The sequence below is a fragment of the Agelaius phoeniceus genome, chromosome 10, assembly GCF_051311805.1.
Source record: "Agelaius phoeniceus isolate bAgePho1 chromosome 10, bAgePho1.hap1, whole genome shotgun sequence".
NCBI classification, from domain to species: domain Eukaryota; kingdom Metazoa; phylum Chordata; class Aves; order Passeriformes; family Icteridae; genus Agelaius; species Agelaius phoeniceus.
Genome location: NC_135274.1, coordinates 8,856,829 through 8,928,917, shown reverse-complemented (window position 1 = coordinate 8,928,917; position 72,089 = coordinate 8,856,829). Strand labels below are relative to the sequence as shown.

Sequence of the window (72,089 nt, the reverse complement as noted above, 5' to 3'; positions counted from 1 at the left end):
CTGACATCTCATTTTCAGTGGTTGTTAACAAACTCAGTTTTTGTTCTCTCTAAAAGTCAGACCTCTCAAGTGCCAGAACATCTTGACTAGCCAAAGTCCTCTCTACACTCTACATCCAAGAACTCTACATCCAAGAATCAAGTACATCAGTACTAGATTTCACATTTCTACTTGCACAGGCCAGTTCTTATATGACTATCAGCATGACAAATAAGCCAAGGAGTAATATACAATTCTCTGAAAAGAAGCAAAACTTTGATAAGTTTTTGCTCACACTTCTGGTAGAGACTTAGTGGAATAGCTAAAATTTTCTCACCAAAACAGAAGGTCCTTCAGGAGAATCAGTAAAAATAGGGACTGTTTGAGAGGGACAAGCAGCTTCTCACTCCATTGATTCACTCCCTTAACTGACTTCCAGAATTTCTCTCATAGTGACTGTTCTTTAAGGCTACCAAAATGTGCATCTCTGTCACTGGATGAGAGCACTGCACTGTGCACCCTGGGCTGCCATGGTTAGACATCAAACTTCCACGTCTGGACCCTTGTGCTGTAACACTGAATCCCTACCACACCACCCAAGAATACAGAGCCAAAATTATACAAAAATACTAAACATGCAGACAGTGACAGAGAGCAGTCACAGTGTGAGTGTAATACAACACCAGTTGGTCTCTGTGAGCATTTTTTTCATTTATTCTATTGCAAAGTTTGTATTTTTGTCACAGACTTGGAGATGGCATGCCAGTTGTACTGAATTTCCAGCTGCCACAGCCCAAACCAGGGCTGTTGCATGTCAGAGTTTGGAATTAAACATGCAGAATGCTGAGAACAGTCACAATACCTCCTTTATGATGCTAATGAAAACATAAAAAAATGAAATTAAAAAAGCCCCCATCTAAAGTAAAAATAGCAATCACTGCCATAGAGACTGTATGAGGCAAAATGAGAACTACATTTCAGCAAAACTGCACATGCTCTTGTAGTCAGACAAGAAAAACCTTCTCCTTTGCTCAGTGGGATATTAAACTTTATAGCTGTATTTCTTATTTTAGATAGTTCTTTGAATGCATAGTTTCTGACTTCCCTAATTTCTTTTGTATGTAGTAAGTTTGGATATTTTTTTAATTTTTTTTTTTAAGAGCTGCACTGTCATAAATCAGTCCAGCCTTTGGAGGTCTTAAAAATATAACAGTTATGACTAGTATTCATAAATGCTTTTATTATCCCTTCTAGGCTTTGTGGAATGCCTTGCCATTCCCATCTCTGACTGGGCACAGTACCCACCAGGTCTCTGGGCATGTGCAAGCACACACAGACACACAGAGACACACACTGACACACACACTGACACACAGAGACACACACACACACTGACACACACACAGAGACACACAGAGAGACACACAGAGAGACACACACTGACACACACTGACACACACACACACACTGACACACACACACACTGACACATGCGCACACACACACACACACTGATGCACACATATACACACACACACACTCTCTCACACACACACACTCACACTGACACACACACACTCACACTGACACACACACACTCACACTGACACATGCGCACACACACACACACACTGATGCACACATATACACACACACACACTCTCTCACACACACACACTCACACTGACACACACACACTCACACTGACACACACACACACACTCACTCACACACACTCACTCACACACACTCACTCACACACACACACACTGACATGCACACACACACACACACACACACTCACACACACACTCTCTCACACACACACACACACTCACTCTCTCACACACACACACACACACACACACACACTCACTCTCTCACACACACACACACACACACTCACTCTCACACACACACACACACACACTCACACGCTCAGGGTCTCTCACTGCGGGGTTCAGTCCAGGAGAGCCCGAGCACACTCCTGGGTGTGCAGCATGTGCCAGCAGTGCTGCGGTGTGACACAAAGCAGGATGGGAATCCTGGGCTTATTTCCCACAGGGAAGAGCCAGAGCTGCTAAGATGGATTCTGTGTCGCTGTGACCCCTCCTACACCTGCACACCAAGTCCCTGCTCCCTCCAGAGGAGCGGAGTGGGCGCTACTGAGCCTCGTGCAGAGAGAGAGAGAGAGAGACATCATCACACTCCCATCACTGTGAGGATCTTCCAGCTCACCAGCCCAAGGAATGAGCACGAGCCCCAGTGCAGGAGCTGTGATCCACGGCCAAGGAGCCAAGCAGGGGGCTCAGGGAATGACCTCTTGGCTTAAGATGTAGAATAATTGATGGGTCTGTTTGTAGCTGTGAAAGAGGACCTGAACCACTGCAATACACAGGATTTGCAAGTGGTTCTCAGGAGACTGGCATTAAGCCCCTGTAGGAAATTTCAGGGAGCACAGTCAAGCATTGGCTTTCCTCAGATGTCATCTTTTCCACTGGACACATGCAAGCACAGGAATGTGTGTGACACCACTGCAAGGTGAGTCTCTCAGCCACACATTCTATTACATGTTAAGCTTCAGACATAAAACAGGCTCATGCCACAAAACCACATCTAGTTCTAATCCTTTTACTGCTACTAAACGAGACATTTCCTTAGTTTTCAATCAAGTTCAGTTGGTTCTAACGAATGCTTTGCAGCTGTGGAAAGTATCTGAAAGAATTAGCTGTTGTTTTTAGGGATCTCAGATGAAACATTCCACATGTGGTCCTTTGGGACTGCCACACAGCAAAGGCTGGGAAAGCCAAAACACAAAAGGAAGGTCCAGGGGGGCTATGTACATGCTCACACAGGATGAAAGGTGTGTTGGCTGTTTCAAAGCTCAGGGAGGGCAAGGATCAGGTCTAGCAAACACATCTAAAATCAGCTGGAGAACAACCCAAACACTACATACAGCATTTGGAGAAGCAGCTGAACCCCAGCTGCCAAGGACACAATGCACAAATTGAACACCACACACACACTACCATCAGCTATCCCCTTAAACACAAAGAGTTGAGGACCTGAGCCTGGATTTGATTGCCACCACAATTCATGAGATAAGTCAGGACTAGTGCTTTGATTCAGCTCTAATAATACCAATTTAAGTTACTTCCATGACATCTAAGCACCAGAGAAGAGAAGTCTTGAAATTATTTATTCTTATGAAGTGAGTCAATGGAGTAGAGACTACTTCCTTGGACTTATGTGTATTCCCCCAAAATTAACATTTACCACAGCAAAAAATTAACTGCAAATTCTGCTGAGGAGGCATGAGACTCTTCCAATTATATTGAGAATGCTTTTGCAATATAATATTGATTATATTAAACCTCCTATGATCCTATGTTAATACATATAATACTATCTGTAGAAGAATTACATAGAATCAGGGGAAAAAAGTATGAGATTAGGGTTCCCAGACTTTGCTGTATTTGCAATTCATGCTGACTGTGTTCACTGTCAAGCTGTCATTTTACATTATGAGTTAATTTTCCTGCTATTGATCCTCTCTCTCTGCTTATTCTTTTTCTCCTTCTTCAGCTGCCAGGGTTTGGGAAAACAATAACAACCAAAACTATAACAAAGAACCTGAAGTCCCAAACACATTTTGCACACATTCATTCCATAACCATCTGCCAGCCTGACTTCTACAGCCCCATGCAAATTTCCATTAAAGTTGCCATGCATTTGAATAATGAATCATTTTAGAGAGAAAAGAGGGAAAGAGGCGCAGTGCATTCTTGTTGAAGAGGAGCTAAAATCAAATAAAGGTACTCCACAGCATAGGTGTTTATGACATTATAGTTGCTGTAAATAAACTGAAACTTGTTTCTGAAAACAAAATCTAACAAGGACAGAAATATGGCCCACAAATTAGGTGTTGCATTTTGGTAAGGAATTAATGAAATACCCCATATAACACAGAGAGTTACAGAAACAGAAAAGGAAAAAAGAATTGTGATAGGTACAGTTCCCTCAGGACACTTTAACTATATTCTATGCTCAACAGCAGGATTTGTCAATAGCAATAAGCCTGAAAGTGAAAGAGACATATGTGGAATCTTTCTCCTTTCCTAAAACAATATTCTTTTCTAACACCTTACTCTTTCTATTCTTTTTTTATTTAGTCTCTTTGCATTTCTCCAAGCTGGCTTTGGCTGAGAGACACAGCATGGGGAAAAGCAGAGCCAAGTGTGTGTAAGCCTAAGTGTAAGATCTTTCTGGCAGGCAGTGATGGGACACCCTCTCCTGGAGAAAGAGACACACTTCCTCTGCTCCAGTAGTGAAAGAATAGGAAATTAGTGATATTCCTGGGATCTGGAGACAAACCACCACAACAACACTTGGTATCATGACAATAAGTAGGAATGCTTCCCCTTGATATACAAAGATTCTTCTCTGGACTGACAAAGACACTGTTAGATACAGCACCCTTCAGAAAAATCACTCATTCACATTTCATTATTGACAGCTGTATTAGAATCATAAAGACAGGAACCTCTAGATGAAATAAGTCAGGACTCTTTCCTCAAATTCAGATCCTCCACAAGGGGGATCCCATTGGTGGACTGACTCCCTGCATCACAAAATACAACACTTTGAGCCAGGCAGAATATCACCATTCAGGTGGTTACCTCCTAAAGTTAAAAATTCCAATATCTCAGATGGAAACAAAGGGTCATCTTGCTTGGCTAAAAGTCCAAGTTCTACACATTTCCTTCATTCACTTCTTTAAGATGTCATCATTTCACATCATTATAGATTATGGCAGTTCTCACTAATCCACTCATTTTTGCTTAGGATGTCATTTGCAAAATTTATAAAAGAACCTATGAAACTTGTCAAAGGAATGCCTCCAAGAGGCAAAATATTAATCAACATGCTACTGCCTGTGGGTGAATAAGAAAGCAGTGACCAGAGCAGGGGTTTGTGGTGCCAGTGACCAGGCTACAGGTGACAGTGTGGCAAGTTCCTGACTGCCTGTAGCCTTTAAAAATGAAAGACCTTTACAGGTGCAGGGCTCCCAAATGAGCACCTGGATTCCAGCATGGCATATTCACACTGGCAGCAATGCCTCAGACACCAGAGTGGAACAAACACCTGGGGAATTCATTTTGCCTCCTGAGATGGCTGTGTGCAGAAAGCAGGACAGCTTCTGACCTGGACACTGCTGACTTGGATCTTAATTAGATGCAAAAGAGAGTGCAAGGAGAGAGAAAAGCACAGGTCAGAGTGGTCACTGATGTGAATTTTGAACTTCATTTGACATTGCTAACATTGCTCTCATTTGCAGAGCTCCTAACCACGGTCTCCTGTGCTATGACAAGTTTGTAATAAATTACAACTGATCAAACTGCAGGTACTTCTCTCAGTTTGCAGCCCAATTTAGAAAACATCAGTGGAAGAACAGCAGCAGCACATGGCTCAGGCTATGCCTGATCAAAGGGGAATTATTCCTCACAGCTCCAGGAGCATTCAGGCACTGTTTACCTCAAGGCAGGGATGAACAGCAAGGATAAGGCACTGAAGCCCCTAGGAAGTTCTCACAGCCTGAAAAAGTCTGCAGAGAAAATTTCTAAGATGCATTAAGCACAAAGGTTCTCAGTGCCCAAGGCAAACTGGAAAATATTCCTTCCCTCAAGTTACTTAACATTAAATCATCACCTGCAGGCTCAGGCTGCCATTTCACACTGAGTCACATCCCACAGTGTCAGGAGCTCTCCCCAAATCATTTTCTCTCCCCCTCCCACCCCAACACACACAGTGGTTTCTCATTCAAGCATTAGCAGAATATGAATTACCTCTAGGAAGGAATGAGACTTTTATATAACATACATTAAAACCTTGATTAAATTCAGCCCCAGCCTTCCAGTCACTTCAAACAGTTCTACATTCAATTATAGTTTGGAATTTATAAAGAAAAAGAAAATTCTCAGCATTTCTTGGTGCTGTATGTATACACTGATCTAGTGCATTTATGTTTAAAGTTTTGGCAAAACCCACAAGTAAGCATAATAATTTTGCACCCCAAAAAAGTTAAATAATCAGCCAGGTTCATAGAAATCCCTTCAAATAGTATCTCATTTCTGCTGTGCATTTTATCCAGAGGAATCTTGAACATACTTTGAAATATGCAACAAAGCACAGTATAAATTATATAAATTGTATTATCATTTCCCTCTCAGATGAGCTCTAGCACCTGCTTGACACTGAGCAGCATCACTGCACAGCAGGCTGCATCTGGAAGCAGAGCAGTTTTTATACAGAAACTGCAGGTGGAGTTCAGAGTCAATATAATTACAGAGTCTGGAATTTCATCAGAATCCTAAGGATGACATTCCCTTCACTGTTTCTTGTGAAAGTCTGTAAAACTTAAATTATTAAAAAGGCTTTCCTCCAGCCATTCTTATTTTGGATTGACATTTCTTCACTTGGCTCTCAGTTTCAGTGATCAGTAAAATCACAAAGGAATTGTGCTCTGGCAGAGCTTCCCAACAGGTATTTCATGTTGGAATTAGATCAGGATTTTCAATGAGGGTGCAGGGGGAGCCTTTCCAAAGTTTGGTTCACATCTGTGAAGGGGCCATGCTCATTACTAATAACACCCACCAGGGAGACTGTATTGCATGTATCATTTCTTAATGCAAATAGCATGCTAACATTTCCAGCAGATTCATCTGAAATTGCTTCTTCTCTTGACATCAAGAAAGCAGAGTGCCATGGCAAAAAAATCATTTAGAACTTACCTTCCTGCTGTCCTTACAGAAACCTCTCTCTTCAGGCCAGCTCTGTGGGAGTACAAGCAGAACCTGGAAATGGTGCTTTACCTGCACAACATTTATGAACAAGTGTCTATTGATGGAAAACAACAAAGAAAAAAGTAGACTCAGGATTTTAGAAGCCTGGTATCTGTGCATTTTTATTTTGCCTCTGATCACCTTCAGTGTCTCAGAACAGTCTTTAACTTCCCCTAGAGAATCTCTCTCCTCATATATATTCACAAAATATATGTAGAGCTTGGTGACTTCTACATTCCTGACAAATGTTGAAATCCACCCAGGTTCAAAATTTACCAAGAGGAAACCTCTCCCCAAACCAGTGCCAGGTGAGATTACAAAAACCCTTCTCTCCTGTGCTGAGGTGCTCCCAGCAGACCAGATTCAGCTGAGTACCAGATTAAAGAACCAAAGCTTTGTGCTCTTTTCTCCCACACATCCAACAAATCAGTGATTTACAGAGCTGGCCCACCAGGGTAACAGCAGATGTTGGCACTCTGTCAGCCTGAGAAAACTCTTCAATAGAGAAGACATCTGCTGAGAATGTTTGGTAAGGACACTTCACTCTCTTCCAGTGGCAAAGTCATTTTCAGAAGGAGTCAACAACCAAAGTCTTTGCCTATCTCTGTCCAGATGAACTAGACAAATCCCAGAAGTTTTGAAAGAAACTGGATTGATAAATGCTGTAAACAAGCTTTAAATTTTAGATCAATATTTTACAGGACTTGAATCTCCTCTTGCAGGAAAGTGTTCTTATTAAAAATACTCCATTCTGTACAGGGAACATTGCTGGAAAAACACATAAAGAAATTTTGAAAATTCACATTTAGGAGACCCTGAGGAAAGAGAACAGTGCACAGAGAACAAAGTGTTCTATTCAATCCCAATTCTGACTTGACAAATTTGACATCTGAGTGTAAATAAGAAAGAGTGAAAAAAGCTTTATGAGAAACCCCTGTAAGATATTGTATTTATGTACAGGCACACAAACAAATGCACAGGAACTCATAGGCACCATTTAGGTTCCGGGAAAGCCAAACTTTGCAGCAAGATCAAATAACAAGTTAAAATTCATAATTTTATAACATTTCTAAACATTTCTCTTCTGGATGAGACATGCAATAAGCCCTTCTCAATTCTGTGTCTGGAAAAGAATCCTCCACATACACATCTCAATATTTTGGAGTTGCCTGAGTGGTCACTGATTCAAGAGAAAAATATATCAGCTTCTTGAGAAAGAGAGAAAATTGTGAGGGGAGGGCATGGGAATGAAGGAAGTAATGAAAGGTAACAGATTAAGATGATACAGATTTTTCCCTGAGGAGGTTCTTGGCAGGAAGCCAGCAACGAAATCTACATTTGCACACTCCTGTGGGAACTGAGAGAAACCTCAGCCCTGCCAAGCTATGTGGCCTCATTTGGATGGATGAAAAGGCTTTAGATAACTTGCTGTACACTGGGAGAAATGCACAGCTTCCAAACACCCAAATCCATGAGTGGTTTGCCAGGAGGCTGCCACTATACATGCCAGAAGTACTGGACATTGGGGAAGTATTTCCATACAACCAAAGAAAAATAAAGGATGAGAGAGATTTAGAAGTCACCTCTTCATCTTCTCATTACAAAAGAACATAAATGCTCAGGGAGATGTTCATATCTCCTGTTCCTAAAGACACTGAAGGTCTGTGACTTCAAACCTCTCCCACCAGTTCATCCCACCATTCTGCTACTCTTACTCCCACAATTTCTTAAATGCCCAACTTGAGTATTTTTAGCTATAATTACTTCTAGCCCTAACCATGAGGAAGGAGATTCAAATCCTTCTCTCTTTTTTTTCTTTTCATAGTAACCATATTTGCATTTGATTGAACCCTTCTCCCCTTCCTGATTTCTGTCAGTAATTTCCCTCCAGTTTTTAGCTTTCTCACTGTTCTGGATGTTCAAAAGAGGGCATGGCACTTGAGGCAGGCCCTTCACCAGCTCAGAGGGAGAGGGAGGATGGCTCCATGGGCCACAGCACTTCCTTAGTGCAGCATCCTTTCCTCCCTTGGATCTCCCTCCTGCACTCCCAGGCAGCAGCACCACTTGGCTCTGGTTCTCTCTCACACAACCCATCCAGGCTCTGAGAAAGACCCCCCTTCCTCCCCTGTCAATGTTGTTGCTAAATAGTTGTATTTTGTCTTAATTAGTATAGTCTGCAGGGCACTTATTCTTTGAGTTATCCTGAGAGCTATTTCTAATAAATATAGATGAGAGGAACCTTCAAAGGTTGCACCAGGTATTTTAACACTATTTCCTACTGGTGGAATAATATGTTTCAACATGCTCGAGAGCTCCAAGAGGCCAAAGAATTGTGACTGCTTCTGTGATAAATTGAAAGCTTAAGAGAATGAGGATGAAACATGTTTCATACTCAACCCATATTCATTATTTAAAAGCACATAGGATTGAAAAAACATGACCTGGATTCTGTACTGATGAAATGATGCCATTTAAAAAAGAAAGTAAAGCAAATACTACATTTCCTATTCCATAGCAATAAGTAAATTGCTCATACTGTGTTTGGAGTTAGAAGTGTGCACAATGAACCATTTACTAATCTATCATCTTTCCATCCACAAATTAACCACACAGGATTACAGAACAGTCTGGGCTGAAGGATCATCAATCCAATTTCATATTCTCAGTGCCACATCCACAAATATTCAAAGAGATTTCATAACATATTTCAGTTTTGAGCTTGCATGCAAAATGTTCCCTGCACCTGCTGTTACAAGTGGCTAATATTTGACATTCTGTATTTTTCCTATTTCATTCACATACTTTTAATATTTATGTTCTCTGATCAGACATGTTCCAAGCCCAGTATATAGCTAACAAAATATCTTCACAACAGCCAAAGGTGGATGAAATCTATACCGTATTTATAGGGAAATAAACATTTGTGCAACAAGTATGACTGTCAAGTATGCCAGTGCTGATTTACTCCCTCTACAGATACATGAGAGCATAAATACAGGAAATTTTAAAAGTATTTGAAGCTGGGGTACAACATCAGCACAGGCCATGAATTCAACCTGCATCCAAATTTTCTGGATGAAGCAGGAGACTGCTTAGGGTGGCATTCCGGTTATTTGGAGGAAATACTTTCTGGGGATTTGCTGGAGGGAGAGGAGATCCTGTCCCCAGGGAAAGCCCTGGCTTGCACGTTCCATGGGGCTGTGCTGCTGCTCAGAGCTGCTCGCACACGCAGACACACACAGGGTGCCTCAGCCTCGCCCCACCGCCCCTCAGCTGCCACATCTTACACACGAGCCGCTTCGGAATGTGCCCTTTGGAGCCATTCCCTTACCTCAAATCAACGCCCGGGTGACCGCAGTTTTGCTGCTGGTCCCGTTTTTGGGGAGCCGTGCGGATCCTGCAGCGCGTCCCGTCCCGGGCCCGTCTCCAGGACACGCTCCCAGGAGCGGCAGGGCCGGCCCGGGGGTGTCTCACTGCAGCTTCACTCCGACCTGATTTCACAGCACGTTCCCCGCTTTGGGTACCGCATCCCGGCAGTCCGTACCCGAACCGAGCCGCAGGAGCGGGCAGGACACGGTCCCGGTGCCCTCCTCCGGCATCCCGGGGCTGCTCCGGCTCACCGGAGCATCCTCAGCATCCTCCTCCTTCTCAGCTCCGTGCGGCCCGGCCGGCACCTGCAGCCCTGTGTGCCCCTCACAGCCCCGTGTGCCCCTCACAGCCCCGTGTGCCCCCCACAGCCCCGTGTGCCCCCCACAGCCCTTCACAGCCCTGTGTGCCCCCCACAGCCCTCTGTGCCCCTCTGTGCCCCTCACAGCCCCATGTGCCCCCCACAGCCCTGTGTGCCCCTCACAGCCCCGTGTGCCCCTCACAGCCCTGTGTGCCCCTCACAGCCCCATGTGCCCCTCACAGCCCCGTGTGCCCCTCACAGCCCCGTGTGCCCCCCACAGCCCTCTGTGCCCCTCACAGCCCCGTGTGCCCCCCACAGCCCCGTGTGCCCCCCACAGCCCCGTGTGCCCCCCCACAGCCCTCTGTGCCCCTCACAGCCCCTCACAGCCCCGTGTGCCCCCCACAGCCCCGTGTGCCCCTCACAGCCCTGTGTGCCCCCCACAGCCCTCTGTGCCCCTCACAGCCCTCTGTGCCCCTCACAGCCCCGTGTGCCCCCCACAGCCCCGTGTGCCCCCCACAGCCCTCTGTGCCCCTCACAGCCCTGTGTGCCCCTCACAGCCCCGTGTGCCCCCCACAGCCCCGTGTGCCCCCCACAGCCCCTCACAGCCCTCTGTGCCCCTCACAGCCCCGTGTGCCCCCCACAGCCCCGTGTGCCCCTCACAGCCCCGTGTGCCCCCCACAGCCCCGTGTGCCCCTCACAGCCCCGTGTGCCCCCCACAGCCCTGTGTGCCCCTCACAGCCCTGTGTGCCCCTCACAGCCCTGTGTGCCCCCCACAGCCCCTTGTGCCCCTCACAGCCCTGTGTGCCCCCCACAGCCCCATGTGCCCCCCACAGCCCCATGTGCCCCTCACAGCCCCGTGTGCCCCCCACAGCCCCGTGTGCCCCTCACAGCCCCTCACAGCCCCGTGTGCCCCTCACAGCCCTGTGTGCCCCTCACAGCCCCGTGTGCCCCTCACAGCCCCGTGTGCCCCTCACAGCCCCTCACAGCCCCATGTGCCCCCCACAGCCCCCTCAGAGCCCCGGGTATGAGAGAACCTTGCAGGTGGAATTGCAGGATTGAGAATCTGGGCCACTCTTAGAAAATTTGACTTTTTGCATCGGATGAAGGAGCTGGAAGACAGTAAAGGGGTCTATTTCCCTGACAAAAAACAAGGTGTAGCGTTTGCGTTGTCATCTGATGTTGAGGAAGTAACACTGCAACCCCCAATTAAAATTGAAACCCTTGATGATGGCCAAGGTCAGCAAACCGCTATTAAAACTGTGTGTGCACCAAGTCACTGGCAAGGCCCCAGACAGCATTTTTCAGTTTGCTCCACAAACATCAGCAGCAGTGAAAAGGGCAACAGCTCCCAAGCAGGAGCAAACCTGCAGGATCTAACCTGCAGCAGGGAGGCGATGGGGCAGCGGGGAAGGCGCAGGGCCAGAGCCACTGTGGACCCCACGGCTCCAGCAGCTCCAGCCAAGGGCCCAAGGAGCACCCCAGGAGCTATCGAGGACACACAAAGGCTGCTTTCCCTCCTGCCATTGGCTTCCAGCATTTGCAGGAAGTTTTCCTCCAGGCAAAGCAGGCAAAGCGAAGGTCTGCGCCTCAGCGAAGTGCTTTACGAAAATTACGGATGGCAAGCAGTCAGTCCTCTGTGAAAAGAGGAGATTCAGTCAAATCCAGTGGTTTCACAGGGACACATGGGTCCTGCTGTGACAATTACCTTCCGTTCTCTGCCAATCAGAACAAGCACTGCCAGAAGCAGCCCAGATTCACAACAAGCCCTCACAGCTAATGAGCCCCTGTCTAGCTGTGTTTAAGCTGGCTGCCTCCTCCTTATAAACACCACTTCAGAGCAGCACGGCCTGCTTCCAGTCCCCTCTGAAAAGGAAAGTATTTTTATCACTCTTCAACAAGATGCAGTGCTCTTTCTTACCAAAACCCCAATTACCAGATTTCAGACTCAAGTTAAATATTAACAGGTAAAACTCTCCCTAAACCTGCTTACCTCTGGGTTCACAGCTAAAGGGTTAGGAACACAGCTGAGAGTACACTAATTGCTGACAAATGTCATCTTACACCAGTCCTATTACATAGTCATGGACATCATTTAATCCCCCTTGGAAGAGGTTTAAGCAAAAAGACATCTCTCTAGTGCTTGAGATAGGACTCAAGCCATTATTGTTGTCCACTTGACAGCTAAAAATTACAGTAGCTATTAATCATCCTTCAAGATATGCTTATGCATGTTTGAGCGAAGAAGAAAAGCACTGCAGCCTGTTACTTATAAAGGTTTGGTTGTTGAAGTTTGTTTTTTTTAAAGGCACTGAATTGGTCAAAAGCCTGTTATATGTTATAACTGGCATTGCTAAAGAACATTCAGTATGCGATCAGTTCGAAAAGGAAAATGAAATTAGCAACCAGTGGATCAATACCGATTCATCAGGAGCCAGACTTGATTCCATCTCTGTTACTCACCACTTTTGGGGACAGACAGACTTTTAAAAAGATGAAACAGTATTATAATCATCCCTCTCATCATCTAAATCTGCAGAATCCCTTCTTAGATCACTCTGCTTCTGATGACAAAATTGTTTGGGCCTACCCAGTAGCTGCAGCTGTGCCTACACAGGTCCAGCCAGGAGTAGGACAGCACTCGGTGTGTCCAGTAGCTGGCCCTGGACCTTCAACCTTCCAGCTACTTCAGCCACTGCTGCCTACACCCCAGCAGTCACACATACACCCTGCAGCTGCCCCTAGCCATTCCTTCTGTCCTGTAGCTGCCTGTTGTCCTCAGCCTCCTAGTTAGTAACAGCTTCAAACTACTGCCTCTGTACCTGCTCCAGGAAAGGTGGATGCAAGAAGCCACACTGTCTATTTGCTATTTTCTATTTTTCATCTCTTATCCTACGTATCCTGTTTTGCAAGGACCTACAGCAACAACTTCTGCTCAAACTTTCCCCTCCCACATCTTCCCATGACCATTCTACAATGGCATCTGTAAGGCTGTGTCCTGGGGTGATTTTATGACACTGTATCACCTGCCATGGGCTTTAGTCCCAAACGTGGGTCCTGTGACTTAGGGCTGGGAGGGGGAAGCCAGGGAAATTCCTCAGCATGCAGTTTGTGTTCAGTTCTCACAGGCTCCCCATCTCTCTCTGCTGTGCAGCCAGGAGAGTTGTGTTTCTGCTTTTAGCTAGCTCCTGTTTGTTGGCTGAGGCATGAAGTTCTCCTGGGGCTGTGGCTGCTTCTTGGGGACCTGTTCAGCTGTGCTCCGGTCCAAAACCCCGGCCAGCACCGGGAGCCCCACCCCGCGGCCGGCGGGGGAGGCTGCAGGGACATCCCGGCTCCGGACTCTAAGATTCCAGCTTTCTGCACAATGAGAAGGTTTGGTACCTAACGTAATTCATTCTCTTTTTTTCCATGCCTGCACTCTTGCTTGTTAAATAACAGGAGTTTGGGTTTTTTCACTTTCCTCCAAGAAATTCCTTTCAAACCTGTGGGAAGGGGCTGCCCAAACCTACCTTTCTTTAGAGAACACGTTCATTTCAGGATGTTTCCTCCTAATTTGTCTCAAACTGAGACAGACTGCCAAACAGATGATTTTTCTTAGCCTGCCAAAAAGACTTTTTAGAATGCAAACTGGACTGCTTTACATTTAGAATGCCATCACTTTTCTCTCACCCTACATTTTTACTTTGAACAGAAGAAAAAAATAGTTATTATTTTGGCCAGGGAGCTAAAGGAATAAGCTTAAGTGTAATTCTGAATCACTTTTGAAAATGGCTCTTCAGAACATTTGGAAATAACAAGTTTAATGCTGTTTGATTTCAGTTTGAAGGAAATTTACGAAGTTCAGACTCTGTCACATCTTAACTGCTTGAATAAGGTCTTAGTACTCACATGCAGCATAGCTACTTTCATGTGAAAAAGGGGGAAGGAACAAAACTGCAAGGCAAGCAAACTGATACTAAACAGAAAACTAACAGGAAAAAATAATACTCTGTTTTATACATCCATATAGAATAGGCTTTACTAATTTCAAAAATAACTCTGCTGAAAAGTGTAGGGCTGATTTTAGTACACAGGCTAGCAAAGCTGCAGAATACCTGCAGAATACACCTGTGCTCAACATGAATTACTCACTTCAGAATTACCACCACAGCTGTCGTTACTCCTTCTTCACCCCACAAGGGTTTGAGCATCTCACATAGATACCTGTTCACTTCAACCGCGGCTTTCTCGGCCTGCAGGATGAAATCCATCTACAGGTGACCTGGTTTTAACTCTTCCTTTTCCAGAGCCTTTCCCGCTGTAATTCCCGCAGTCCGAGCTGCAGCGCAGGGAGCGGCCACGCGAGGGCGCCGCAGCCCCGCCGCGCTGCCGCTCCCGTCTCCGGGGGGATCCCGCTCCCGCATCCCCGGGAATTGGCCTCGGGAGCCCTTCCCTCCCTTTTTCATGCACTAACAATACACGGCAGCTCAGGCCAAGCCATTTGGCACTCACAGCGTGCAAGGAGCGTTTGGAGCTAAAGCTGTCACGGCTTCCTAGAAATGGAACAAACCGAGGGGAGGAGCGGGCAGGGAGAGACGGGACATCAGCACTGCGCTGGAAAATGAGCTGGATCGGGTGAGGAAGCACTGCACGGATTTCATTCACAGCACAAGTACTCAACATGTTTAAACATCAGTTTCTGAATACCGTGTTTAGCACACAACAAAACAGCCCACTCCTACATCGGTTTCAAGCCAAGAGCAAGATCTCAAGCAGCATTCCTTAAAGCAGCAGCACTTAATTAAATTGTGCAACTCCTCAAGCCATTGTTTCTCAGTTAGTACATCTAATTCATCAGCGCACCCCTACAGAAAGGCTATTTATCAATTCCAGGATAAATAAATTCCCACCAATTCCTCTTGTCATTGTTCAGGTAGTTACATTTGTTACCTTAATCCAAATATAAATCCACTTGAAATGACAAATTGAATCATAAATTAGGTCAAAACTTCAAAATGTCACGATTAATCAACTTCAGTAATGCAGTTTGCTTATCACTTCATGTCCACAGCCAGGTCCAAGGTTTGTGAGAGTGATCTCAGCCCTGCAGCTCTTTCCTTTAGCTCTTCTGGTGACACTGGAGATGGATCAAGGCTTTCATTGCTGCAGATCCTCTCTGTGTATGGCTTACAGGAGATCTTAATGAACTGTGCATACACTGAAGAATAATTAGCTTTTTCCCTTTTTAAAAAATTATTTTTACATTAAAGATTTGGTTCTGCCCACCCAGTGACCCTCAAACATACAGGTGAGCAGATACTGACAACCTGAAGCTGTAGCTGAAATTAGGTTCGAGATTCCCTAAATTCCCCAGTCCAGGTTTCCTGTCACTACCCTGACCACAGTGGAGGCTTTTTTGGCTGAAACAGCTATCAGTGCTCTTTTTCACATCAGGACAAGAGAGATGGAGCTGCTGGACAGTCCCCACTGACAGCCAAGGTGATTTGGAGCACCTGACATGAGGGTAGAGCTGGGTCTGCTTAGCCCAGAGAAGAGAAGGCTCAAGGAAATCTCATCAATACCTGAAGGGATCTGTAAGAGACATCTTCACAGTGTTGCCCAGTGACAGGAGAAGAGGCAGTGGGGGCACAATCACAGGAGGTCCCACCTCAACATGAAGGAAAAGTTATGGGGTCTCTGCTATTTATATTGGGCAAAAGGTGCCCTTGACATAATTTCTACAGTCAGCTCAACTTTCAGATTCTCTCTTCCTGTCTGGTCTCCAGCACACAAGCAGATCTAGTCTCTTAGGCAGAAATGTTACCACTCCAATGTGGTACCAAAGCCCCAATATTCTATCAGAACTGCTAGTTCAGTGTTCATGAAATATTTACTTGCTCCTGCCCAGACTGGGGCCCAGGACAGATTGAGTGCAGAAATCAGAAATGCAACAAGCAGCTGAACAATATCCACCTTGTTCTTGCAAACAGCTAAGGAAGTCACAATGAACATAACACAAAAACACAAAGAGACCCCAGAATTTTATTTAAAGAAACATGTTCAAATGCAGCATTGAAAACAGAGAGAGTGGAATGCCAAGAGTCAGAGAACTTATGCTGAGTTATGTTTTCTTTGACAAACTAGCACCATTGAATCACAACTCACAGACTAATTTATTTCTAGAAGTTACAAAACCTCCATCATTATAAAATTTCTAGGAATTCTATTAAAAATTGGTTCTCAATTTACTACTCCTAGAGAGATGAAAGCAGTCTGAAGTTTTCATATCTACTCATTGTTCAAATTACCCATAAGAGACAGTTTATTCTTAAGTCTAAACAAACATCCTGATCAAGGGAAAAAAATGTCTAAAAAGTGACCTCCACAAGTCTTTACAAACTAAACAAGTAAGAAAGATCTACTGTGTTATAAATATACACAGTACAATATGTACAAGTCTGGTCTTACAAAATAAGAGCTTCCTAGTCCATAAAAATACTAACTCAACTACAAAGTTTTCTCAGTATTTAGTCAAGCTGTCTCAAGCAGTCACCATAGCAAATTCCTAAAATACTGATTTGTACCATAGCACAACAGCTTGAACGTGTTCACAATGGAAAAGAGCCCAACACTTCACCATAAAACTGATTTCTAAGCCTAATTTCCCAATCAAGTTTAGTGGTACTATTAGTGTTTGCTACCTATTTTAATGTCACAAGGCCTTCACATATTTCTATACTGTGTTTGAACTATTCAAAGTGCTGAAAGTGCAATCAGAGAGTAGAGTTTTGTATCCCTTCTCCAGTACACCCTTCTCTGGCACTGGCAACAACAGCCAAGGGTTTCTAGGTCTGTGAGGTGCAGAAGGCACACGCTCATTTGTACATGCTCAGGAAGTATTCACACACACACACATGCACTTTGCTTTAAGGACCATAATATTCTAATATTATGGCTTCCTCTGAGTAAAGAAATTCAAAAATTCCTTTAAAATGCCTTAATGCAGACACCTGGAATTCATAATGACATGAAGTGCTTAAAATGACTGTGAGATGATGTTAGGAAAAAATGGAGTTTTGGCTTTAAACTTAGGCTATCCAAGTATTGCTCTGGAACAGAGGAACACAAAGTCTATGCTCTCTCACTCTATCAAGCAAGGGCCAGGTTACATTCACCACATGGTTTATCACAACAGTTAACAGCATTTGTGAGCGTACACACACGCATAACCCTTGGCATTTGTTCTTCTACTAAAGGCCATCTGCAGCCTGAATGAAAATTAAACTATTTGAAAAATGTTTCAAGCATTACCCTTCTGTACTTACACATGAAAACACAAGTAAGAAAACTGAACTGTGCCTCTGCCAGAAAACAGATCACTGACGTAAGTTAACACTGCCTCCTTTCCTCCTCCCTTCTCTACAGTGCTCTCCTATGACATGCATCATAGTAGCTTGTACTGTTAAAAATTAAGAACATATCCCTCTTGACAAAGTTGACAAGTTTTTCTAGTGGGCACATTGGCTTGCTGGAACGTTTATAATGATCCTTGCAAAAGGAGGTCTGGAATGTGACATCAGCACCGTTGTACAGGATGCGGATAAAGTGTTCTTTGGGCCTCTTCCCATCCTGCCACAGCTCAAAAACTAATCTGGCAGCAAACCTGGGAAATCTGGCCTCTGTAATGCCCAAGGCACTAAGAACAGGTGACAGGGTGACATCATGTGCAGAGTAGAGGACAAACACTTCCTCCTTCTTGCCTTCTGCAATACGCTGCAGCCTATTGACAGTCTGGTTGAGGAGAGGATGAGTAGCCAACAGCGCATACAAGAAGTAAAGTTTCTTTTCCTGTCTTTCTCTCTCATCCTCCAACTGGTGTCTCTTGATTACTTTGAAGTGTTCCATACCAATGCAGCCAGCTTTGGTACATGGAAATGAGACATTATGACAGAAATAGCACAAGAGAGAATCTATAGGGTTAGAAGCTCTCAGCTGCCTGGTGGGAATGCCCACAATCTTTGCCATATCCACGTAGATCCTCTCCAAATTGCTGTTTTTCACCCGTAAGCTGTACTGCCTGCGCTGCTCCTCCTCTAGGTAGTGGTTTCTCATGGGACAGTCACAGCTTCCTGAGCAGAAAATGGTGCTCCACTGGTGCCTCATGTTAATTTTCTTCCAGTCAAAATCTGGCAGGAAGGTGTAGAGCAGGGCCAGGGCGCTCTGCAGGGTTCGGCTCTTCCCCGTGGTCTCCAGGTAGAGCTGCTTGGCTGTCCAGTCACTGGGGAGCAGTTTGTGTTTGTTGATGTAAATTTCTCTGAGCAGCTGTCCATTTCGCAAGTGTTGTACAACCCCTGTGTTTTGACAGAAATTACAACACCTGATTAGAATCTTTGCAGTTATGCACAAAAAAAAAAAAATTACAGCTAGTAGCCTTACTGATAAACTTACAAAACTGAACTGCAGTTATGATGACTGCTAAGAAAACTGTCTGAAACATGAGAAACTTGCTATTCTTCAGTATCTCCCATATTCTAGGAACTAGCCTGATATACAGAAAAGAAGTTGGTTCCATAAAGTTTGTTTATAACCTCAGTGGTTTAATATTAATTCTTTGGACTAAGACACAGACTGAATGGGTCTAACATGACTATAAAAGTAAGGTGTTTTTGAAGACTGCACCTCAGTCAGGTTTTCAGGCCTGCAGAGAATGCTGCACCCCTGAAAATTTATGGCAGCCAATAAAACTACCAGCAGTCAGGACACAAATACATAAAATGTAAATTAGTGTGTAAACTCACAAAACAATCATGAGGTGTAGCAATTGCATCCAGCTTCCTTCTCCATCTTCCTTCAGAGATTATTTAAATTGCTTGATAATTTATGCTAAAGTTCTGCCTTTATCCAGCTGGAGTGTATCCTTCTCATGTGCCAAAACGTCTACCCCAGAATCCACATTTCTTGCACAGCAGCAAAGCAATAGGCCTGAACCCTTTATGCACTAGAACACCTCTGTATACCTTGCTGCAATCCACAGGAGTCCCCAGATGCCAGCTCAGTGACACAATCTGTGTCTGTGAAATTTCAGTGGTGTCCTGCCTTGCTTTCTCCTGATATCACTTTGCAAGACTTGACAGTGGCCAAGGATTCCTTCCAAAGGGATCCCAGAACACAGAAGGATTTGACAGGTGCCAGATGTATAAAGCATTTCCATAATGCCAGGTTTGTCTGCTACATCAGCATCTCTTGTAGGGGACACAGAGTCCCTTTGAATCCCAACCCTGTCAGTAACAGAGCACCAGATCTTCCTCAGGAGGGACTGAGCAGTGCTGTTTGTCACAAGGGTAACAGAGCAGCTTTGAGGTGTGAAGGAACATGAAAGAAAGGTGCTTTGACTTGCTACAAAGGAATTTAAAAGAGATGCCAAGATTGAGCAGTGTGTAACAGGATTGTCAAGCTATAGGACAAAGCATGGTTTCTACCAACTGTTGCCACTTTTACAGTTGAGTTACATAGCCCAGCATAGCTGAGGATATGACCAGCATGGTAAGATGCCATAAAAAAGCATTTATGTCAATATAAAGAGAATCAGAAGGTCCCTTCTCAAGCTGACTGTGTTCAACAGAGCAGAGGATGAGACAGAGCTGCTAGGGGAACTCACCTGTCTGTGTAAGCTCTCCCATTTCACACAGGGAATGACTGGGGAAGTGAGGCAGGCTGCTCAGAGAACCATCCATTTGGGCTGCAGACCCTTTGGACATATGCTTAATGAAGGCTTCAAGCTGAGGATGAGAAGGTTTCCTAGAGAGATAAAAACCAAAATGTGAAACTTCCAAAAGCATATGGGAAAGCAACTCGAGAGAGTCAAGTATTCCAAGTATGTCAGCTCAGAAATTTCATGATGTGAAGTTATTTCCCACTGGGACAACATCTGCTCTTACTCAGGACTTTTGCAAGTATGGAAAAGAAACCCAACTACTTACTATCTACCAAAGAACTACAAAGAACTATGTCTTGTCACGTTAAAATTATGATACCTATCACTAAGTATTTTAGAGCAATTTCTGGGGGTTGCTTTGAATTCAGTCACTAATACTGTTATGAATTAAAATGAAAAAGAAAATATATTTAAAAATCCTTAAAAAACCCTCCAAACCTCTCTCGTTTCTGAAGTACCAACACTCTTTAACAGCACAGGCAAAGCCAGTTACAATCTAAAGGGGTTCAATACAGTACTTTAAGTAGGTGATCTTGAAGGAATTCTCAGATTTTGCAATGTGCAACACCAACCACAATCTCAGCTTTTATTTCTACTTCCTTCAGCCTCAAATCAAATAGCAAGTGTAGTCTCAGTTATGTGGGACTGGAAAGCAGCACCCAGTGTCCCCATTAAAACTGGAATCATTGTTTGGGGTACTGCACTTTTATCCAGGAAGAAAGAGGCCAAGACTGCTGGACACATACACAAGATACTCTGCCATGGAAGTAATGAATGCAGCTGGAAGAGATATTCACTAAAATATCCAAGTTAACTCACTGAAACAGAGTTCAAGTCAGTGAAAGAATGCTTAAATCTCCCACACTGCATTGGAAATTTCAAATACACCATGGATTCTGCTCACTGTAGTACTGCTGCACAGAAAGCTACAGGTACAAAAAAATCCCACAGTGTAACCCAAAGGTAACCTGAACCTTTAAAAAATAAATCTGTGATAACATTCCTACAGCAGAAATGCATTACACAAGTGGGGACTTCCTTGTTAAATGTCAGCAGTTACCAAAGGTTACACAGTCACCTCTCTAATTTTGTGCAGAACTGCATCAGAAACTGCTTGGCAACCCAAGTCTGCTCCAGATGGCTCTTGTCTTAATAAGGATATTCAGTTTGAATATAGATATTTCCATGTTGCTTAAAAAATAGATATAAAATAAATTTTGTCAGGGATCTCTTAAATAACTGTGGGATTTGTGTTTACTGCTCATATTTACATTTGTTAGAAGGATAAACTATTTTGAATATAAAAATCTCAGGTCTCAAAAAGAAACCTGACTTGCATGACACACCAGAGGGAGCAGTTACACCACTAAAGCAGGAATGAGAGTCTGGAATAGAAGTTTACTGGGACAAAGACATCCATGCTCACTTAGAAGAGCCAACTGAGAAACTGCCACACATGAGAGGAGCTCTTGCAGAGCTCTGCTCACAGCCTGCATATACAGGAAAGCTCATAAGAATCAGTGTCTGTCAACAGAAAGGTAGCTCATATCATTTACTAAAACTTGAATTTTCCAGTATTCAATTTCTTTTCAGGAAAAAAAAAAAATCCTGGCAGGAAAATGTTACTAATTTGCCACAACTGCCAGTAAGGAAAAAATGCAAAATGAGACAGAAAGCATAATGAGATTAAAAATCAGACTAATTTTTTCATTTTACTTCAAATTAAAGGAAAACCAGCCAATTAATGATATTTTAAATCCATAGATTTTTCTGTATATTGTAATTTTAACAGGGCAACTAAAGATCAGTATTTGCAAAGTACAGAAAGAACAAAGCCTGATTTTTATTTCTCAAGCAGTAGAGGCTTCCTGTGGTACAATCATACATTAGAAGCTTACGCCAGCTCCAGATGAACATTTCCAACAGAACATTTTGTACATTGCACTATTTTCACAGCCCAGAAGTGAAATCTAAAAATGGAAGAATTAAGTTGAGAAAATTAAATTACACCCATTAGCAAATGGCTTTTTAAGCTTATTACAGAGGTAGCAGGCTGAACCACCAATTTTCTAAATTTTGAACTTTGTAAAACTCTACACATGAATAAACTGACAATCAAAATTTTCCTTAAACTCTGTTCATTTAATTAATAAGTTCTGTAAATACATGTGAAAGAAAACTAACAGAACTGCTTTATCCATTCTGCTTCTTTTGCTGCTTTGCTTACAAAAGCCTGAAAGAATGCTAATGGAATCAAATCTGTGCTGATAAAACTGCCAGCAATCACTTGTGGGAAGAAAGAAAGGGAAGAGGAAAGAAAACTAGTTATCTGTACTTTGCAAAAGGATTTTTCTGAAAAAATGGCAGGCAAAATAAATTAACTTTTAAGATCAAATTACAAAAGGGATGATAATTGATGATTTTATATTCCAATGTATTAATACAGTGTATTAATAATATTAGACATGGAGATGCAAGTTACTTAACTTTGGATTACACTGGATTTAAAGTGAGCACAAGATAAGCCCAAGCCTGCAGAACTGCATTATGAAATATATGAAATATTACTTTTGGACATCTTTCAGAATAGAAATTCAAAGCTTACTCCTTGTTAAACAGATATCCCTGCACAACTGGGCAAACAAACATCAATTTTTTTCAGCAGCAAGACTTGCAGCAGCACTCAGGCTCCCAGCTGACAAAGCATTCCCCCTCCCACCCCAGGACCTGGCTTTTATTTAGAATACGAATCCTCCTGTTGAACTGGCCAATTTACAGATGCTGCAGGAGATGGAGTATCCAGGCAACACAGCTGAGGCTGCTGGGGCTGCTAGAGCAGGAAGCAAAGGAAATTGCTCCAGTTGTACAGTTGAAAAGACTGAATTATCCTTAAAATTCTATTTCCATAAGAGTAATCAGAAAATAAAAATGAACTAAAGAGATATCTGGCCTTACAATGGCAAGCTACCACATTTGCAAAAGGTAGGAGTATTAAAAATATTCCAAATTTTGTCAGAAAATGGAACGGCTTTTCATTTAAACCCATTAAACAGCCACACTTCCCAATTTTAGCACTTTGTTCCCTTATTTAACATCTGTTAATTTGCCTTTCAATAATTTTATTTGTGTACAATAGAATAAATTATATCTGTAACAAAATGGAGGATGCTTCTTTTCCCTCAAATAATTAATTCAGTTGATCCTTTTGTTATTTACAACCTAAGTACTGGGATAATAGATCCCAGATTGAATACTCTGGTTTTCATGCACTAGCATTAAAATGGACCAACATTTAAATCCTTAATCAACACTTAAATATCATATTTGCAAAGGCCTTAAAATGCTCTAATATCACCTTTTATTACTACACTGTAACCAGTGTACAAGGGAAGAAATATTGCACAACTCTTTGAACTATATTATGTATTTCTGCCAGGAACAGAGCTGGCATCCTTCAATAAAATTTCCTTTTTCCTTAAGGAGTTAATACAAAAATGCATGGCAAAAGCTGAAAGGAGCAGGCTTCTCACAAGGAGTTGCAGAGCCCTCAGTGCATCACTCAGTGAGTAAACATGACCCCACCAGGCTTCAGACACACAAACATGACTTTTCTGTAATCATACAAAACAAGATTCTGCCTGCAAACTATCCCAAGAGTGAGTCCCTTTCTCTTTACTTAAAATGCAAAAAAAATCATTTTAGAACTTCAAGCAAAAATAACATTTTCTGTGAAGTTCAAGTAGGCAAAAAAACGTGTGAGATCAAAGGACTACTAGAGTGTGTGCTTTTCACAAACAAATGAATGGAAAAAGCCACTACACCCAACAATAGATCAGTGTGGTCCACAGAAGAGATCCTAAGGCAGCAGTAGTACAGTTAGGGATTATTTATTCATAAAGGTCTCACAGCTTGTACACTTTGATACAAACTCCTCAGTGCTCCCCTGGCAGGGGGAATGAGAGGATCTGTGAGGTCCCTTCCAGCCCAAACCATTCTATGGCTCTGGAATTCCATCTGCTCCACTGCTGTCTGACTCTTTAAAGCCAGCAGAGCCCTCAGGAGAGCTTTCTCCACCTGACTCTGGTCTGGGTCCTACTCTGACCTCACTCCAAGTCAGATCCACACCCCCTTCAGCTCACAGTATGATACTTGTCTCATCTCCCACCTCCCAGCTTGTTTCTGTGGCAGCTTCAAAACATGTGCATATTGAACCTAAAATTTCAGTATTTGTTACTAAGCTTCTTATGATTACCATCAACACCTCTCAAAATGTCTGCAAGTATATGCTAATTAACTCAGCTTATATCAAATTACAGCAGTCTTCTGAAATCATTTTAGCATCTTCCAAAAAGCATTTCTTCCCTCTCACAAACTCAGTGAAGAAACACTGCATATTTTTTTACTTCTGACACTATAAATGTGAGCTACATAAGGAAAAAAATGTGTGGGATTAATTTCTTTCCCCCATAAGCAAATACTACAATGAACAGATTTTCATAACATCATTCAAGTAGTTTTCTTGAGGAAAAAAGTATGCATTATTTGGTTCCCTTTGGAGATTTACATCCAGAACAATAAAAATTATAACAATAATATTAATTGAAGTTTTAGATGGAAAAAATCTCCAAAGCATTTAATCCATTTGCTTATATTCACCCCACACTTATATGTCACAATCCATAACTCACAAAACCCAAGCGTGACCTCAAGGCTATTTTGCATATCCATTAGAAGTCCACGGGGCTGGGGCATAATCTGCTTAATTAATGAATTCCATCAGCTGAATGCCAAGTCAAATAAAGAGCAGCCTGCATATGAGCAGCTTGCTTATCTGATGTTGTAAGTCCAGAAAGCTTCAACAAGCCAGACTTTCCATCAGACATCTCAGCTCAACTGCACAGCAGCAAGAAAGCCTCAGTTCAAAGGCAGTGATTACAGACCCTGTCACACTCCCCATATAAACACATTTACAATCAAGCTCCAAATTTACATCACAAAGGAATATAAGCCTGACAGCCAAACACAGCAAATAACTTCCTGATGCTGAAGTAATGAATGTTCCACTCAAAACAATGGCTCCATTCTAGCTTTATTCAGTAAGGTCAGCTTTAACACATCTGGACAGAATGGTGCAGAGCCAACTCCTTTCATCTTTCTGCTGCCCTAAATTAGGAGGGGAGATGCTCTTTTACATAAATTTTGTTCTTGAGGAGACAAGGTCTTTCAGTGGCTGTGAGTGGTAAGGGAGGTGTCATTTACACAGTGATGCTCTAATGCTCACAAATCAGTGGGAGCCACGGGTGTCCCCTCTGGCCTCCCCAGAGCCTGGCTGTGCCCTCTCAACTGCTCCACTTGGTCATTCTGTGTCAAAGCCACACTGCTTCCTTGCCTTTTAGGGATAGTTTTTCTGACTCCAGGGCCCTCATGTTGTACTGAAACTGAATTGGAAACAGCTATAAAAGCTTTTCTGACAAATACAAAACTGAGGTCTCATGTGGCACACTAATATTGAGAACCACAGCTACTCATCTAACACTGTCACTTGCTGTTAACATCTTTTCAATAAACCTTTCTCACATACATTCTAACATGACAGATATTAAGAAAGATCAGAAGATCAGAGCCTTTAGGAACTCCAATAGAAATCTGGATCATATTTCTCTACTTAGAATTTCATGCTGAAAATAATCTCACCCCTTACAGGCAGGTCATTAAAAATGTTATCATAGCTTTTAGCAAAGAATTCGTTTTCCATCTTTTAGAAAAATAATTTTTGATTAAAGCAACTCCCACTCCACTCTATGGCAGAGATAACTGAAGTTTGGTCTCCTCTCTGCAGCCTCAGGAATGCACATCTCATTTCAGGAAGCTACTCAGTCTGCAGTGGGCACAGAGTGCTTCTGGGGTTAGGGACCTCTCAAGGAAATCCAGTTTCTCCTGAAGGATGTTGGACCAGACCCCTGGATGACACCTCTTGACAAAACAGGCATTTTGGTAGCAGCTGAAATGTGAACACAGAACAGCAGCAGCCAATGTCTGCCCTCTTGGGCTGCCAGTGCACACTGCTGGCTCCATCCACCCCCAGCTCCTCTGCAGGGTTACTCTCAGTGACTCCTCCCAGTCTGTACCCATGTCTGGGATTGCCCTGAGCCAGGTGAACCTCTTGAACTTCTTGACCCTCTCGAGTTTCTCATGGATCTGCTTCTCAAGCTGGACACAAATTTCTTGTCACTGCAAACTTGCTGAGTGTGCACTCAATTCCACTGTGCATGTTGGTAATGAAGGGATTGAAGAGCACTGGTCCCAGAGGCCTGAGGGACACCACTCAGCACTGGCCTCCATAGACACAGAGACACTGATCACCTCTGCATCCATTCACCACTGAGCAGCCCACCCTTCCAATCCACATGGCTCCAGCTGGGTTAAGGATGCCATAAGGGACCACCCTGAAAGCCTTGCAGGACTCCAGGCAGATGACACTGGTCACTCTTCCCTTGACCACTGTGCCAGTCACCCCATCATAGAAGGCCACCAGACTGGTCAGGCACATTTGCCCTGAGTAAAGCTGTGCTGGCTGTCCTGGATCATCTCTTTGTCTTGCACTTGCCTAAAAATTCCTTCCATGAAGATCTGCTCCATGATCTCCCAGGCACCAAGGTGAAAGGATGTACTTTCAGTGTGGCATTAACATCTCCAGCACAACTGAGTAAAGCCATTTGTGAGTCAAGAAATAATGTTTTGTTTTTCTGGTTTGGAATTAAAGACAGAGGAGATTCCATACCATTCTGGAAAAAGGTATTTATGGTCCATCTACATTGCTTTGTGTACCTACTGTGCCTCTTTTCCTGAGTAATGGATGCAGGAACACAACACACAGCCCTCAGCCATTGAAATCTCCACACCTGACACTGCTGAGGGGACAGCAGCATGAAAGGGTAGATTTGCCCAGATATTTGCTAATATCTTGGTATTTTAATTTTAAGTATTCAGTAGGTTCATTGGTAAGTCCTCTGCTGAAAAATCACCATCATCATCCTACTTAAAAGTACTTACATGTAATCAAACAAGCCATGGCAAAGGTTGGGAAATTACATCATCACTGGGCTTTTCTAATGTTGTACACTATAATTCACCTGTATCAGTGAGTAGAATCTAAACAAACAAGGAAGGTTCTGCCACAAAGAGCAATTCAGATCAGATCTGCAGCTCAAAGTGATTCAGGTGTGAAAACAGTTTTCAGCAACCTACAAAGACATGGTGTTAGACAAAAGCACTACACTGAAACAGAAAGGAAAATGATGTTTTAGTGGCAGTTAGACACAAATAACTAACTTGTGACAGATCTAAACAGATAGCGGTAACTACAGGAAACGGGGAGTTGTCATTAACTTGTATTTTAACAGTTAAATGTACAACTCCCATTTTTTCCTGAATTTTGACACAAATCATTAAGAGAAAGTTCTGATAGCCTATATTTCTGAAGAGTAAAAGAAAAAATAAATACAACTATGGATAAATAAATACAAATATCTTATGGTAGTGCTGAACTGCCTGAGAGCTTTTTGTATTCAGGTGAAGAGAAGCATGAAGGGAAGTGATCATCTCAAACAATGCACTTGTATTTTCAAAATGTAGAAACTTATCTAAGAGGAATGGCAACTTAAATATCCAACTAAATAGCTTTTGATTTTTAAAGAAATATGAAGAACTTACTCTGGTCTGAACTGGTAACATGCTATAGCTTTTGTTTCAAAGAAAACACTGTGCACCACTGATCCAGGGGTTGGTTTTTTAACCATGGCAATACACAATGGTCAGAAGTCACAGTGTACTTCAGGCTGCACAAATTGTTTCCTGAAGAGGAAAAAAAATATTCTCAAGCAAAAAAAGAGCTTAGTAAAGACAACCTCCAAGAATTTTACCTGCTGGGCACCAACATGCAGTCGATGTCAGGTCTCTTTGTCTTGGGAATGGCATACAGGGGGTACCTATCGCCGTGTCGAATCAGCACTTGAACTGACACCAGCTTAAAATAATGAGGGGCATGACCTAAAGTGAAGAAAGGGAAAACAAGGGAAAAAAATTACCTATATCCACTTTCTTTAATACAAAAAGAAAGTAGGTATCATTAGCTTGACAGCATTGGTATTGAAATGAAAGAAAACACCCCTAGGAAATTACAATTTACCAATACAAGCAAGATTTTACTTCAGATTGCAAGACAAGTTATACAAAACTGAGGCTCCTAGCATATCTCCACAGTACATCTGAAGTCCACCAACCACACAAAACACTACTCAAGCACAATAAGGTTATTCCACTTTCATAACACCTCTCTTCAGGTCCCCATCATAATGATGGATTTTGCAGCATGTCTAATCTGGATCTTTCTGACATACTACTTTGTGATTTATTTGATAACCATTAGTAGGATATGCTAATGAAGGGCTTCATTCAAACTTGCTGCAGCTGCTGTGGAGTAAAGAATGCAAATATGCCTTCTAGCTGACCATGTCTAATGGCTTGTAATTCCAAAATTAATTACTTCAGTGGGGTTTTTCTTCCTGAATTCCAAGTCAACTGTTTGAAATGCAGCTGACGTGTAACAAGAATTACAATTTCAAATATTAAATATCTATACCCCTCCCAACCCTTTCAGTTTTAGACCTATAGCTGACTAGGGGATGGACAGAACAATTTCCAAAAATCAAGAGGGGAAAGGGGAAAGCGGAAAGGGGAAAGCGGAAAGCGGAAAGCGGAAAGCGGAAAGCAGGTTTTGAATGATTTAATGTAACTCAGTGACCAGCTGGCATTTGCTCCACCTTCTCCAAGCAGCAATGAACTGCCAGTGCACAGAGCTCTCATTTCCAGTAACAGCACAAAGGAAGAAGCAGCTGGGCTGAGGTGTGCCCTCCCCAGCCCAGCTCACCTTCCATGCTGCGCTCGGCGATGCTGGGAACGTTGCAGTACACCTGGGCTTCATAAACGGGGTCTATGGCAGGGGGCTCCGTCAGCAAATCTGGCATTATTCTCTTCCTGCTCTTGGCATTCAACCCATCCTCCCTCACAGGGTTTGCTGGGATTAAATGCACTGAAAGATACAAAACATACACCATACATCTTCAAGAGACTTGAGGGACATAGAGGATTATGACTTTTTAATCATTATTTTTAAGTAATTATGCACAAAGATTATAGTTTCATGAAAGGATGTCTCTCAACAGTATGCAACAACTTCACAGTGATTTTTTTTTTCCTGATTTACATAGCCCAGAAAAGCTCTTTAGCTAAGTCAATGCTTGGCTAAGACTTCAGGAGCAGACCCAGATGTAGAACAACTCTGAGTTTTGCACTCTTCTTGAAGCTGCTTTTTCTCTCAGTCTCTCAGTATGAATCACAGAAAAAGTGCCACCATAGGTCTGGCTGTCCCCCATCATTTTTATTTAAAAACTGACATTGAAGGACATCAGTAAAAGACACAGCACAGCTATGATGAGGGCAGTACAAACCACTGGGAAAACAAAGTAGTCAAGATTGAAGGACTGGATTATTCATCATTTTCCTCACTAATCCCTGTCCTTACATTGCCACCTTGTCAACCTTAAACAGTCTGGCTTATTCAAAAAAAAAAAAATTTTAAAAAACCACAGAAAATATATTTCTTTGAATGAAACTGAGACTAACCAAAAAAATATGAAACACAAAGAAATGCAGTAAACACATACAGAGGAGAGGTAACAGAAATATCACCACTAAGTCTTCTGACATGTAGATGAAAGTTGAAGCATATCTAAATGTAAGGCCAGAGTTGTAATGGCCCTGCCTTAATGTGAGAGCATCAGTGAGTCTTAATTTATGAGTCTAAGCAGACTACACTTGTAATAACAAATGCCTCTATTCTATTCTATTCTATTCTATTCTATTCTATTCTATTCTATTTTCTGGAATTTTAATCAGAAGCTTTAGAGGTAGAAAAGAGGAGGAAAAATGTTCATATTTATAGCCCCTTAGTCTTCTATCTTGAGAGGAAAAAAAAATAAAGAAAGAACAGATGAGACAACAAATTTCAAAGCAAAACTTTACTAATTCTTCTGTGTCAGTTCCTCAGTTCCATCTTGACTCCCAGTTTCAATTTCAGAGGTGAATTTGTTCCACAATAAATAGTTGTACAGACCAGGAAAACCAATGAAGACAGCAAACCAAAGCAAAACACACACAGATGTTATGAACACATAGCCAGTAATAAACACAGGCTCTTCATTCTTACACTACAATACATTACACTTCAAATATTTGATGTGGTCACTCTTTGTCTGCCAAAACCAGAACCCAAGCATTTTCCACAGCCTTGCTAGAGCTATTGACAAGGCCAATACCTGCCAAGTGCAGTGACTTGAAACTTTTCACTAAGCTGTTTCAGATTTTGCTTTCAGCTGTGTTTGGTGAGAATATTAAACTGCAATTTTGACTTTGAACACTTTAATTGTGGAGCTCAGCTGCCATTTCAGCCTTTATCTACCAGACTCAATTTTTAACCCCTTGCTTAGACTCACATGGTTATGAGAATTGCAAAGCCCTGCCTAAGAAAGTGGCAGTAACACAGAGCCTTGGCAGTAGCTGCCAGAGGCTGGGAACTCTGGGCTGTGCTGTGCACTTGCACTTGTGGCATAAATCTCAAACCCGAGCATGTCATACAACAATGACTGGACTCTGCAAATAAACAGCACTACAGACAGCATCTGTCCACAGCACAAATTACAGGAACATTCTATTGGCCAAGGTTCCAAGCCAGCAAAGGTTACAGCAACAACTCCCAGCTTCCTGCAGCAATTCTCTCTAGAGCAACCCACAAAGAACACAGCTACTGCTCCCTCATGTCACAGACTCAGAGCTGGCTCAAGTAGCTCAGGTCAGCTTAGACACAGGAGTGTTTCAGCAGACAGGGGAAACCATACCCCAACAGCAAAAACTCCAAGGTAACTCTGATCCTAAATTTAAAAGCAAAATAAAGATCCTAATTTTTTCATCTAAGGCAGTTTTAACCACAAAAATCCTACAGATCCCATTTTTGTACTGGGACCACTAAGGGCAGATGCATACAGCAGCTTTTAAAATCAAGTGCCTATGACTCTTGAGGCCAAATACCTCTCTGCAGAAAGCAAGTCTCATTTCTAATCAAACTGGTTCAATAAATGCCATAACACTGGGGGACAAATTCAAGAATAAGGAAAATCACTAAATCTTACAGAGAAGCATCTACTGTCTTTAAAATATTAAAAATAAAACTGAAGATTAAGAATAACATTGAACACTAAGAATAACATTGAATATTTAAAATAACACCTGCAGGACTGCCAGAACACATTTGCAATTTAAAAAGCAACTGAAAGAACATTTTTAAAGGTGACTCTTAAGTCACTATGACTCAAAAATATTTTGTGGACTGGAAATGGACTCAGAGATTAGAAATATCAATAGTTCATGTCACAGTTGGTAAAACTTGTCCTTATTATACAGTGAATATACTTGGCTTATACAAGGGAGAAGAAAAGATCTATGATAAGCAGTATTTGCTTTTAACACACTGGAAATAACACATCTTGGATGAAAATAATGGCAATCAATCAAATTACTTACTCAAACATATTGTAATCTATTTAATGTAGCTAAATAGAAAAAGGAATTACATGAACTGGGCACCAGTCTCTGCAGTCTCCTAAAAATCTCCACCAGGTGCTTTTACATGAAAATAACAAAGATTTCAGAGTTGGGGGAATGGGGATAGGAGGGAGGAGGACAACAGGGAAGAATGACAACACAGCACCAAGGAGAGATGAATCCCAGCTGGAGCTGCCTTCCCATAGCTCAGCACAGTCACCCTCAAGATCCCACCCAGCCACACTGGTGCTCCTCAGCCCTTGTCAAAGCTCCTCAGAAGCTGCAACACTCCTGCAGCTTCAGAGCTTTGGTATGAAGATCCCAGGTAACACATCCTCCCTTTGTATTTCTGGCTGCTGAAACAACAGTGTATATTGAATATTTCTAATATTCAATTTTATTCTTAGTTGCTTCTCAATTATTTCCTCATCTCCTACCATTCCCTGGACATTGTTAGTGCCTCTAGTATTTATGATGTTCTCTCCTTTCTCCCTCCCTTCTCATTTCAAGTACTTGGCCTTCATGCTCCCTTGCTGTGCTCATTTATCCCACTTCTCCTCACACTCTCATCCTCTCCAGCTCCCTTTGCACAGAAGGCTCCATTTGGTCCTTCATTTTTGTACTCCCTGTCCCACACAGAGCAGTTCTCTAAGCTCTTTGAAGAAGAGCTGACATTCTCTCTGTATCCAGGTATTTCCCTGCTGAAATCCTCCCCTGCAGTGTCAATGCCACCTCTGCCTCCCCCATGGGTTTTCTGGTCTGTTTGTAAGGGACAAAAGTACAAACAGTATTGAACTGATACAGCTCAGAGAGGAAAAGAAAAAAAAATAAAAATAAACTTTAAAAAGCCCCTCACATGAAGCTGAAATTTGTTCTTTTTTTCCATACTGGGTTCTGCTCTTCCAGCTGTAAATCATTACAAGGTCAGAACACTGCTACACAGTTTTCACATTGTTTTTTACAGCTTAGCAATATTTTATGTGAATTTCTCTATTAGTTCACAGTAACATGCACTCGCCCAAAACAGAAGTCTGCCAGTGTGCACATAGTCACACTTAAATCTATGATTAAGGGAGGTTTTGAGCAGGATTTTTCCACTGCTGTGCCCTTCAAAGCTCATGTTTCACTACAACAGGAATACAACAATGTAAACCAGAAATGTAACAGATGATTTTGATGTGCATTTAGCCCAACCAGAGCAGTTAACAAAATAGATCTGAAACATATTTCATCATCTAACTGGAACCCTTGCCAACACTGAAACTATAAAGTATATGGACATGTTATTACAGAGCTAGCTTGACAACAGAAAGGGAAAGAGAAAACATTTTTATTTCCCAATATTCATAAACTTATTTTTGTAACTAAAGAAGCTACATAAAAACTACTTTGAAACAACAATTTTGAAAAAGTTATAGTGAGGGGAAAAAGTAGTAAGTTACAGAAACAATAAAAGGAAAGCGCTCAATGCAACTCCTCCCAGAGTCCCACCAGGCTAAAATTGCTTGAAACACAAAGTAAAACTGAATACATGGGCAGGAGTAAGACCTGATGGAGCAGTCAAACAGCAGCTGCTGCCTTGTGAGACAGAGAGGCTCTGGTCACACAAGATTACACCTCAATACTGCTGTAGAATCACTGCTTCAAGAATTCTTGCAGCTCTAAACTCAGATTATTTTTTTAAGTCAACATAATTCAAAAGAATTAAAATCCAAATTCTGATACAAAGTTAAATTAGAAAAAAAACCTCCAGGAACTTTTTATTTAAATCCCACCTAAGAACCTGAAGAGCACATTCTAAAATGAACTCAACAGCTTGACTAAGCAATGTGTTCAACAAACCCAGCAGCATCTCAAACACTGTAAGGTTTTATTTCCAGTGTACATTAATTAGGACCAATTTAAAGAGCAAAAAGTTAATTGTATGACTTCCATACTCCCTCCCCCCCACCAAGTTCCTGAATGCCCAAAATATATAAACCCCCAAATATCAGAGAAGTCGCTTCCAAGCAAGAGGGACTCAGACGTGCTTTCAGTGGAATGATAACAATTCCTACACAGCAACTGGAAAAATAGCAACTTTACCAAATCAGCTATTGTGCTCTGAAGCCCAAGCAGGAGGCCAGACACCCATTAGGGCTACAAAACTGACACGAATTTGACAGGATTCAGTACAGCAGAAAACCAAACACACAAAGTGCAATTCATGTAGAAAGAACACCAAATTCAACACTAAATCACTTCATTATCAATTTCCCTCCCTCCTGCAGTCCTACTTTCAGTCTGAGATACAAAAGGTAGCAACACTGTTTACCAAGAAGAAACACATTTATCCATGAAAAGGAATCAAGAATATTTACCTAAAATCAGAAAGACAGGCAATAAAACCCGTTTCCATTGCTGTTTTCCCTTATAGCTCCAAACAGCCTGAGAAGCAGCAGCACGAGCAGCCATGTTAGTCTCAATTTTCTGACTTAACAGAGAGCTGAAGTTTTCATCTTTTATAATACAGAAGGTCCTTTCAGCCCCATGCAAACATACTATTTAAAACAGTCAAATAGAAATGCAGCCACACAGCAGAAATGAAGAACAGCAAGCCCACTGTAAGGAACCTTCTGCTGACGGCTAAAGGAAAGCAAAGGCACATTTGAGAGCACAAGAAGTTATTTATCCACTCACACCTTTCCCCCCACCCCTTTCTGCTCCTACCAGGGCAGTTAACAAGGCTGCCTAGCACAGAGCAGAACACTCAGGCTTCTCAAAGTCTGGTGATGAATGAGGACTCCACAGATTCATAGACTCATTAAGGCTGGAAAAGGCTTCTGAGATCACTGAATCCAATTGTCAACCCAGCACTGCTGTCTTCACCACTAAAACCTGGCCCCAAATGCCACATCCACACATTTTCCCTCAGATCAGTCTGCAGCTCCCCTGGCACAACTGGAGGCAATTTGCTCTTGTCCTGCTGCTTGATACCTGGGAGAAGAGACTGATGGGCACCTGGTCACAGCCTCCTGAAAGGAGTCTCTAGAGAGAGAAGGTCCCCCTGAGCCTGCTTTTGTCCAGGTTAAACACCCCAGCTCCCAGCTCCTCTTCTAGCTGCTCTCTGAAAAAATGGAAGCTAGAACAGGAGTACTGTACAGAAGAACAACCCAAAAGAGGCAGGAATTCTTGAAAATAACAGAGGTAGGGGGGAAAAGGTGAAGAAACACTCTGAAAAAAAAAAGTGGAAAACAATCTGGAAGAAGCAGCTAAGGCACACATGGGCTGAAGAGCACATCCTGCAACACTGAAGGGACACAGGCAGTGGAGAAATGAAGCAAGCTGAGCACAGAGCTCTGACATCCTGTGACCCTGGCTATGAGCCTGCAAGTCCCAGGTGTGGTCCCCAAAAACCCCACCCTCACCCCCCAGCATCAGCCTTAGAGCTCTGCCTTGGACTGCAAATGCACATTTGGGTATTAATGAAGTTCAAATGTGCCTGTGTGACACACAACCCACCTTTCTCATTTTCTGCTTTTGCATTGCTAAATAAAGGCTTTGAGTGGCTCAAAGGTGAGATCTGTGTTAACAGCAAGGGCCTTCATCCATAATGCATAAGGCCACAATCACTAATGTGCTGTATGTGAATGGTGAGTAATCACACAAACAAAAAAAGGCTTATTAACCTCACACTGGTCAAACTATCAAGTATTATTCTAAAAAATAACCATAAAGGTCTTTTGAAAGGCTTTCTAAGCCTGTGAACACAAGTTTCTAACTTTAGATTTAGTATTTATATAAAATATAAATGGAGCTACTTAACCTTTACAGTCTTAAAATTTTCACTGGTTTTTAGTTTATTAGAATGTGTAGCTTAATTAACAAAAAAAACCCCAGTAATTTTTACTTTAAATCAAACCTCCTACCCTACAGAACTTGAAGAGGAATTTTTTTTTATGTAACATCTGTCCACACTGAACCTACAAACAAGTGACAATCCTCAGTGTCTTTTCATCTCAATCCCTTAACTACTTTTTTCACCACAACTCTGCTTCCCCAAGCATTTGGCTTCCATTTTCTCCACTCCTTTTGAGTGTCCTGCCTGTTGAGGAGCAGGGGGACAAGGGGTCCCTCAAGCACAGAGGTGCTCATGGGCAGCCACAGCCCCCTCTGCACTACAGAACAGCCTCTGAGCTTCAAGGTTTTCTTCCCACAGTGCTGCTAAATTCTCTGAGCACAATCACCAAGGAAATTAAAAAAGAGTGAAGGGAGCTATGGGGGAGGTGGGTAATAGAGAGAAAAACAGTGGGGAATGGAGGAGGGCACACACTTAAATTTAACCTGGAATAGCAGCAATGAAATGCTCTGCTTTAACAAACCCCTGAGAAGACAAAGAAGGTTCCTTGGAGTGCAATTTGTCCACAATATTTCACCCTAACAGCTGTGTGCATTCCAAGGTGACACAGGTACAACCCTCAGAATGCAGCTGTGGCAGGGCAGCAGAGGGGAGCCCTTCCCTCCTTACACACCTGAAATCCTGCCTGCCCCATCTCTGAAAATGGGTGATCCAACACAGATTCATCAGAGCCTCAGTAGGGAACAAGGCAGGAACTTCCAAGCTCATGGGATTGAGCCAAATGAGAGCAAGCAGAGACTCAGATCCCCTCTGAGTTTCCAACAGTTTGCAAACACTCAGCACCAGTGGTGAGTTATGGGCTGACATGTGCCCAGACCCATACACCTATTTAACCCACTCAATGTTATGACTGCTGCTGCTGTTTTTCCCTCTGTAAAAGAAATCATAATAATTTAGAGACTTTTCAAGTAGTCTTACAGCACAGTTCTATTGCCAGCAGCCTACATGTCACATTCTAGGACAAACTTAAAAAAAAGAGTACTAAGGTGTAGCAAGCAAGTAGCAGATATCATTGAATAAATATTCTTTTCATGGCAGTGTTTCTAATCAAAAGTGCTGAAAAATGCTTGCTACAGCAGCCTTGAACACCTGCACTTCATACTGCAGAGCCACACTTCTGCCATGGCCTTCAGCACAGCATATTTTGACACCAGAAATTAAAATCCACTAGAACAGTTCTATCGATCCTATCAAATAAACATGGACATCTCCCTTCCTACAGCAAAAAAACCTATTACCTTGGAAGACCATGAGGAATGCTGCAGCAGACTTGTGAAACAGAGCATCATATTTCAAATTCTTACAGAGAAATTTTAACCCGTCATGAGAAATTGATTAAATTCACTTAGTTGGGTGGATGAGGAGGGTGTGTGCCCATTTCAGTGCACTCATCTTTGTTGGGTAAATTTCTGCATTACTTGAGTCAATACCAGAAAAAATGCTGCTTTTAAAATTGTTACGTGCTATGTTTATATTTCCTCATGCAGTTCTTCAAACATCTTCAGTTTCATAGTGACAACACAGAATTAACAGTCCCATTTCCTCCCCCAATTCCTTCTTGTGATTTAATCAAGAAAAGAGGTGGATTTCCCTGTTCTTTTAGCCTTGCACACTCAGTCACCACAGAGCCTGAAGCACCAGGTCCCTTCCTGCCTTTCTCCTGGAGAATTCAGCTACAGCCACTCTCCATCCAAAACGTGCTGGAGATGGGAGCAGGGCAGCCAACACGAGGAACCCTCTCCTCCAACTGCAAAAATACCCAGGGGAAATTTTAAATAAAATGCTGTTACTCTGTTCAAAGTGTAGGAAATGTAAGTTTTCTGAAGCATCCTGTGTGTCCTAGGTTCACTGACAGAAAATGGGAACGCAGGGAATTTAGGAGGCTGCAGATGGAGCTCAGCTAACCCAGTGGAGGTCAGATCTGATGAAGGGGGAAGGAGGGTGAGCTCTAGAGTATTTAGATTTTTAATGTTTGGAAGAAAATCACAGACATTAGGACATAAGGAAAAAAAACTTCAAGACTTAAGTCTCTCCTGCCACACACAAACAAAATGGAAGCCTAGACACACACACCCCAGCGTGAGTTTTCTCACCACAGTCCCTGCTTTCTCCCCAGAATAATAATATAACTGCAGCAACAACTGGTAAGTTCATCTTAGTTTTTATAATCAGTCCTGGTGTCATTTTCTTACATGAAATGCAACCAAAAGCTTATTCCTCAGTCTAATGCCACCTGAGTTTTCAGCCTTCTTAGTTTTCAGATCCCTGAAGTTTTCCACTGGAGATGCAAATGTTCCTGTGGACAACTGAGAGCGACTATAAATAGGCTGCTCTCCTCAGCTGCTTTTCACAGAGTTGGACAGAAATAGCCAACCCTCCTACCCCTTCCCAGGAGTGGGGCAAAGCCTACTTGTCTGCCTATTTTCTGCCTCACAAGCTGTGAACCTTCTTGAAAGGTTTTCCTCATTTTGGGGCATTTGCCCAAAGCAGCCCTTGCCCATGGAGCCACAGCTCACAGGACTGACCCAGGGCCTTATTCCATATCAGAGTCAGGGCAAAAAAACAGATTTCAGTACTTGTGTGTTTATGCTCAAAGGTAAAATAGAATAACTACACACAACCACCATGCCTGGTAGCTTACCGGCTTTAAACACCAGTGCTGCAGGGAACAGGTTTCTTATTTCCAGCTGCATTAGCTGCATGGCTAGCAGATTTTTTTTACAAGGTTACAATCCAACTTACATGAGGAAAATAAATATGTTAAGAAAATCCTTTTTGCACCAAACACAACATGGCAGGCCTTGTACTCTTGTGTTTGAGACCTAATTTAAGCAGATACATTAAATTACACAATGTGTGCTTGCATTTATAAAGTCCAGATGTGGCTCTGAAAAGAGCTTTATCGTTTCAGGGGGTTCCCCCCGCCCCCCATTGTTTTTCACTGGACAATTCAGAAGGGCATATGGCACTGCTTAAACAGCTTCCAGGATTTTCAGCCTGACAGCAATAACACAGCAATGCTGACTGCAAATCTGAGCCTTTTCAAGCTCTAGAGATGACAATCATTTTCCACTTCTCCTCCCAAAGGGAAAAATTACTTGCTGCATTTTATCGTATTTTCCTACTACACTGAAACTCTACATGTAATGTTCACCACCAAATAGATTTATATTTTCATCAATTTAATATACTAATTTCTTTAAAATAAATACACATGCATGCTAAAGCTTTTCTTTCCCAGCATGTCACTAATTACCCACCATGGCTTGGCTCTGCACTTGGTCTGGGGGGAGTGGGGGAGGTTCCTATGAGGCACCCAGACAAACAGATGGATTTGCTGCTCTATAAACACATTGCTCAAGTCACATCGTGCTCCTTCTCCAGGTTGTTCAGTGACAAGATGCAAAAAGAGCCCAGCAGTGCTTGCAATGACACAATTATGTCAGTCCTGGGCCACCACAGCCTCAGTGGGACTGCCAAGTGAGAGGGGCAATAAACCACCAGGCTCTGGACAAGTCCCTCCTATTGCTGAGAGCTGCCACATCTCATCATGCTGTGAGAAGACTTCATCTGTGCCAAATCAGTGTCCTGGGGGCCACCAAGCAAGGCTTAAATACACAAAGACTAAACAGGAGGGAATTGTGGCCTGAGCACGATTTTTATAAATACAGTAGATCCAGCCACTGCTGCTCATCCAACAAGAGTCACGAGCACTGCAGGAAGATTTTAAAGCACTGTCCTGCTTCTGTCTACAGAACTCAGCACCAGCTAAATGAACTAATCCAACTGAATTGTCCTGGAACAGATTTTCCAAACAGCTTTTATCAGCTGTGTTCAGAAACAGTTGGCAACTCTTCCCATTTCCATAGTATTGTCCCAAATTAAAGATCAACTGCTCTACACTGATATACACTGCACTGAGTGCTTCTGCCATCCTTTTCCAGGGGGTGGGGACCTTGGCTTTTAGTTTGGGGTTTGCTTGGTTTTTTCTTTCCTTTTGTCCTGTATGAGTCCCACAAATAGCGGAGTGGGAAGCTGTGCAGCAGCAATTGCAACATGACTGAAAAAAGGATGCTTGGCAGATTTCACACATGAACTGAACACCAACACAGCAGCCAAGAAGATTCAGCACAGCAGAAAAACACACAGCAAAAAGTATTTTCTCAGGAACACGGGCTACAAATCCTCAGGCTTCAGTGATCCTTTCATCCACAGCAGCTGGGCATGGTACAAAAACATATCCCATAAAGCAGAGTTCAAGATAGTTCAAGAGTTGCTGCTGTTCTGTTACCCAGCAATCTGCTGCTGACATGAGCTCTCCACAGCTGAAGCCCTGTGAGTGCTCCCTGCACAAAGGACAAGCATGCACTTCTCCTTTCTCTCAGCCTAGGTGCCTCTTTTCCTTAGGGCTCTCCCCAGACTAAGAACGGGGAGACTCAGTCTCCTCAGACTCATCCCAAAATGTCTTTGGACATTCAAGTCAACTGTCATTAGGATGTGTACTGGAACATCCAGAATCCCAAAATACACAGGGAAAACAAAGAAATAAAGAGACTTCAAACCATACCTTAGCTCTACCCACCACATCTTCACGAGTATTGATCCCCTGGTGTTAAAACACCAAGGCAGCAGCTTCTGGGCAGCAACAAACTACATCAGCTCACTGGTAAGGGCCTCTCCTGACCTGTCCCTGCCCTCCCTGCAGCATCCCTGCCTCACACCTGGCTGGAGGCAGAGATCAAAGCTCTGCCAGCCCAAGGCACAGGGCACCAAGCGCCTCATATGTTAATGGCATCAGTCAGACACAGCCCACAGACATCTGGCACTTCTCTACAGCACTGTCCTTCCAAGATAAAAAGCCTTACAAATTCAAATCAATTTTTTCACTACTGCATTAAATTAGCACTTTTCTGTTTCACATCTAATCCCAACTGCTTTCTGTCCACAAAGTGACCTGCTCAGGGAAGTGATCTCAACACCATATGCCACTGCTTACCCAAGCCAAGCCAGCTCTCTTGTTTGTCCTTGTCAACACCAGGCCAAGGCACAGAAAGCTGCCATGGATTTGCCAGCAGCAAACCTCAAAACATATTTAATACAGTAGAACCTGACAGATTTTTGTGCTGGGGATGCCTTCCTTGACAGTCATTAATCTCAGGAACTCAGAGCAGTGCTCTCTGGATCAGAGAATTATTGGTATCTTTGGGACTCTTGCCATAAAACAGCTTAGGGGAAGACAGTGACTCTTATTTCTTGTCTTCATTCAGCATTAATGTGCACAGTTGGTAAACCCAAAATTACACCACATATGCTTCCAGCTCTTTTAATCCAGCCATCTCACAAAAGTAATGAAGAGAGATCGCTTGAATTTTACAAGACTTGGTAATTCACTGCAGCAAGTCCACAAAAGCCCCAGTCTTTTAAATACAAACTACTTAGACCCTGCCTCATTTAAAATAAACCACAATGCCATTTAGTATGTACAAGCACTGCTTTGCTCTCATAGAGTGAGCTTTGAAAAGCCAGAAGGGAACTAATTTTGGGAACAGAGATTATTTTATTAGAAAAAACAAAAGGCAATAAAAAACTGCCCCTAGGCATTAAAATCTTCAAAATCAGTGCAGTTTGAGACACTTCATTAATCACAGAAACTCCACATGCCCAACAACACACAATAAATTTTTCAAAAATCTTTACAGTCAAGCGACAAGACACTTTGGATGAAGTCAGTCGCTGTATCATTTCAGCAATGATATTCCTGCAAAAGCACAGAGAAAAGAACAAAACTGCCTGAAAGACAACTCACAAGAGAAAAATTAAAAGGACTAAGGAGAAACATGAACAACTGTATGAAGCATATTAAGCACCTCTCTTTCAGACACACACAGTGGAACCAGCACATCCGTAAACCCCAATGGTTTTCATTTGCAGCAGCACAGTGGGGATTAAGGCAAGAACAAAGGACAGCTCAGAGAAACAAACCTATCATCAAACATGAAGTTTAAGTAGCCCTCCATGCTTTTCAGAAGACTGCACATGGCCTAGAAAGAGGGAAAGCACAACTGCATTATACCCAGTGACATTAAAGTAGTTTTCCTGATACTGTCCTGTTGAAACTCTGCTCACTGAACAAGGAGAGAAGGGAACTTTGAGTCAGAATATTCTCTGATAAGGATGCAGAACCCAAATCTCAAACAAAGGACAGCAAATTATTAAAGTATGATGAACTCATTTGCAATTAATGGATAACATTGTCCTAAAATCTTTGGTAAAAGTAAAATAAGAGAGATAAAGCTAATAAAGTGTCAGTGATTGTGAATTCTCAGAAAACTGTTCAAAAATCAGAGTGGTCAGCAAAAGATTAACAAAAGACTCTTACTAAAACAAATCTTAAGACATCCAGGTTTTGTTTTGATGTCACCATCTTTGTAAAACATGAGTAAAACAGGAGTACAAGGGAAAGCAGCCCTGTAGCAAGGGGATGATCAGCTGAGAAATTGCTTATGGAAAGAGCAAACTTCAGGGATTAGAGTCACTGCCCAGTGCCCAGCCAGCCCCAAGAGAACACCCAGCAGGGAGGGCAGAACCACACACAGGTGAGCTCTGCCTTGGCTGCCTCACCCACAGGTGAGCAAAGCCCAGAGCCCTTCTCCCAGAGAGCCCTGGCAGTCAGGGCTGGGCAGGGGCCCCACACTGCATTCTGCTATCCTGGAAACCCCAAACAAGAGCCAGAATGCAAACCCCACACTGCCATCAGCTATCCTGGAAACCCCAAACACGAGCCAGAATGCAAACCCCACACTGCCATCAGCTATCCTGGAAACCCCAAACAGGAGCCAGAATGCAAACCCCACAGAGAGGGGCCATGCTCCTGGGAGAACTGAGGCTTTACACTGTGCAGATTTCACCTGTGTGAGCTAACTCTCACTCACCATTTATACAGAATGGAACAGCTGCACATTAAAACAATACTCTCCTTCTGCTATTTCTACAAACAAAATAGGGTGAATATCCAAATTTAAAAACAATGTTTCAGTTGTTAAAACATAGTTTAGTATACAAGTAACATATGGAAAAATCCTAGGAATAATTTTATTTTATTGAAAAGACAAACATGCCATTCTCAAACATGCCTGCAGTGACCTGTAAGGCAGCCAGACTCTACTTTCAAGAGCTGTGAAAAAGGAAAGGCAGAGAACTGGTTTAATGACAAAATAGAATTTGCTAATATATAAATAAATCAATCACCTGACCTACCACTACAGAATCAACTGTATAGTAGCCATCAAACATGTGCCTTAACACTTCATATTAATTCTGCTACAATACAGTCCAACTAACCACATCTGTATTTACAGTTAGCTCTCTTCATTTGTTGCTAAAATACACAGAGCCTTGGATTTATTATTTGTGGGTCGTTTTTCCCTTTAATCTTAAATTCAGATTAAATTAGCACTTCTGAAGAGCGAAACCCAGAGAGATTTCTCATGAGTGGAAAATTTGCCATGCTTATGAGCTTGAAGGCAAAATTCATGAAGGGAGATATCTGTTCTCCTTTTAATTTCACATGCTGGTAACACATGACAAAAACAAGTTCTCTACATCAAGAATTCTAAAGCTGTGGGGTTTTAAATAGAGTTACTTGGATACACCAGCAAAATGCAATCCCCACCTGAGCAGCCACTGCCCCAGGGCTCTGGCTCCCAGCAGGGGCTGCAGGAAGCCTTGCTGAGATCTCAGGCTAAACCCCAAACACCTCAGTGCTGCACATGATGCCCACACTGTCCTCAAGTAAGAGTTGCTGGCAAAGCTCAAACCAACAAAATAAAACTCTTTGCTTTTCTGTGTGGAAAATCCCAATTTCTGTTTCCAGTGACTCATCTTTAAAACCAAAACCTCCAGCGTGAAACCAAATGACAGAAAGTAGAGGGAAATTATTACTGGAGCAGCAAAATGTCTCTTCCAGACATGCTGATACACCAACACCCAAGCATGACCCATCGAGGCAGAGAAAGTATTTTTTAAAAACTCCCAAAAACCCATAAAACAGCTCTCCACACTTTACATGGGAACCAGCACCCTGCTGGGGCAGTGGCCAACATCCTAAAAAGCAGTGGCAGTCACCAAAATCCTTTTTATCAAAAGGCAAGCCTAAGCCACTGATCAAAGTATCCAAGGATGTAGGAAAACAAACTCTAAACCAGAAGAGAAGCTCCATGGGCAAGAGCTGCCTGAGAGCCAGAGCCCTCAGAAGGACAGTCTGGAATGGATGTCAGCCACAGGGTTATAAAAAACAACCCTGTAGAAAGGGATGCTTTCCCACTATCATTTTAGTCCTCTTCTCTTGACTGTTACTTTTTTCCTTAGGCTTTCAGTAAATACGGAAAAAAATTAAACCAAAAAGTATTTACTTCATGGAAAAATTAATTTCCGTGCCTTTGATTACAGAGTAAAAAAACCATTGTCAAGCAAATTTTACAGAGTGTACACATGGCATTCTAAGAGACAGCTTTTAAATTGCCTTTCCATTTCGTTCAGCCAAGGTTTATTCAAGGAGTCCCACCTTGAGGCATCTGCTGCCAGTCACAGATGTTTCTCATGAATGTCATGAAAGGCCTGTGTTTGCCCAGTAATTGGGTTCTCAGGTACCAATCTCTGGAGCAAAAAGAAGGCTGCTCTTCAGACCTGCTTGTAAACTCCTGTTCCTGAGCTGACCTAAGGGCTCACCAATGCAATTAACATGGACAGGGTCCTAAATTCTGTCTCACCTCCTTAGTTGGAGGCTGCAGGACCACAGCTGAATTCTGACACATCCTTTGGATGCAGGTGCATCCTCTGTCCCTGAACTGCAAGAGTTGCCCCCAGCCACTGCATTTACCTTCCCTTTGCACTGCTCCAGGCAGTCACACAGCACAGAGCAGGAACAAAGACCTCAGCCACTGCAACCTCTTCTTCTGGCAAAAAAAGAATGAAGTATCCCTACATATATTCTGTGTTTGTACAGAAGGAAACTGCCCAGTTTTAGTCAACAGCATTATAGATAATATTTACAGAGACAAAAATACACAGTCTAGAACAGCTCATCTTTCCACTCTGCAGTTTTTCTGATAAAGTGAAACACTGAAAACTCCAGATAAAAACAAGATAATTACATTTTAGAACAGCCTTAACTGACAAGTCTATCAAAACCAGATCTCCTTTTGTCTCTAATGCTCAAGTTTTAAATTGTTTTACAACCGTGCCCATTTAAATAAACAAGGAAGAGAAAAATAAAAACATATGTGGACTAATCAACACTATAAGAAAAATAAAAAACTTCTCCACTATTTTCTGTAGATCTGGCCCCAAACATAAAACAAGAGGGAAACAATGACAATTCCTAATAAAACTTTAATCTGCCAGTCATATTTGGTTTGGAAGTCAACCAGTTTCCCAATCCAACGGGCTTCCCAAACAAAAATGTTCCATTGATATAATTATCCATTAGAGACATCAGAGTATTTTTCTAGCCAGCACTGGAACATTTCTTTCATGTTAACTTTTAACACTGTCATTTTCCTACATTATGTAAAAATTCAAACAAGTACAAAATCCAGTAGCATTTGCCATTAAAGAGAGGTTCCCTCTATTGCAGATTTCTCCAAGTTTAACTCTGTACAATGCATTAATAGCAAAACTGAATTTGAGGGCACATCTGGCCCCAGCCTTTTGTTTTGAAGTCCAGGCCACACAATTATATTAAAGATGCCTAGAACTGTTAAGGCTTGTACCTTTCCAGCAAGTATAAACTCCTTGTTAAAAGTCTTCTATGTGCCTACTACAAATGGTAACCAAATCTGACAAAACTATGAATAGGTATTAAAATATCCTAGTCAATTTTCAAATGTGTCTCAAATGCATTTCTGCCATCATCCACCAGGAATATTCAGGGAAAAAAAAAAGATGTGGCATTATTTATCTCAATAAACACACAGAGCTTGAAAACAGTAGGACTTCCTGAAGCCAGCTCCCCTACCCTACTGCTCCTTGTGAAATTCCCAGGAAAGCAGCAAGCCCCATAGGCAGACAAAGCTCAACACAGCCCCTGGGCCTTTTGCTCCTGTTCAAGGACATGAGCAGCAGAACCAGCCAAGGGCCCCACTGCCCAAGATGTACAGGACAGAGGATCCTGGCAGGAAGGATTGTGTCTCACAGGAGCCACAGCACCACATCACCTTGAAGAATGACTGTTATAGTTTAAAAGGAGTCCCCAGGTGTGCAGCAATCTGCTTACACGTCTCCTCCTAGCCAGGCTGAGGAGATGAAGGAATTGCAGCTGGCATTTGCTGCAGCCAGCCAAGCCAGCACACACATGTGACAAACACAAACCAAGTGCTCCAGGAGCTGCCTGCCCCACCCTGGGACAGAGTGAGGGCAGCTCCTGGCCAGCTGCTCCATGTCCATCCTCAGACTGCTGATGGGAGAGAACACCTCTAGCTCTCAGAGCTGTTCAGAGAGCCTTTGGGGGAAGTTTTCTCCATGATCTACCCTGTGAGGTGAGCTGTTAGTATCCACAGAAAGCACCAGCCTTGTGGTGAAAACAGCACAGGAAAGCAGAATACAGAACTCAGAAACCATAAGAGAAAAGAAAGGGACCAAGAACAACCAAACATCACAACGGGGGACAGAGTTTTTTATCAGTCCTGGGTTCATCCCCAGCTACCAACACTGAAGATTCTGAGGTCCTGCCCTGGTTGTTTTCCCCAGCACTTTTCTCCTTGTGTCTGAACTCGAGATGTGACAGCTATTAGCTCTGGAACAAGTGCCTCAGGAGTTTGTCTTACAAGCAAGGACAGACTGACTGGGACTGCTCACACGACCACCCACCATCTCCACCCCATGGTGGCTGCAGAAATCACTGCTCACAAAACAGTTCCAGGTCCTTCCCAGCACAGCACATTAAAGTCAACCAGCATCCTTTTCTGTTTGACTGGGTGGCAAACTGCTGCAAGCAATTCCTGAACCCTCACAGCTGAAGCAGGAGCCAGACTGTGACCTTGTCAGCCAGCCCAGTGTGGGCTGTTTGTAATATTGAATCAGAACCTACAGAAAAACAGCCGAGCTTGCCCTTTACTACTCCCTTTGCCTCAGTCAGCTAAAATTCACAAGTCTGGCTTCAAATGCCACAGTTCCACATGTGGATATGAGGGATAAAATATCAAGCACTTACAGGAGTTATGCTCCGCTCTAAAGAAGAAGTTTGAAAATAGAAGATATGTACCACTTGTATACGTATACATTTAGTGTTACTGTTTTGCTTTTATAAACAAATTTATCACAGAAAGGAACAGACATTTTAAACATTTCATGCTCAGAAAAGCAGTAGCATATTTTAAAATTACCAGCCCTCCTCCACAAAGCTGTGCACTGCTTGCTAACAGAGATTCACAATCTCACAACAGCATAAAACATTCATTTCCACTCCAAATGCTTCAGGAGGTACCTCCCTTCTAACAAAACAAAATAAATCAGTGGCTTGGGCATTTTCCTGAGTCTAAATGTATAAACACTCATTTTCATTCCACGAACATAAACCATATTATCAATAATTTAGGCTGGAAAAGATCTCTAAGATCAACACCAACCATTAGCCCAGCACCACTGTGTTCACCACCAAACCATGACCCCAAGTGCCACATCTACATGTCTTTGAGATTCCTCCAGGGATGGTGGCTCCACCACTGCCCTGAGCAGGCTGTTCAATGCCAAACCACACCTCTGGTGAAGACATTTTTCCTAATACTCAATATAAACCTCCCCTAGCACAACTTGAGACTATTTCCTCTTGTCCTGGAAGAAAAGACTGATCCTCACCTCCTTTTGGGTACAACCTCCTTTTGGGTAGTTGTAGAGAGTGATAAAATCCCCCTGAGCCCCCTTTTCTCCAGCCCTCAGCTCCCAGCTGCCTCAGCCACTCCTCACCAGACTTGTGCTCCAGACCCTGCACCAGCTCCACTGGGGAATTGCTCCAGATCTCAGTTTCTGCCTTGTCATGAGGGGCCTGCAGCAGAATGCTCTGCCTAAGTGGGGGTAAAACAGCTCAAATTTTACATATTTGAAAGAAGTTGTAAGTGCTGGATGGAGGAGAGGTTCATGCTAATTTTGGTGTTGAAGAAAGCTGAAACCAGCCAGACTCACCCATCTCAAAGTTCCACAGTTATTCTGAGGATGTGAAAAATCAGTGTTTCCTGACAGAAACAGGCACTGATGAGGCTGTGACAAAGTTCCTGATAAAACAACAAGTGCTAGCACTTCACCTGAAGCTGCAGGGTGCCCAGCTGGCACAGCTCACCTAGAAGCACAAGGAGATCTAAAAAGTTTTTGGTTTTGCTGTGGAGATGGACTTTGCTCCAAGTTTGGACTAATTGCTCTAGATCCTGAAGCTGGCAGAAGTTAAAGTATCAGGCTACCTGGATGTCTTGGCTCCCAGCAGACTGTCCTGCAGTTCTCATGGTGTAAAGGTCTCTCTATCAGTGTTGGTATTGGCACTGAGCTCCACCTTGGCTGCTTCCAGCAGCTTACATGCTTTTTAAAGCTCTTCTCAAACATCCTTATCTCTAGCAGAAATGTTATGTTCTAATTAAGCAGAAAATCATTTTATCTTTAGATGAAATGTGATTCACTCTCCTAAATGCCTACCTCCTCATCTCTAAATAAAACTCATTTAGTTAACAATTCAGTTTCATGTTTCAGCTGCAGCTCCTCCAGGACCTTCACCCTATGCACAATTCACAACCAACCCTACAGCATCAAGGGCAGAGCTATAATGAGCCAAAAGGGCAAAACAAGCTGCAATCAGACCCCTGGCTGGTGCCAAGAGGAGGCTGAAAAAGCAATTCAGAGCCACAGGTCCCTTAATGACATGCAGATGAGTTTAAGCACACTAAAATAACAACAGAAAACCACAATGTTTCTTTCATCTTCTCTCCCTCCCTTTTTTGAAATCGTCTGTCATGTACAAAAGACACATTCTAATTCTAATGTAACCTTTTGGGTTTGGGGGTTTTTACACTGCACAGAAAAAAGCACAGCCCAGAGGACTGTGCTCAGTAACACACAATGAACGATGACAAGAACAACAAAGAATGTTATCCTATCTATCCTGTGGGCTGTACTTTTACTTGCCTTCTGACAGCACCTCACTACATTGCTGTGCATTAACTGGTACAGACCACATGATCCCAAAACACGGCTTTAGCTGTAAATGTTCTCTCTGCTGCAGCAGGTGATAACAGACCACCTGCACTGCCCCTCTGAGGCACAACACAATTCATCTGCTCTTGAACAAACCACCCACTTCTGATGAACCAATCCAACTGCCTGAAGTTCCCTGATGGGAGGGTACAAACCAGGAGAAGTTCCAGCACTCAAACCTCTCAGAGCAGTTTCCTAAATCCCATCTAGTCTGATGCAATGTAAAATTGGAATTGCAGCAGTTTTCACTCCAATGTCGTTTGCCTACTTTCATGGAAGGATTCAATCACACTCAATTACTTAACTGCACTACAAAATGCAGTTTGTTTTTTAATACAGTAGCCTGATTTGAACTCTCTAGATTATATAGATTCCTACACAGCACACAAAACTGTTTCTTACTTTTTTGGAAAACAAGCAAACAAAAATAATTACAAACAAACAAAAAAAACCCAAAATAAACCCCAAGAATTTCAATAAAGAAAGAATGCTTACACAACATGTAATCATGGAAATATTTAAACACACCTATAGAGCACCATATGTAGAAAACAAACATGAGGACACTTACAGAATTGCAGACTGAGGCTCAGGAAGGCTAACAAGGCTGCCAAGGCCAGCAAGAACAGAAAGCGGTTTCGGAAAAGCATTATTATTCACTCTGCTCACTCCTCATGGCTTCATCTTCAGATATCTGTGGTTCCTGCAAACAACAAAATAGAGGCAAATATATATTTTACATGTGGAAGCATCAGTTATTCTATAAAGTCAAGAACACAAGGCAATTCAAATTGGCAACAAGAGAATGGAGAAGTGGCCTTCACCCTAACAATAGGATTAACTGTATTTCCACAACAAAACTTTCAGGTAAATAAAAAAGATTTCTATTTTCCATAAAATTAAGCTTGCTCCTACTAACACAGGGTTAATACTCACATTCACAATTCTTAAGATAGAGTAATAAAAGCTGTCAGTCCCACTACACAGTAAACAAAATTTAATAACGCCTCAGCGGTTGTTAGTCATTGCAAAAATAAAATACAAAAAAAAAAACCAAGCCCTCTCCTGAAAACATCCAAACACATTTTTCCTTGCAAAATGACATTCTGAAGAGTACAGAATTTGCTCAAGTGCCCTGTTTTCACAGATGTATGTTCTCCTGTGGAAAACTGCTCTAAATAAGTATGAGAAGGGGTTGCTCTCCCCCTTTACATGCCTTTTCCTTCTTTTTTAAACAACCAGCTGCTCTTATGTGCAAGAGATGCCTCCTCCTAGCACTGAGAGTGTGCTGCAGGAAATTGGTTAGTCTTGAAAGAACTCTTCTGAGATTCCCAGATCCTTTGAACTGAGTTCTGTTTATGACAGAACATTCAAACCTGTTGACAGAAAGTAACTTTTTTTCCCCTCCACTGTTTCTTTTTGCCCCAGAACTTATTTCCTCACAGAAAGAGGCCTCTCTTTATTTTTCCTGCTTTTGAGAGTGACAAGTCTTACATACACATGTAATTAATACATATTTGCTTACCAAAACTCTTCTGGACTCCACAAATGAACCATCTTAGATTTTAATCTCTGAGTGCTGATAAAACCACAACCTCAAAATCCTGATTTTTTTTTCTACACCATTCCCTTCCTCTCCAATTAATTTTCTTAGCGGTATTTAAAAAGGTCTCAGGAACCACTGAACTTATTTTATCCACTGGGGCTGGCATTGAAAAGAGTTGTGTGATTGCAGTAAGTGAAATCCATTATACACATACATTTTGCAGGAGTGAGGTCTTTCCAACTCATTTTACTTGGACAACTACCTTTACAGCTTTTGGAAACTGTGGAAAAATGGAAAGATCTGGAGATTCTGAGAAGCGAGAAACCAGAGTCATTACAGTATTTTTCCCAAAGGCTAACAGCACCATAAATGGCATGTGCAAGCAGTAATAAAAATAAAGTAAAAAGAGAGGGAGGGGGAAAGTTGGAAGGAACAATTTTCAACAGTTCTCAATTTCAAAAAATCATAGCTTATCCTGGAACATCCTAGTGAAGGGCAGGCAGAAGCAAAACTGAACTACACACTGCAATTCAACAAAGCTGTGAAGGATAGAAGGTAAAAGGATTAGTGTACGTCAAACACCAGGAGAGAATAAAGCAGTTCAACCAAACAGATGGGACAACAGAAGGAACCACAGGAAAAAGCAAAAAATAGACTTAGCAGGAAGGAGAAGGTAAAATCTTTTAAAAAGCTCTCAGGAACAAGAGGTCTTGTGCACAGTCTACACAGATTAATACTGTTGTTGCACAAAATAAAGCTGCCGCAAAAAAGAAAAATTAAAGACTGAAAAATAGGAGATCTTACACACTTCTTATTAGCAAAATGTTTTCCTGAGTAAGCTTAATGAGCTTTAAGCCTTAATTGCAAGATCATTTCACATCGAGTGTGAAAGGCATCATTCAAGAAATTACAAAGTGGAAAGATTTTTCTTTTGAATACACTTTGGCTTGCTAACAAATTAAAAGCTGCTCTGTTGTGACTTATGAGGCATAGGAACAGCTCCTGCTGAGAAGCTGTTAATTAAAAGCCTGTCAACACAATTTGCCATCAGCTCCTCCTCGGCAAGAAGCTGCAGGGAAGCAGGTGAAGGATGTGAGACAATCCTGGAGCCTCTGCTCCTCCAGGCTGGCACACGAGGAGTGCAACAACCATTGTGGGCACTCACTGAAGGGAGCATTGCTAAGCTAAAAATGATAAAGCATGGAGGGGGGAGAAATGAAAGCAAACCAACCTTATCTTCCCACAAAACTATTCTTACATGCAGATGAAACAAAACAAACCACAGAGCAGAACACAGCTGGGGGGTGCAGGACAGACTATCAGAGAGCAGGAGCAGTGCACAGCATCCCCTGCTAACCTGGCATTCAGGCACTGCTGATCCTCATCTGTTTACCCAGACAGAGTGCAGGCCCTGCTCAGCCCCAGCATCTCCACACCAGGAAGGGATGGCTCCATCCACAGCAAGGGATATCCCACAGCAGCTGACAGCAGCACCTGCCTGGCTCCAGAAATGTGGTTCAGAGCCAAGGAAGCACCCACTGCTTTTGGAGGGCACTGAGCACCACAGTGAGGTGGCACTCAGGGCCAGGAGCAGCAGCTCCTGCCCAAAATGCAGTGATTGATGCTCATCTCTGAGATAGGGAGGTTTAGATTGGATATTAGGGAAAATTTCTTCAGAGGCTGCCCAGGGCAGTCAGTGGTGGAGGCAGCATCCCTGGAGGGATTCAGCAGACCTGTGCATGTGGTGCTCAGGGACAGGGTTTGCTGGTGGCTTTGGCAGTGCTGGGGGACTGCTGGACTTGACCTTTTCCAACCTAAACAATTCCACAATTCTGTTTCTATTGTAGAAATGCAGTACTTGATAAAGATGACTTTAACAACTCCAAACATTTCAGTCACACTAATTTTAAATGTGGCACACTTAAACAGTTTAGAAAATCATAAGGATAGTCATTAATAAAGCATCCTACATTAAAATGCAGGTAAGTAAAAGGCTCCTTCTCAGTCACCTTTTGCAGCATACCTACCTACATACCTATCCAGAGAATGGAACTTTTCCTTTTAAACACAATCCAAAATCTCAACTCATCAAAACATGCCAGAATGGCTCACAGCACTCAGAGCACCCTCAGTATTTACCCAACCTCACACAAGTGCTGGTGGAAGGTGTTATTGCATGCTCACACAAAGGTAAAAACAGCCTTATGGTGAAGGCCAGCCCAGGGAGTCAGGAAAAATTATTAACTACCCAGAAATGCTGGGAGAGAGGCAGGAGCCTGCAGCACTAACCTACATTCTGCTCAGCACTGGAGGGGCACTGCCAGCCAGGGCATCACACAGAACCTCCCCTGGCAGCACCAGCAACTCAGCAAACCAGAGACAAGGCATTTCCAGACTGGCTACACTTCTTTTGTTTAAGTCAGGCCCTGAAAATAACTTTACATCAATGCTTTCAAAGCACTTGTGAGATTATATGAGACACTAAACCAGCACTGCCAAACTCCTGTGCCAATTGACTGATGCTGTTACATCCTCTAAATCACCAGCATCATCTATAATACAAACCTACTCTCCAGCATGAAGCATAAGCACAGAATTATACTGACTCACCATGACAGCTTAAATGAGTTTACTTGATTAAAACAGCATGTCTCCATAAATAATCAATAGTACTCCTCAAAGTCTGCCTCAATAAAATTACTGTATTTATCTGATGTGCTGCATCAAAATGACATTGTCTACTGAAACATAAGATGGCAAAAGTGGTCACAATGAAAAAACCAGCAAAGACAAATGGAAACTTTGCCCCAAAAGGAAGGCAATGTTCAGTCTGTAAATAACTATGTGCCAAAGACAGAGAAAAGTGTATTTTGGAGGAAGCTTATAGAGTGTGGGAGGAAGAACAAGAAGCCCACAGACAAGATAAGGTTGATTTGGAGTAACATTCATAGGCAGTTTTAGAACAGGTCACAGAATGACAGAGGGACCCACCCATTAGTCTGATATCTCTACACTGCATAAGAGATTTTAACTATCATTTCTTTTTGATCTATCTTTTGCCTTTCATTTGCATCTCTAGGCTTACTTTTTGACAAAGCCTGTTTTGAAGGCATCTGAAATAAAGGTGACAACTCCTGATCAGTTATAATGAAAAGTTCTGCCTTGACTTTCACTTTAACTCGTGCTGCTCCACCAATCTGTCCCCAGCCACTGGGCAGCAGCCTACCAGGCACATTTTTCATCTACTCCCAAGTCCAGCCCCCAGACAACTTCAGACAGTGAGCTCATACTCTTGAATTAGCAACTACAGAAAATAGTTGTGTCAGCAAATGGCACAACCCAAACCCTTTCTTTGGCACTTTGCAAGTGATTTGCATTTTTTTCCTGCAGGAATGCAAAGCAGTGGCTGGGATTTTCTGGTCATGACTAAATGGACCAGAGCTATAAAGACCCATGGCAAGAACCAGAACAGAGTGGAAATGGGAACATGCAGCAGAACCAATTCTCTGGTCAGCATGACCTGCTTGGTTACTGATGCTTGTAATTGTCACAGTGAGGAAACCCTCACAAAACCTCTGCAGTCACTGTAGCAGCAGCAATTTAAATTGCACATATGATCCCTGCAACACTGAGGGTGCATTTTGCACAGCATCACAAAGTAACACAGCATCTGGGATACTGTTCAGCACAATTCTCCATTTTCCCATTGGAAAAAAACAAGAAACATACTCTTTTTTAAAAAAAAAAGCATTTAAGAAAAATAGGTCACAACACTTGGTGCAAATAAATGCATTTCTAAAAAGAGTAAAACTGGTTCATCATTGAAAATATTAAATAAAACCTGCTCAGTAGTGTTAATTGTGTTAGCCCACCCACCCCATGAGTTAAACTGGAAGTCAGTAACCACAGGCCACACAAAACTCAACTGAAAGTACAAACAGGTCAGCAGCCTCATGAAACAAAAACAAACAAAAAAAACACACATACAAAAAAAACCCCAACACCTAAGTGAAGATAAAGTAAGCCCTGATAAAAAGGACAATTTGTACCACTCCACAAGTAAAGCATGGAAACAGCAAGAAGCAAGTGCCTGTCCAATAGAGCATGGCTACATGTTAATATGTAAAAACTAACAGTTACTTATAAGATAATTGTATTTTTTAATCACTTAATATTTTACCAACAAGTATCTGATTTAAGAAGAAAGACAGCTAAGACACTGAAGTTTAATATATTTTATCACATGAAAATGTCCACATCCAAATTTTTCTTGTCTTCCATTTGCAAGTTTCCCCCTTACCTAGGCAGTTCCAAAATCCCCATGGTGGCACAGCTGGTCCTGCACAGTGCAGAGCTGTTGCAGTGGCCCAGCAGTAGTGCCCAGCCTTTCAAGTGAGCAGCATGAGCTCCCACTTCACACAAGGCAAGGCATCAAACAGATCTTACTTGAACAATTCTGCCCCTCTGTGCAGCGCTCACCTTCCCTGTGCAGCAGATTTACCCCTGAATTTAGTAAGCCTGATGAGTGCTGAGCACACAGAAGTGATGAAGGGACCCCCAGCCAGGCTGAGCACTGACACACCTCAAAGGTAATGCACTGCTCTCAAAATACAGGGCTCTCTTGACTCCAAAATCTAAGCTTTTAAACCTCAAGGTGCACAAGCAGACAAAGTGGAGAACATTTTAAACACCTCTTTCTCCTAAAGCAGCTTTCAAGTTTGAGCAGGACTCTTGTAAAGTTTCACACTGGAAAAGCTGGAAAAGCCACCTTCAGTTTGCACCCCTCAGAGGGCTTTCCTTCTTCTCAGTTCTGTCCTACTCAGTCACCATTAGGAGCTGCCTTCTCTCAGATACAGATGCCAAGAGATGGGAGCAGAACAAGTGTTTGCATAGTTTGGGTTTGCATTTGATTTTGCCAGTCTAAGTCCTTTAGAATGTATTTGTTTTACTGAACTTAGAACCCACCAGTCTATGAATCTCCTGAAACTGGCCAATAAACACAGTCACACAGAGACATCTATGTTTAAGTTTTGTGCATTAATGTTATAGTTAATGCAGTGTAACCTTAGAACACTGCAACTATTCCTTATGAGTTTCACAGCATTGGAAGTTGACTTATTCTGCAGCCAGAAATCTCCAGTTTCTGGAATTTCAATTCATCAATTTTCTGATGAAATGATGCCCATGTTATCTTGAACAAACATAAGTGAGTAAAAAAAAAAAAAAAGGCATGAGAACTGTTAAAAAAGCATGCAAAGATCTTGAAGTGTTGGATTTTAATTGGTTTTTTCACCCTTGCACAGCAAACCATTTAGGTGTGTCATCTTACCTCCCTGTACTCTGACCACTAATAATTGTCTTGCAAAGAAACACTTCTAAAACCAAATGTTTCTGAAAATTCAAACAAGTACCTTTGGAAGAAATGCCATAATTGTGAGCTGCAAATACCCTTATAAACACTTGAATACCAACACAGGGGTGTTTTTTTAGACCAAGCACAATAATTTCTGACATGAATTCTCTAAATGGGATCAGTACTGCAGTTTCTACATAATCAGTGGTTCCTAGAACTATTAATAAGAAAAATATAAGTAAATACATGAATTAATTTAGAGATAAAAAACATAGTTTCAAAATATAAGATACTATAAATATCTGATTCTTTGGGGATGAAGTCATTGCCCCAGAACACTGTTTTCCTTCTCCATGCTCTCTGCTATTCCTAGAATTATCAGTATATGTGAGAGAAGTTCTCCAACAGTTGCAATTCAAATACTATTTTTGCATCCTGTACATCCTTTCATTAAAAATAAATAAATAAAACCACTATAAATTCAATCTCCTTTTCTCCCAGAACACTTTTCCTTTAGAGGCTCAGCTTGGAGCCAGCTTGCTGCCTTTGTGCCCAGGCTCTGGCAGCACCCTGGCAGCAAAGGCATTTTTGCTCCTACCAGCTTCACTGGGCTGTTGACACAGAATATCCAGTGTTCCCATCAGCCAGGACACAGGGATGACATGCCCCTGCCTGCAGGAACATAACAAAAGTCTAAATTAGCTCTGACAGTAAACAAAGGGAAAAGGCAGGGCTGCACATAGAAACAATTATGGAATGTTTATTCCAAGCTGTCTGCAGAGTCCTTTATGTTCTGCTTTCTCACAGATTTAGACATCTGTTTAGACCAGAGGACAAAACAGTGGTCAGCAGCAAAATTCACACTTGCCAGCTCACACATGCTCTCCCTTTTGATTCATACTTTTAGTCACTGATGCATCACTTCACTCTGGGGGCTCAGAGCCCAGGTAGGAACCTCCATGCCTGAGCTCTGCTCCCCAGCATGGAAAACACCCAGGAAAGCTCCACACAGCACCCACAGGAATCTCTGAGCTCCTTCCCAGAAATGTCTGCTTGGCACAGCCAATGCTGCTCTAAGGGCTCTGAGTGCAGCACAATCCCTGAAGATGGATGTGGGTTTGAATCTGAAGCTGCATTTTGGACAGAACAAGATACAGCATGAACTGCTTCCCTCAGACCACAGAGAAGCTTCTCTGGTGTGTTACAGTCTACCAATAAAATCCAATCTATAATAAAATCTGTCAAATTACAAAGCCTTCAACAGAGTTCAAATAACAATGGATCACAAGCCATTCCTCTGTTTAAAAAGTCAGACTTCATGGCATACCCAAATCTTAACTATTGAAGAGACCACTGCAGTTTCTTTGCTAGCTTAAAACCTCTTCTCTTATTTTCATATTCCTTTTATGAATTGTTGAAAGTCCCCCTGCTTTGGCCTTTGGTTTTCCAGCTATGACTTTATAGGTTTCACATGGTTTACTCATTTGAACAGCAAATGGAGATCATTAAATACTTGCAGGAGTAGGTGTCCTTAACTTTGGTTTCTTTTGGACCACGTAAACCCTTAGCTCAAGAGATTCCTCAGTTCAGACAAACTTTTCAGTAAGTGTTTTGATCTGGCTTTGATTATCTCCTTTTGGTTGGAAATAAGATCAGTGTCCTACACTACTGTGTAGAAGTCTTAAAAAACTTGAATACCAACCCATCAGTCCAGCACAGCACTTTGGAGGCTCTGCTTGAACCACATTTTAATACCCAGGAAAATCTGTCAGAAGCCCAAGTCTCTGTTGTGCACTTCAGGAACGTCCCCATATTCCTACTCCCTTTCCTATGCAATACTGGGTCATACAAGCCTTTGAACTGCAGAGAAAGTAAAACTCAAAGCAAAGGAAGTTCTTTTACTTCCTTAAAGGAAACTGAGCAACTCTATTTTAACATTATTATGAAACTTGAAGGAAACCTTATGATTTTGATGGCTCCAGGCCAGAAGTGAATATTAACTGGCAGCAAAACCATTCTAGAACATAGAGATAATTAAATAATTCTTAAAAAACAGCACCAGAATGTAATTATTTTAAACTTACCATTTTAAAACCATATGCCATATGCTCATAACTATAAGCATAGGTCCTAATCACCCCCAGATCACAGCCAGTGGCTGATCAGATAACATCACAGCTCCAAAAAAGCACACAAAGGCAAAGCAGTTAACATGCTTAAATCATTAAATTATTTTGGGGGTTCGTTTTTAAGTTAAGGTTTTACTTTTTACAGTTTGAATTGTTTGAACAACTCCATCTCGTGCTGTAAGACTCCCCTGTGCATGTTTCCTGAGCCTCCCTCTGCCCCAGTGTCAGGGGCTGTGTCCTGAGGCAAATAACTTCTTCTGGCACTAACTTTGAAAGTAAACATTGCAGGGATGCACTCAAAGCCAGTTGTGAACAACCAGGGAAGACAAGTGGAATAAACAGATCAGTGAAGAAACCTCATAAACACAGAGAAATGCTTATTTTCCCACACCGAGTCAAATTTATCCCATGTAATGTTTAAGATGATATTAGCATTAAGGACAGTATTTTTCACTGCTTGTCAGCTCTTCCACTCAGGTTAGATTTGATTTCAGAATGTGATCTGAGTTCCCAAATCTGCACTTCTTTTCATTCCAAATGACCTTATCCTGGGTCAGTTTATACCCTAGCTCACACATACATATCCTGCTGGTGGAAGTTACACACCCACAGCCCTCAGGGGCCCACACAGGTTGATTTGCTCACAGTATCCAAACTGAATGGATTTAGGGAGCCTTTCTCTCTTCAGCCCACTCTCCATCCTGTCTTGTGTCCCATCTTCACCTGGTCCTTCACACTCACCCTCTGGGGAGCTGCCAGAATCTGAACCCAGTGCCCCAGCCATTCCCCCACAGCTGTCAGGGGGAAATGCACCACTCACCACTCTCACCCCAAAATTCACCATTTTACCTCTGCTGATTTGGCCACTGCTGAGAGCTTTCCAGGCAGTAAAACACCATTTTACTAAATTAGCTTAATTACAGATGTGGAAAATGGCAGTGCAACAACCTGGTAAGTGTTGCAAGAGGGATGGAAGGGATGACATGGATTTTTACCCATCACATTTCCACTCTATCCTGTCCTTGTGCTCAAGCTATATTTTGACCCTTATCCCAAAAGATTCTTCTTCTGCCTTTAGCCCTGCATGAGATCTGTTCCATCCTGGTTTTGTATGTCAGGTCACCTAAAACTTCCATATCCAACCACTTCCATAAAATCTCAAGGATTCAAAATTACAGGGCAGATACACACTTCTGTTCCAAATGGAAAACTTGTGCTTCTCCACACATTCTACTATTACCCACTGCAACTCATACTGGAGAGGAAAAAAATAAAAGACTAAACATACTTTCTTCAGCAGTTTTGTCATCTTCCTGCAATCTAACCCCAGAATGGTGATTACACAGATGCATTAGCACACAGTCAGCATTTTCTGCTGCCCTTTCCTCCCCACAGCACTCTGCACAGCTGCCAACTCGCCTGGCTGCTTGAGAGCTGAATGGGGAATAACACAGGCAACAAACTGGGAAAAGTGCCATGCTGCTGGCAAAAGGGCATGCCTGGCTCTTCCCTGGATCCTCATGGCAGCAGCACAAGCTAACCACTAGGAACACATCATCTTACACAGAGAGACAGCTGAACACACAGGTGCAGACAGGAAAGTTATTGCTTCAAAAGGAAAAATAAAAATAGGTTTAGGTAAACAGTGCTGGCATTAAACATCATGTCCCAGCATTTCCTTGGAAAGGCCCTTTGGCTCCAGTTCTGTTGCTTTATTTGCTTAGCTGGTTTTACATTTTATCAGCCCACAGAAGCTCCCCATGAAGGTACCCAAAGGTCTTCAGAGAAACACAAGGCTGTGTTCAGACTCAGGAGCAATCAACAAACCAACATCACAACCACAGACACAGGGAAGGAGAACAATGCATGAGAAATGCAGGGCAAAGTGCAAGAACCTGTGCCAGCATCGCTCTGTCCTTTTAACAGTGATTAAGCACTGAGGGTACCAGCTGTGTGTCTGCAGGGTCCCCATCAGCACTGCCAGCAGCAGCAAGGCACAGCACAGCATCCTCCACCCCCAGGTAAGGGGGACATTCATCAGTGCACACCCTGACACACAGCTGTGCTGGCTGTGGTTTTATTTTCACAAGGCAAACCATGAATGTGACAATTTCAGGGGAAACTGACTTCATCCTTGGTTCATGCTGCAGTTTTGGGTGGCAGAAGAAACTATGAATGGATCAGCTGAAAAACAGCCCCTGATGAGTATTTCCAGACAGCCATTCTGAAAGTGCTCACCATGTAGCACAAACAAATAAGCCTAATTATGTCAGCTTCCAAAAATCAGTTAAGAAATATGCCAGCTGTCTAGCTCTTCAAAACCCAGTTTACTTCTCTAATCAATATGAAATAGCCTGTCAATCTTGCTCTGAATCCTCTGCCTGTCATCAGAACCACTTAGAGCCTAATCACACACTTACCATCTACCTTTGTAGCCCTCCTGGCAAATGTTTCTATTATCAGCTTGCACAATGCAAAAAACAAAAAAAAAGCTTTTTCTTGCTGCTTAGGATGAACCATTACATTGATGATTCAGGCATTATCTGTTTTTTCAAGAAGAATTGTAAATGCCATTTGTCACAGTACACCTTCCCACTCTTATATTTCTTCACTGAACAAGAAAATGCCTCACCCAGCTGTAATCAGAGAACATCTAATATTTTCAAGACAAACAAGAACATGAATTTTGAATTCTAACCTAATGGAACAAAACAAGCCATGTGCTCCTACATTGACTTAAGTCAAGACTCATGTATCCTCCCCTACAAATTTTAGACAATAAAATTTCCCCAAATTCTTCTGCCCTAAATAGTGTGCAAAGCTACATGCTTGCTTCAGGGGACTCACTTTGGGATTCAGCCTGATTTTAACAGAATATGAAGCATGTCACAGTCTGTGCAGCATTCCTAGTATCATCCTGGAAAACTGCTACAGAAACCTTCAGTCATCATCAGCCTTTGCACAGCTTCATGAGCAACTGTTTCCAATTCTGTCTCTGTGTAACTTATGCCATACACTGGCCTGCATTTCCATTCCCTGTTACAGAAAGCATTCTCAAAAGCACATAAAAGAAAATAAGAAAATATGCATTATGAAGCACAATATTTTATCAGTACTGCAGTATTTTAATACAAATCCATTAAAATTACCATGACACTCAAACCCATGCAAGTAAAAATCTTGCTTGAAATCTACATTTTAGTCTCCTCCCAAGCATTTGACATTTCTTCCCTTTTTGCTCCAAAATTTAAGTTTTATTTTTTGTATATAATTTACCACCTAAGCCAGAGTTTTTTAAATACACCCTTCTGATTGTGAACCAAAGCTCACTTACTGCCTCCCTCTCCCAGGGAATCAAGATTAAAGGCTATGTTCAAACACTTCCCAAATATGATGCACTGCTGGGACAGTTTTGACCCAAACTACATTCTTTGTCCAATATTTGGACCACTGAGGCTCTTTTTAAGCAGCTCTTTTCTCACCCTTGAGGCTGCTGTCTGGCAACATTTGTGTGTGTGCTGCCCCAGTGCCTGTCAGGCTGCCACAATACCCTTCCCTGCACATTATTGGTAACTATCTACCAGTAACTCCCAAAACTTTCCTGCATCCTCTATAATAAACTCCATCTTCTTTAGTCTGCTCACACCTCCTTCACCAAATGATTCTCCAAACAGCCAAAGCACTAGCTGAGTATTTTGTGCACATTCCCAAGCTCCTTGAGAGAGCACCTTCATCCCTTTGGTAGAGGCAGGCTTGAAGACTGCACCCTTTGTGACAATTAAAGTACCACCAGCTCCTCTGTGGCATCCATCATAAACCAAAAATCTAAATCATAAAGCATATGTTAGTAGGTGGATTAACATTTAATTCCTATGCTCGTGTGATGCATGCTTGTGAGCAACACATATCTCACAGTGGTTTTCCACTTAATTAATTGCCAACATGCTATTGTTGGCCAAAAGATAAAATTGTGGGGAGATGACGAAAATATGCAACTAGAACTGACCATAAATCCAGATAAAAGCCACACTTAGAGCCACATGAATCCACCATTCATTCTTTGGGCAATAACATGCAGACACACTTAAGATACAAAGCCTTTATATGTAAAAGATTTTTTTTTTCTTTTTAATATTTGCAACTTCATCACAAAAATTATCCAAAAGTCTAGTTTCAAAGGTCTCCTAAGAGATTGTGAAAATAAAAAAAAAGACATGCATAAGAAACCCCACAGGACACTTTAGGTTTTGTTTGTCTAGGGAGGTTATGCTAAGTGTGTAAAAACACACACCCCTTGTAAAACCACTGGAGGAAGCACACTTCATGGGGACAGTGATTTTGCACACCATGAAGCATTGCTTTTTGTGTTTCTTCACTCCAAGATGCCCACCTCTAAAACCAGACAAAAATAAAAAAAAGATCAGAAGACAAAAGAAAGCTGTTAGAGAAAATGAAGCTCCCAATCATGCAAATTCAACTATTTAAGCAAGTTTTTTACAAGTTAAACAAGTTTTTAACAAGGTAAAGCCTGCAGCCTAACCTGAGGCACACCTCTACACAGGTACAGACACAGCCTCAGTTACACCAAAGCCATTTTACAGATCTGTTGTTGTCAGACCTTCCTATGACACCTCTGTCCCTCAACGCTTCCTTTGCCCCAGAAGAGGGAGCTTGTTCAGTACGGACTGAGTCTTATAAATGTAGTATTTCAGCACTACTGAGTTTACATAACACAGTCAAGACACTACAATTAAAAGCCATTAGAGAGGAGCATATGTGTTCTAACCATGTGCACTACTTGTAGTTACCTTTTTGAGAAGATTAAAATTAAGCAGCTTTTGCTTTTCATCTCACTCACACCCTCCCACTACAAGTTCTGTCTGAGCTAATCCTCCTTCTAGAGACGTCAAAACAGGGCATGAGTATTACAGCTACTTACTGCCAAAATGTGCTCGTTTAATATCCCATTACTATTGTAATACTGGCACAATAACTTATTATATGTGACAGCCTTTGCAGTTAGTCAAAGATAGAGCCACTTATTCAGTACTGACTTTTTCATCACATAAAAATATCTTTGTAAAATTTGTAGAAGAGGAAATTTAAGATCTGTACTCAGATGCCCATCTGAGACTATGATGCCAGACAAAATAAAAGGCTTTTAAAGTAATTACACATGCTTTTCCTACCCTGTAATTTCAAAGACTTTATGTAAAGTGATCAGTCCAGAAATTCAGGTTACAGCGTTTACAAATGCATTGTTTACTCCTTACTTCCCAGCACTTTAAAACACACTTTCAGAGTTTTGGTTTTTTTTAAGGTCACACTGCACAAAGGCCAAGACAATGTCCACCTCAGAGCACACTTCCAATGAGAAGCCCACGCTTGTCAAAACGCTCGGGGCTATTATTCGGGAACCTGCAGCACAGAAATACAATAAGAAGTCTTTTCAAGGCCCTAGAAATATCTAGGTTAAGTACTTGCGATGCAAAGCATGTTGTGGGACACGCTAGAGAGGCATCAGGAAACAGGTGGATGCACGAAGTTACTGCACTCCGGCCACAGTGGATCCGCCAACAATGGATGGCAAGTCCCGGCACCCGGAGCAGCACCGGGGACACGGAGCAGCCTCGGCACCCGGAGCAGCCCCGGGACCCGGAGCAGTGCCGGTATCCGCGGCAGCGCCGCTCCAGCCCCGCTGCCGCTCGCTGCCAGCCGAGGCGGGCACACGCGGGGACTCGCAGGGGAACGAGCCCTGCCAGCCCCTGCCCTGCACCGCTCGCACGCACCGGCTCACGCACACCGGCTCGCACGCACCGGCTCACGCACACCGGCACCGGCTCACACGCGGCTCGCTGCCCGCGGGTCTCGCACAGCCCGGGTCCGGCCGCGCTCCCGTCCGGGGCAGGGCTGCAGGGCTGACCCGCCCCGAGGCCCCGCCGGCCGAGCCCCCGCCCGCCAGGCCGGCCCGGCCGAGGCTCCGCACCCGCAGCGCTCCCGCCGCCCCTCTCGGAGCCGGGCACGGGCCGCACCCCCGCCGTCCCCGGGCGTCGGCAGCGACCGCCCGCCCGCTCCGCCGAGCCCCTACCGGGGCAGCGGAGCACCGCGGACTCGGCAGCGGCGTACCGGGGCACCAGGCACAGCGCTCCCCGGCGGCGCGCCCCGGGCGCTGTCCCACCTGCCCGAGGGGGCCCAGCCCCGCCCGCAGCCGCCCCTTACCTGCCTGGCCGCGCTCGGCGCCTCCTCCCGGGCCCACAGCTGGAGCCGCCGGAGCCGCCACGCCACGGCCGCGGCTCCGCGCCCGCCGAGCGCCCGGCCCACCCTGGCGCCGCCCCCCCGGCCACGCCGCCCGCCCGCGCCCCCTGCCGGCCGCCGCCGCCCCGCCACCGCCCGGGCAGCTCCGCACGGCACGGACGGGACGGGCCGGGCCGGTCCCACAGCCACGAGCGACCGGCGCCCGCTCCCCCCGCCGCATACGCGGCCCGCCCGCCGAGGAGCCGGGAAGGGTCAGCCCTCTGAAGCCGCCTTCTCGCACAGCCGCGGCGGCGGAGAGCAGCGAGAGGCTCCGGGGCCAGCAGCGGGCACCCAGCCCGGGTTCCCCACGCCCCAGCCCTGGTTTTCAACTTCCCGCTGCTTTTAGCTGGCAGCGTTGCAGAGGATGGCTGTCGGTTCCCCGGAGATGCAGCTGGGCGCGGTGGGTACCGCCGCTCGCTCCGCTGGCGCGTTCTTCTGATTCCTGACTCACCGGAGTACGGCTGGAAGCTGTCACGGCCCTTTAGAAGAAATGCGACAAATTTCAGTACGAAGATAAAACAAACAGTTCTCCTGTGCAGCTGATAAAAGTGAATTCATTCCATAACTTGCACAGTAGTCACCAGGATTTGCTCCAAACAAAGCAGTTCCCAGTTAACCAGCCTGTCCCCTCACAGGAGCCAATTCTACTCCACTAGCAGGAGTGCTTGTTCAATCCTGCAACCTTTCAAATACACCAATTTTTCATGTATCCCTAAACCAGACCCTAAAATCAATTCTGCAGATTTGGGGAATGCCCTAATTCTCTTTACACACCTACTCTGGCATGTGGATGCAGAGCCTATGTGAATGCTAGGTGATCAAAAGTGATAGGAAAGATGTGTGCTAATGTCTTTACAAACAATTCGATGGGTGAAGGTATGGGTGTTAATGTCTTTGAAATGGGTCTTGGAGTCTCTGCCAACTTCAAAAAGCGGGTTCCTTACCGGGCTAAGACACCTTGACTCCTGGAACAGACAAGGGTCTGCACAAGGGTAAAATGCCAGGTTCAAGGTGGGAATATGGGGTAAGTGGTTTGGGAAGGCTGAGCCCTCCTAGCAGCTCAGCCAGTGGGGAAAGGAAGAGGGACACACACTGGGGGTTCAGGGTAAAAGGCAGGCTGCACCCTTGAAAACCTTGAGAGAGAAAGTGGACTCTCTCCCTTTATTTGAATAAAGACTCCTCTGTATGAAAAGGACACTGCCTTTTCATGGAGTGATTTTCCATACAAAACTATACACTGTCACAAAAAATGTGGCATCAGCATCTTTAGTTGCAGTAAGGAGGCACCTTGAAGAATTTCTGTGGTTCTCACACTCCCATGGTTCCACTTGCAGCCCTGGATACTTCTGCCAGCTTCCAGCTGTGCTGTCACACTGCTCTGCCAGACCAGCAGGCACACTCACCTCTGTGGCCTCTGCTCTTGGGTCACTGTGACTGGTGACCACAGCCCTGACAACAGCAGCACGGAGCCAAGTTTTCTTTCTTTGATGTTGCACCTCCACAGAGCCAACATATCCAGGAAAAAGATTGGGCATGGTTTCCTGGCTAAACTTGTACTTGTGCATGACTGGTATGATTTCACCTGGAAATGTGCTGAGGCTCTCCAACTTTCTTTTTGGGATAAGAAGTAGGAATTAATCTAGTTTTAACCAACAGACTGCAGAGCAGTGTGGGAAGGGGCTGCTCAGCTGCAGAGCAGAATGGAGCCTTTCCCCACTGCTGCTCTCCAAAAGCCATCCCCAGAGCTGCTCAGCAGCCTGCAAACCACTGCTGCACATCAAATGCAGGCACAGCTGTTCTTCCCTGCTACCAGCATCACATCAGACTAGACCTAATTGATCACAATAATTTTCTTATTTTGTATAAAACCAGTGTCAAGCATCTGAAAAAAAATGGCTGGTAGAGGAGTGGAAGACAAACTATGGACCCCTAGATGTGGACAGTGAGTTCTGACTGCAGTTCACCAGATCACTTTAAGGCATGTTAGGATAGCAAAATGCCCAACCATAGCACAAAGAAATGTGACCTTCCCCTACCCAGAAAGCAGAAAACATACTTTACAGAACAATTATCTCTGCATGGAAACAGTGATTTGCCATGATGGCAAATGTTTGCCAGGGCAGTCACATTTCCACAGCCCTCCAGAACAAAGTGCAGTTCAAAAAGGATTTAGGATTCAGAAACTGTCATGTGGAGATCCTTGGGAGAAGGATTAGTTAGGGGTTAGTTCATAACTGTCCTGCAGACAAATTCTAACACACATTGTACACAATAAATTCGATTTCACAGCATAAAATAATTCATTTTTCTATTTAATCCAACAGTTAATACTTCTGCAAGAAAGGAGAATCAGGGAGTAAACTCAAATACTTTACCCAAAATACCAGCTAGATCCCATCTACTGCCTGATAGATAGGTTTACAGCCAGTTCTGTGCATAAAGAAAGGTTTGGGGCACTTTTAAGCTATTGTATCCTTGAACTGTGTGAGAGTATTTTATATGAAGTAATATTTGCATGCACTTGTTTCACTTCTAGGTTTATTTCTTCACTGACAGTTTCAGACCTTCTAAGTCTGTGGGTGGGGATTTTTCTTCTTTTAGGAACAGAGGAGTTTCAGTGATCTGAAGCATCTTTCAGTTCCATCACATTTGTTTGACTTGGGCTGGATTTCTCAGCTACACGCCTGGATGCTTCAGAGAGTCCCCACTCTCCATCTAGTACAAGGTGACATTCTTAGCAAGCACTATTTTCATTTTGCTAATTACTGGCTGAGATGCTTTGTGTTTCAGTCCTACTGCTTTTAAGTATATTACAGAAAATGCCAAGTCTGGAAGGAAACCCCTTTGAAAACAGTTATTTATGCCTCTTTTCACCACCACATACCTGAGGTCTGATATCACCTCTTTCAGCTGCTTTGTGCATGTTCCTGTGTCATTCCAGGTGTCATGTGGTGTATCTGTCCAATGCCTGACAAAGTTACCCTCGATTTTATAGCTTTGAGTGCCTTGGTGACTCATGTATATTTCAAAACTATATTCCTGTAACTTACTAGGATGAAAATATCATTACCCATTAAATTCCCAGACTCTAAGTCTCACTAGATCTTTTGGAATCTTTTAATAATGTTGTAACTGTTGATTTGGATATGGTGCAACAGCCATGCACAGAGATTTCTGTAACCCTTCTGTTGCATTAAAGGAGCTTCTGTTTTCCTTAGAGGCTGCCTATTATCTTATTCATCAACATTTCTACATATATGGCTTTACAGCATTTAAATTATCTCTGCAGGGAGTCGCTCAATCCAACCCTCAAAGATGCTATTTTCCAGAGTATCATGATCATGTTAAATGTTATGTTTTCATCTCCTTCTATCAGGATTTAGTTCCTGATAATATCATCACACTCAGCCTCATCAGTTTCAGCAGTAATCAAGCAATCAGTAATTAAAGTACATACTAGGAATATTACCACATATCTCGTTATTTTCCTCTACTCTTTCATGGATTGATTAAATCCCAAATAATAATTACAAATTCTACATTGTTTCTAGGTGAAGAAAGATACAGAAGAATATGCCTTATCTGGCTGTACATGCCAATATTGCCCTTTCTTTTGGATAGAAAACTCAAAACATTATAGAAAACTCCATTTATTTTTCAGAGTGAACAGAAGAATGCTATTTCCTCATGACTGTGTCCTGAAGGATATAATACCCCTTCATTTGGAAAATTACTGATTTATTTGCAGGACTTAAACTAGGACCTCTGAGCAAATGTAACTTGGACAGTTAGTCTGGCCTATTACTTCCTTCTCTTTTTTTTTTTTTTCCCCACATCCCATTGCCATGGAGCTGGATGCAGATCAATCATTGGATTAAAATAAAGGCCTCTGCTCCCAGCAGGTCCATGTTTTATCCCAGCAGGAGGCACAAGAGTATTGCCAGTGCATGGCAGAATGACAAAGCCCAGTGAAGTCACCCAACCACAATGCAGTCAGCTACCTACAAAGTTAGTTTAGCACTCATGGGACAGAATCAGCACATGGAAGTGTTGCCCATCACATTCCAGCTGTACTTTTTCTAAGTGTTCAGAGTGATGTATTTTGAAGAAAAGAGCTGGTTGTCCCTTCTTTGTGGAGAAATTTCTGCAAGCAGCAGTAACCACAAATTTAATTTGAAGTTAACCACAAATTTAAGTCAAAACTTTTGAAAGAGGAAATATGTGGGACCACACTTGGGGAGGAATGTATGCAGTAGAAATAGGTTTTATAAGTACACTAATAAAACACTTAGATAGTGCATTTCTTATTTCTCCCCAGCAGAAAGCCAAGTGCCATTTCCCACTTTCAGATGTTCAGCAGCAATCTTCATAGCCCAAATTCTCCAGACTTGCTGGATAAATGGACTTGCTAGCATGAGACACAGTAGGGGAACCATAGCTCTCCTTTGCTCAGTGCCTCAGGAGAAAAAGCTTAAGTGGCTTCTTTATTTTGGCATACACCTTATGACACATGATACTTCAGTTCTGATCAAAGGGTTCCTGTTCATAACTCACACTTCAAAGCAGTTTTAAATGAGATCCTACACTCATTTAAGAGCATAAACAAGTGACTCTAGCTTTTGCTACTATCTAAGATCTCTTTTAATGAGTATCTCTTGCATTGATAATCAGTAATTGTATTCATAGACTTTTCTCCAGGTGTTACTCTGAATGCCTATCTAGGTTTGAACAGCACATATAATGAGGTGTGACAGACAGCTTTTGGGACAGCCTTAGGCCAAAATTAAATGTTAAGGAACTTTCCTCTTAGAAACCCTGCTTTGTCTCTCCAAATAGTAGAGCTATGGGATGGAAACCAGCTTGGAGAGAGCACCCTCCTTTGCCTCACTGATAGGTGCACTATTTGGCCAGCTTACTATTTCACCTATTTAAAGCTCCATTTAGTAATTTTCCACTAGAATTAGCTTCTGAAAAGAAACTCCACAAAAGGTTCAGCATAGTCCTCTGAAACACAGGTCTCAGATTGTCTGAATATGTATCATTGCTTTTATTTGCATTTCAAACAATGCAGATAAAAGTACAAATGCCCAAAAAGGTGGCAGGTGCATAGAAAAAGCCTCAAAAACAACACTTAAAATAACTGCATGCATACACAGCTACTCTCCAGTGTCATTTATGATCCCAAACAGCTCCTTCTGTCTCCCTGGAATAAGGCAAGCCATTCTTCCAGCACTTAATTGGTTCTAGGGGTAACCAAGCCCAGCTGCTCTGTCTGGCAAAGCAGCACAGCTGCCTTCTCTCAGTCCAGAGGAGCAGAGGAGAGGGGGAAAAGGGAAAGTACCCCCCACTTCAAGAGCTCCATTCCCAGGGTCTCACATACCTGACTAGAATCCAGATCAGAATTTTAAACAGATCCTTTAGGAGCAGCAATCAGCTTCCTAGGCAACCAGAGTGGCCACATTGCTGGCTGCTAGCACGAAGATAGGAGGAAGGGGAGAGGGTGTGAAAATTCATATATATACACACACACATATATATCTGTATGTATATATATAAAAGATTGCCCTTATACGATTCAGGAGGGTTTCCTAGTTCATAAATATTCTTGCTGCAAGCTGTGATTTTAGTTAAATTCAGACTCAACTTGCCAAAGATGTAGGCAGTAAAGTTATTCAGAGTGACAGCTCTTAGCCCTTCTGTTGCTGGGTGAGTTAGGATCAGATGGTGAGATGCCAGCAAAACTGGCTTTAGTGTCTGAATGCTTCCTGGCTTCTGAGGAATTCCCAGGTATCTTGCTGGGGAAGAATTCTGACCCTTCTGGCAGAACAAAACTGAAGAGTTGTTCATAAAGTTAGGAAAATTTTAAGCACATGATATTATTTCTCTGTTATATTTAGTTCTCAAGGAAACTGCTAACTTAAAAAGTAAAACTGGGGAAAGCTACCTGGAAAAATAGTCTTCAGCCAGGACAACATCACTTCCAGCTTCCTTATGACCCCATTCTCTGATACACATCAAACCAGCTCATGAGGGACCCTAGCAAGACAGGAAAAGTGGTGGCTGTTTCCTCCTGAGTCATTCCTGGTGGAGCATCAGGTCTGGATGCCAAATGAAGCTGTACCTGCTGGCTTTGATGCAAAGTTCTTCCATTAAAATCAATATCGAGGGCACATGTATGTCCCACACTGCTGTCTGTCCAAAATGAAGTTGGGAAAAGCCTTGGAATACTTTCTGGACACACACACACACAGAAGGTGGTGTTGACATACAGATATTTTTCATACCTTATTCTTTGTCACCAGAGAGGCAAAGTCATATGGAACAGGAATGTCAGGCTCCTTAGGCTGCAGGCACTAACTCTGCTTTGCATCAAAGCCAGCAGGTACAGCTTCATTTGGCATCCAGACCTGATGCTCCACCAGGAAACAAAGTGTACATCAACACAGATAACATGGGTGGATGCAGAAGAAAAAACCTTCAAATAAGAATTTATTGCTACTTGAAATATGAATAACACTGAATAATTTAGGTATCTGAGTATCTTAGCATCCTATTTCTGTGCACAAATCCATTGGCTGAGAATGCAAGACACATATAATCTGGAGCCATGTCCTAGTTTAAGTAGAGATAAATAGCATTGCAAGATCCACCCTCCCAAAATTTTAATTCTTCCTGCTTATAATTAACACTGACTAACATATTGTGAATCAGCAGAAGACTTAAACACATGCACATGCATATCCTGCTGTATCAGATGAACTTCCAATACCAACACATGTAACTGCTCCAAGGCAAGAATAGCAACATACCAAGCAGTTATAAAACCAGACACTTCAATATAATTTATTTCAAGCTGCATTTGATACTCATGTCAGAATACACCTCGCTTTAAGGGTTCAATTCTTCTGCACTAACATACAGAAGGCACTACCCCAGTGTGTAGGAACAAGTAAGGAAGTGTGTAGAATGTAGAGATGAATGAGTTGTGGAGTATTTTCTCAGTGTGTCAGAGGAAAAACAGTCTGGCTAAGCCAGGTTTCTCTGTTTTGTACCCACATATGGTGAGGATTTCAAGAATTAATTCCCTCCTCGCTACTTTAAGGTCTGTCAAAGGAAGCAATCCAGTAACCTTAAGAGTAGCCCCACTCTTAGCAGAACTTGCTTGTAGACAAGGAAGTGAAAAAGCCATATTTTAATACTTGATTCAGCCTGGAGGAACTTGCTGTGAACAGAAGTTAAGAGCAGGCAACAGACAGTATACCCAGAATATCTAAAATCTGTAATTGTAGCACTGTCTGATTCCTTTTGGCTTCTCCTGTTCTTACAGATCTTTGCCAGTACATTCTGTAAAGCAAAGAAAGTCCCTCATTCTACTCGATACCCTTAGGCAGTTAATTCCTAAATGTTCTGGTGCCTTTGGGTGGGGGCAACCAGTGAGGCTGGGCAACATCGTTAGGGCTCCTTAGGGCCACTTATTGCTTCTCCATAGGAACAACATTTCTTGTTTACAGCCTTCACAGAGGCACCTTCCTCAGTGAATTGTGTGGTGTATTAATCAGCTCTTTTAATATTCTACAAAGAGCATCCCTGGCTCTCAACAATCAGCTCTTACAAGATTTCCACTATCACTGCAGATACATGTGAAGCATGGCAAACACAAACCAGAGAGGCAAGGGCCAGGATGCTGAGCTGGGATGTGATGCTGGGTCAGGAGAATGACACTTTCCCACAGCCTAAGGTCCAGCATGTGCAAGAGGCTGGCAGCAAAGCTTCCTTCAATGGCTCTGATGATGGCTTGC

The 72,089-nt window shown here is 42.9% G+C and overlaps 1 protein-coding gene across 1 annotated transcript; it reads right to left on the bottom strand.

Annotated features, from left to right (window-relative positions):
• Positions 1–16,486: 16,486 nt before the first annotated feature.
• PXYLP1 (2-phosphoxylose phosphatase 1) lies at positions 16,487–64,334 on the bottom strand. Its single transcript, XM_054639389.2, has 6 exons — positions 64,216–64,334; positions 49,540–49,671; positions 29,109–29,270; positions 28,102–28,228; positions 20,123–20,262; positions 16,487–18,815 (listed from the first exon to the last, which is right to left on the bottom strand). Exons 2-6 carry the CDS (start codon positions 49,616–49,618, stop codon positions 17,884–17,886), a joined length of 1,440 nt encoding a protein of 479 aa, XP_054495364.2. The 5' UTR covers positions 49,619–49,671; positions 64,216–64,334; the 3' UTR covers positions 16,487–17,883.
• Between the last annotated feature and the right edge of the window lie 7,755 nt (positions 64,335–72,089).

Bases quoted from the DNA above. Each gene is read 5' to 3' on its own strand.
- PXYLP1 (XM_054639389.2), bottom strand. From the start codon at position 49,618: ATGCTTTTCCGAAACCGCTTTCTGTTCTTGCTGGCCTTGGCAGCCTTG. The intron at 20,263-28,101 runs GTAAAATTCTTG...TTATCTCTCTAG, and splicing joins TGCATGTTGGTGCCCAGCAG to GAAACCTTCTCATCCTCAGC. The intron at 18,816-20,122 runs GTGAGTTCCCCT...GTCAAAACACAG, and splicing joins GGGAGAGCTTACACAGACAG to GGGTTGTACAACACTTGCGA.